General features: G+C 43.2%; 1 protein-coding gene and 1 pseudogene across 3 annotated transcripts; one reads left to right on the top strand and one right to left on the bottom strand.

Moving 5' to 3' along the window:
- The first annotated feature begins 13,521 nt into the window (after positions 1 to 13,521).
- LOC124046381 (fibronectin type III domain-containing protein 5-like) lies at positions 13,522 to 38,598 on the top strand. 2 transcript variants are annotated; one of them, XM_046366701.1, is made up of 6 exons: positions 13,522 to 13,987; positions 26,114 to 26,229; positions 26,806 to 27,007; positions 34,794 to 34,877; positions 35,358 to 35,491; positions 36,215 to 38,598. In XM_046366701.1, exons 1-6 carry the CDS (start codon positions 13,915 to 13,917, stop codon positions 36,272 to 36,274), a joined length of 669 nt encoding a protein of 222 aa, XP_046222657.1. In that variant the 5' UTR covers positions 13,522 to 13,914; the 3' UTR covers positions 36,275 to 38,598. The 2 variants fall into 2 exon arrangements, with proteins under 2 accessions (XP_046222657.1, XP_046222656.1); XM_046366700.1 differs by having other exon boundaries at positions 34,794 to 34,901.
- A 13,579-nt stretch (positions 38,599 to 52,177) lies between these two features.
- On the bottom strand, positions 52,178 to 71,794 carry LOC124046380 (annotated as a pseudogene). Its single transcript, XR_006841002.1, has 6 exons — positions 70,983 to 71,794; positions 63,596 to 65,071; positions 62,830 to 63,411; positions 61,658 to 61,758; positions 54,072 to 54,171; positions 52,178 to 53,866 (listed from the first exon to the last, which is right to left on the bottom strand). The product of XR_006841002.1 is annotated as an uncharacterized LOC124046380 (transcript).
- Between the last annotated feature and the right edge of the window lie 295 nt (positions 71,795 to 72,089).

Raw genomic sequence — 72,089 nt, 5'->3', positions numbered from 1 at the left:
ACAGAATAGAGCCACGCTCTGTTATGCGGAAACATTCTGATGAAATGTACTTTTCCACTCAAGTGGCAAATGTTCCATCACACTATAACCATGGAACTGAATGTAAAAAATAAGGTGCTTTAAATGTTGATTGAAAATGTTCTCTGTTACCCCTGAAAATAACCTATTTGATCATACATTAGAAAACAGGGCCCACACTATGATTGACGTTGAATAAAACTGCATAGACTACAACTAGAAGCTCTGTCCATGGCCCTGAATGTAGACTACAACTAGGAACACTATCCATGGACCTGAATCTCTTCCTTCAAGTTTCAACTTTATTGTCCCATACAGTGGTTTTGCAGCAAAGGAGCACAAAGAACAATATTGAACATGTAAAATACACATGGATCACAATGACACAGAGTTAATGACACATACCTTCTACAGTACATCTGCATTGCTTGCTGTTTGGGCTTTTAGGCTGGGTTTCTGTATAAGCACTTTGTGACATCTGTTGATTTAAAAAGGGTTTTATAAATATATTTCATTGATTGAGTTATAGTGAATACAATGAGCGTAGGGCTAACAGCCATCAGTACTAATATATACAGTAGGCCTACTAGTGATCGACATGAACAGCAGCACAAAAGTATAGCAAAGTTGTTTAATAAGCTCTCTGCATTCTTAGATTATCTCGTCAACAACATATCATCAGTGTGCTGACAAAACTAAAATGACCATCATCATCAACATATTACCATCATAATCCGCAACATCATCATCATCATCCCTAGCCTACCTTCTTCTCTTCCCTGTAATCAAAAGGGCAATGGCCATAGGGGTGAAGGAGTGCTTGTACCTGTTAGTCTTAACAGTGGGGAATCGAAACTGGGAGCCAAAGGATAGGACCTGAAACCCATGGTGTAGGGGGTGGGTACAGTCAGACAGGATGGATTCTGCCTTCCTCACCACTTGTCTGTTGTACAGGTCAGACAGACTACTCCTGTGACCTTACTGACCACATCAATATTCTAGCTAGTGCATTGTTTGCTTTTACACCAAGGTTGCCGTACCAGCAAATCAAAGACAATGTTAAGACAGACTCTATGTACGACTTATAAAAGAGAGTAATCAAGGTCCTGTCTACCTGGAACTTTGCCAGTTTCCTGAGACAATAAAAGTGTTGCTGGCCCTTCTTCCACAACATGTCACTGTTACACTCAAATGTCAATGTATTCTCAATCATTGTGCCAAGATACTTGTAGTTTTCTACCATGTCTACCACCTGGCCTTTGATGTTAGTGTTCTGAGGGGTAGGGGGTTGATGCCTGAAATGAACAGACATCTTTGGGTTTTGTCATACAGTTGTAAGAATGCACGGTTACACCAAAGTGGCTCAATCATTACCTGATTCATGGGTGCAATTATTCGGTTGGACTGTCTCCTTGACTGGCTGAATTAGCTCTGACTGAGGGATAGCTCTACATTCTACTGCATTGAGACCCTTCCTATTGTGGGACCAAGTATGGACATCCATAAAGACTACTGAGATTGCGCCTGACACTCTATAGTAGGTAGCATATACACTGGATATAAACAAACACAGAGAGAGCTTAGTCCTAGAATGCCCTGCAAATGGTCAAGGAGAGAATTTTTAAAAACATTGAAATTCATTCATTTACCGGTCATTTCTCAAAGTGTGAAAAATGAATTGCTCTGGATGTAGGCCTAGTGGTGGGGGAGACATAGAGTGGGAGAGTGAGGGTGGCTGGGAGCTGAGGTGGGCTACCCATCACAGAGCAGATAACTCTGGTTCTATTCATGGGCAGGCTCCATCTGTCCCATGGGATTCAGTCTCCTCCATAAAAGAAGGGTCATATCTGCTGCCTGCCTCTACAGATTTAGGGTCCACCAGCCTTAACCCTCATCCAGAGCATCTGGTGATGGCACACACTCACACACTGGCCCAACCACACGCACGCACAAATGCACACAACCACGCACACACAGAGTGGAGTGGATTCACTGTATTCAATCATGCTCACACTAAACTGATGCACTTGAGTGACCCTGCACGAAAAGGACATTATGTTCGCCCTTACACAGTCAATTTCAAGAACAAGACCATGACCTTATGCAAGGAAAGTGTGCTGCTGGCTCGCTTGGTTCTTATGTTGTATTCCCAAGCATGTGATTTAATTTCTGCCATCAATGACATCCAGGGGTGAAAGTAGATATATATTTTCTTACCCGTTATGAGACACCTAAGTGTGTTTTTTTATAGCCTAGGTGTAATCATAGAATTCCATATAGAGTCCCCATTCATTTAATCTGATGTCTTTGGGCCTAGTAGCCTGGGCCTAGTAAAGATTTGTCATATCATTTTAACATGCAATGCCTTTTACCATAGGCGGTGTGTGGGTTTCATGTTCAGGAAGCACATTTTCACTATAAAAATGCACCTTTTAAACAAAGCATTTCATGCATCCTCGCATTTGCAGACGTATGCAAGATAGCCTATTATTCCTAATGTGATGATTAGTTAGACATCATTTAGGCTAATAATATAACTCAATCATCGTTCGCAATGAAAGACTGTTCAATGCAGCGCACAGTGGCATAGGAAAGGCCTAGGCTATAGGCTTATCAGATGCATTTCTTGTTGGCCTTTTTTATAAACACATTTCATGCAATTCTACGACACTTCATTTGAATGGAGACATTAGCAGAATCTTTTTTTAATGCTAAAAAATACTACTCAGCTGACACTGACAAACAAATCAATAAATACATTGTTGTCTGATCCATATAATCGACCTACGAAAAGTGGAAACACAAATACAATATGACGTCCATTTAACCTGGAGGAGGACATTTGTGTCCAAAAACAAACATAAGTGGCACTGACTCAATGATAAAGACAGTGATTATGCCCACTCACTGGGAATATGGCCGATGTTCTCTGCTGGTGCCAATAAGATATTTGGCTACAGTTTGCTCAATTAAGTTGAGAATTTTGATAACTGAAAGACAGACTGGAGTCTTTTCATTGTCATCTCTACAGCAATAGCCATTAGCTTTCCAAACAGTTTTTCCGCAATTGTATTTTTAAATATTGAGATATGCCTGGCTGGGTCTCTTTACACTGACAGTCACAACTCAACAGCCATCTATTTGGTATTTCCCGTATGATCTGCCCAAATTGCGGGCCCTTCCGACTGTAGGCTATGTGATTTAAACCCATCCACAATCTCTTTTAAAATAAGCTAATGGTCCTCTTTGGCCAAATTATACTTTCTGGTGTACTAGCCTATTTTTTATGATTTTAGTTATAGACAGGAGTAAGTTAATTTGACTACAAAATTTTGGCAATTGAATTCAATTTACTTTAGGGAAGCTTAGCTTCCCCTATACAATCTTAAAATAGGGGTTCAACAAGGGTTCTTATAAGATCCTCAAAGTCCTTTGAGGAACCTTAGGGTTCTTGGCACTGAAAATTGCCCCCAAAAGGATCTTCCAAGAACCTCATAGGAGGTGGGGTTCATCGAGGAACCTCAATTGGTGAGGGTTCTTGCAGGAACCTAACTGCCCAACTGAAACATTCAGATTTTAATTTGAAAGGACAGCAGGTGCAGGCACTTAACTGAAAAATGTAAAGATCTCCTCAATTTAAGGTAAGGTTTGTCCCATATATGATCTAAAATTATATTGTGTTGTGATGATACCATCTATCTATTCATATTTGTGCAAATCTTTCCAAAACAAAAGAATGGACACAATTCATTTGATATCAATCAACAAAGAGGAAAGAATATGTAGCTATAAGAATATGTAGGCTATAAGAATATGTAGGCTATAAGAATATGTAGGCTATACGAAAATGTTGAAGACTAGCTGCATTGGGTGCAGATGACTGAACTGCTTACTTTTGTGTCTGTAGGTATACAGATGAGGAGGCATACACAGGTACAGTTGAAGTCTGAAGTTGACATACACCTTAGCCAAATACATTTAAACTCAGTTTTTCACAATTCCTGACATTTAATCCTAGTAAAATTCCCCTGTCTTAGGTCAGTTAGGATCACCACTTTATTTTAAGAATGTGAAATGTAAATAATCGAGAGAATAATTGATTTCAGTTTTCATTTCTTTCATCACATTCCCAGTGGGTCAGAAGTTTACATACACTCAATTAGTATTTGGCAGCATTGCGTTTAAATTGTTTAACTTGGGTCAAACGTTTCGGGTAGCCTTCCACAAGCTTCCCACAATAAGTTGGGTGAATTTTGGCCAATTCCTCCTGACAGAGCTGGTGTAACTGAGTCAGGTTTGTAGGCTTACTTGCTTGCACACACTTTTCAGTTCTGCCCTACAAATTTTATATAGGACTGAGGTCAGGGCTTTGTGATGGCCACTCCAATACCTTGACTTTGTTGTCCTTAAGCCATTTTGCAAGTATGCTTGGGGTCATTGTCCATTTGGAAGACCCAATTGCAACCAAGCTTTAACTTCCTGACTGATGTCTTGAGATGTTGCTTCAATATATCCACATCAATTTCCTCCCTCATGATTCCATCAATTTTGTGAAGTGCACCAGTCCCTCCTGCAGCAAAGCACCCCCACAACATGATGCTGGCACCCGTGCTTCACGGTTGGGATGGTGTTCTTTGGCTTGCAAGCCTCCAACTTTTTCCTCTAAACATAACAATGGTCATTATGACCAAACAGTTCTATTTTTGTTTCATCAGACCAAAGGACATTTCTCCAAAAAGTATGATCTTTGTCCCCATGTGCAGTTGTATTCGGCTAAGGTGTATGTAAACTTCCGATTTCAACTGTATTTGTATGAAAACCATTATCAAAACAGTTTTTCTTCATTCACATTTCACACAAAAACCAAGGTATGAATCCAATCAAATCAAATCAAATTTTATTTGTCACATACACATGGTTAGCAGATGTTAATGCGAGTGTAGCGAAATGCTTGTGCTTCTAGTTCCGACAATGCAGTGATAACCAACAAGTAATCTAACTAACAATTCCAAAACTACTGTCTTATACACAGTGTAAGGGGATAAGGAACATGTACATAAGGATATATGAATGAGTGATGGTACAGAGCAGCATACAGTAGATGGTATCGAGTACAGTATATACATATGAGATGAGTGTGTAGACAAAGTAAACAAAGTGGCATAGTTAAAGTGGCTAGTGATACATGTGTTACATAAGGATGCAGTCGATGTTGTAGAGTACAGTATATACATATGCATATGAGATGAATAATGTAGGGTAAGTAACATTATATAAGGTAGCATTGTTTAAAGTGGCTAGTGATATATTTACATCATTTCCATCAATTCCCATTATTAAAATGGCTGGAGTTGGGTCAGTGTCAATGACAGTGTGTTGGCAGCAGCCACTCAATGTTAGTGGTGGCTATTTAACAGTCTGATGGCCTTGAGATAGAAGCTGTTTTTCAGTCTCTCGGTCCCAGCTTTGATGCACCTGTACTGACCTCGCCTTCTGGATGATAGCGGGGTGAACAGGCAGTGGTTCGGGTGGTTGATGTCCTTGATGATCTTTATGGCCTTCCTGTAACAACGGGTGGTGTAGGTGTCCTGGAGGGCAGGTAGTTTGCCCCCGGTGATGCGTTGTGCAGTCCTCACTACCCTCTGGAGAGCCTTACGGTTGAGGGCGGAGCAGTTGCCGTACCAGGCGGTGATACAGCCCGCCAGGATGCTCTCGATTGTGCATCTGTAGAAGTTTGTAAGTGCTTTTGGTGACAAGCCGAATTTTTTCAGCCTCCTGAGGTTGAATAGGCGCTGCTGCGCCTTCTTCACGACGCTGTCAGTGTGAGTGGACCAATTCAGTTTGTCTGTGATGTGTATGCCGAGGAACTTAAAACTAGCTACCCTCTCCACTACTGTTCCATCGATGTGGATAGGGGGTGTTCCCTCTGCTGTTTCCTGAAGTCCACAATCATCTCCTTAGTTTTGTTGACGTTGAGTGTGAGGTTATTTTCCTGACACCACACTCCAAGGGCCCTCACCTCCTCCCTGTAGGCCGTCTCGTCGTTGTTGGTAATCAAGCCTACCACTGTTGTGTCGTCCGCAAACTTGATGATTGAGTTGGAGGCGTGCGTGGCCACGCAGTCGTGGGTGAACAGGGAGTACAGGAGAGGGCTCAGAACGCACCCTTGTGGGGCCCCCCGTGTTGAGGATCAGCGGGGAGGAGATGTTGTTGCCTACCCTCACCACCTGGGGGCGGCCCGTCAGGAAGTCCAGTACCCAGTTGCACAGGGCGGGGTCGAGACCCAGGGTCTCGAGCTTGATGACGAGCTTGGAGGGTACTATGGTGTTGAATGCCGAGCTGTAGTCGATGAACAGCATTCTCACATAGGTATTCCTCTTGTCCAGGTGGGTTAGGGCAGTGTGCAGTGTGGTTGAGATTGCATCGTCTGTGGACCTATTTGGGCGGTAAGCAAATTGGAGTGGGTCTAGGGTGTCAGGTAGGGTGGAGGTGATATGGTCCTTGACTAGTCTCTCAAAGCACTTCATGATGACGGAAGTGAGTGCTACGGGGCGGTAGTCGTTTAGCTCAGTTACCTTAGCTTTCTTGGGAACAGGAACAATTGTGGCCCTCTTGAAGCATGTGGGAACAGCAGACTGGTATAGGGATTGATTGAATATGTCCGTAAACACACCGGCCAGCTGGTCTGCGCATGCTCGGAGGGCGCGGCTGGGGATGCCGTCTGGGCCTGCAGCCTTGCGAGGGTTAACACGTTTAAATGTCTTACTCACCTCGGCTGCAGTGAAGGAGAGACTGCATGTTTCCGTTGCAGGCCGTGTCAGTGGCACTGTATTGTCCTCAAAGCGGGCAAAAAAGTTATTTAGTCTGCCTGGGAGCAAGACATCCTGGTCCGTGACTGGGCTGGATTTCATCTTGTAGTCCGTGATTGACTGTAGACCCTGCCACATGCCTCTTGTGTCTGAGCCATTGAATTGAGATTCCACTTTGTCTCTGTACTGACGCTTAGCTTGTTTGATAGCCTTACGGAGGGAATAGCTGCACTGTTTGTATTCAGTCATGTTGCCAGACACCTTGCCCTGATTAAAAGCAGTGGTTCGCGCTTTCAGTTTCACGCGAATGCTGCCATCAATCCACGGTTTCTGGTTAGGGAATGTTTTTATCGTTGCTATGGGAACGACATCTTCGACGCACGTTCTAATGAACTCGCACACCGAATCAGCGTATTCGTCAATATTCCCATCTGACGCAATACGAAACATGTCCCAGTCCATGTGATGGAAGCAGTCTTGGAGTGTAGAGTCAGCTTGTTCTGACCAGCGTTGGACAGACCTCAGCGTGGGAGCCTCTTGTTTTAATTTCTGTCTGTAGGCAGGGATCAGCAAAATGGAGTCGTGGTCAGCTTTTCCGAAAGGGGGCGGGGCAGGGCCTTATATGCGTCGCGGAAGTTAGAGTAACAATGATCCAAGGTTTTACCACCCCTGGTTGCGCAATCGATATGCTGATAAAATTTAGGGAGTCTTGTTTTCAGATTGGCTTTGTTAAAATCCCAGCTACAATGAATGCAGCCTCCGGATAAATGTTTTCCAGTTTGCAAAGAGTTAAATTAAGTTCGTTCAGAGCCATCGATGTGTCTGCTTGGGGGGGATATATACGGCTGTGATTATAATCGAAGAGAATTCTCTTGGAAGATAATGCGGTCTACATTTGATTGTGAGGAATTCTAAATCAGGTGAACAGAAGGATTTGAGTTCCTGTATGTTTTCTTCATCACACCATGTCCCGTTAGTCATGAGGCATACGCCCCCTCCACTCTTCTTACCAGAGAGATGTTTGTTTCTGTCCGCGCGATGCGTGGAGAAACCCGTTGGCTGCACCGCCCTGGATAGCGTTTTCCCAGTAAGCCATGTCTCCGTAAAGCAGAGAACGTTGCAGTCTCTGATGTCCCTCTGGAATGCCACCCTTGCTCGGATTTCATCAACCTTGTTGTCGAGAGACTGGACATTGGCAAGAAGAATACTGGGAAGTGGTGCGCGATGTGCCCTTTTCCGGAGTCTGACCAGAACACCGCCGCGTTTCCCTCTTTTTCGGAGTCGTTTCCTTGGGTCGCTGCATGCGATCCATTCCGTTGTCCTGTTTGTAAGGCAGAACACAGGATCCGCGTCGCGGAAAACATATTCTTGGTCGTACTGATGGTGAGTTGACGCTGATCTTATATTCAGTAGTTCTTCTCGACTGTATGTAATGAAACCTAAGATGACCTGGGGTACTAATGTAAGGAATAACACGTAAAAAAACAAAAAACTGCATAGTTTCCTAGGAACGCGAAGCGAGGCGGCCATCTCAGTCGGCGCCGGAAGTCAAAAAAAAAAAAAAATAAATAAAAAAATACTGCTGTGTGCATGTTTTGTTAATCATCTGTATAATTACAATTGTTTTGGATTCCCAGACTTCACCCTCCCTACATCTCTGATGAATATAACAGGAAACCTGTTATCACCATGCACTTCAAACTCATCCTGGCTATCGAACCCAAAAGGTTCTTCCAGGATCCATTAAGAAAGGTTATTTGAAGAACTTATAGGGGCTCCACCATAGTTTCATTTTGAACATCCCCTAAAGTATCCTCCAGGAACCTTTACTTTTTACAGTATAATAGCCTATAATTTTTGGGGAATGTTGTATTAATTGTGATTAATATGTTTTACCGGTACAGCGTTCCCCCACTATTTATTTTGTCCGGTTGCCATCTCGGACCGTACCGCCTTACTTTCACCCCTGATGACATCAGACATTATAATAATTGACGAAAATAAGTTTCCCTCAAGAAGCTATCTATCCCAAAGCAGTGATCACTACAAGGAGATTTGACGGGGGCCAAAAATGTCTTTGCTTTTGGATCATGAATTAGATTGCTAACAGTGTTAACAACCTAAACGGCCTCATCTCTCGTGTTCTGCCATCCGAGGCTTTGAGTCGGTGTGCGACTGCCAGTTCAGATTTTCCACTATTCACACGGGAGCGTGTCTCAGCACAAAGCGGCAAATGAACTCTGAATTCAACGGAGTCGTAATAAGATTAGGACAGGGAAGTCAACCATTCAGAGGACCACTTTACATGTGAGCAGAGGCAAGCTCATCCATTTGTGCAAAAACATTGTCCGGGCCAAGAAAACACAAGGCACAGGAGCACTGAATGAGAACATGAGAGCGCTGCGTAAACATTATTTCTGCTCATAGCAAACATTTGCAGGTGTTATTTTGAAACTGTTCCGAAATGTTCCTATGGAGATAAACCCAAAATTCTAAATCAAAAATCCATTGATTCATATTTTTATGACTTTTTGTGTGACACAATGATTTGAGGAAATTTAGGCTACCTTCCTGTGAACACCTTTCTTTGTTTGAGTCAGTGTCATCAACATCATCGTCATCATCATCATCACCACCACACCAAACCCATACATCTGTTATAGTGACCCAGATGCTTGCAATCGTCTATCATTTTCCCTTCCTAGTTTGTTTCCTTCACTATCCCCCTTCTCTTCCTACCCTCTTCCCTCTCCTCTCCTGTCATGACCTTATCTCCCAGACCATTTTCTCCTGGTGTTCTGGCCAGCTAGCCTCACATCGCCTGGGCCAGCATCCCAATCCTGTCAGCCTGGGATAGGAACAAAGGCCTCCTGTCCTGCTGCTGCCTCCGCTGGTCCTCCAACCACAGTAGCCATGCCCCGTCTCTCCTCCACCACCGCACCACCAGCCCTCCAATCCCCCCAGGACTACTGGCTCAACCCTCACCTCCCCATGACCTCCAGGAGATTAGATTTTACAGCTCATCCAAAACTAATTTTGAACTGCAGGATAGTCCAAGGTAAGTAAAAATGTAATATCAGGAGATACTTTTGTGTTAAATATTCATGCTCAGTTTACTTGTTTGCTTTCCCCATCCTTGTAAAATGCTGATTCAGGTTATGAATTTCAACATAACTTTTGGGAATCAAGTGTGCTGGGGGAGTTATAATCCATACCTTACATCACATGGTCATCATGAGACATGTCCATTCAGAACAGATAGATACGTATACTATAAATATAACTTTTTTGTCCTCAAAATAGGAGTTCTGCCTCAACAACTGAAAATGGATGCAGGTTTTTACCAGGGTAAATGCACTGATCTATATCCACCTACTAATGATAATCAAAATCAACCTCTCTGATCCACCCAGAGAAATGCGCCATGTCACCAAATCAATAGTCCCTCAGCTGTTATTTTCAATGTCTCTACCATATTGCTATCTGTCAGGCATGACTGAGCCAATTCATTCTGTATGCAAACACAGAGCCATTGGCTTCAACAGCCTCCAAAGCCACATGGACAGGGGCAGTTTGGGTCCCGGCAGATTGGAACATTTCAAAGGGTGGGATAATCCACACTGTATCTTCAGTAACTCCATGTCTAATGGTCCACTCTACGGCCCTCTTCTCACTGTGAGATGATTACAGTGACCACATCAATCCTCACACACACACAAACACCAAAACAAACCCATCAACCTCACACACAAACATACCAAAACAAACCCAGAGAGTGTGAAAGTTCAGCATCTTCTGTCAAAGTGGAACCTAGGAGAGGATGGATACACCACAACTTCCATAAAAACAGCTCTGATTTATTAGTGATTTTCTGCTTGATCTGTGTTTAATGTGGTGGACTGTGAGGTATCAGTGAAGCCCTTTCCAAAAGCAAATTACGCGCTTGGGCTGAGTCCTTTATGTGTTTGCAGAGCGGTGAATTTAAAGCCCATTAATATTCTATTGGCAGTAGACTTGAGAGATATCTTTGCAATTCCTCTGCTTGGGTCCGGTCAAAAATCCACTGTGCTGTCTTTGTGCTGCCCACACTTCTATTGAATGAAATACATCTCAGTCAACTATGGCTGTGGAGCAGTGTTTTGCTAATGGGATTGTTAGAATGCAACACACCTGGCTGGATTGAGTATCAGACAGTATATACACGAGTAGGTTTGCAAAGCTACCGGTAATTTACTAAAGTTACCAGAATCTTCAGTCATTTTGGTAATTAACAGGTATTCTATGGCAATCTATGGTAACTCTGGTAATTTATTAAAATTTTGCTCACTTTAAAAAAATGTATTTATATATTGTATACATTTTTTTTAAAAACTGTGTCCATATTGTTCATGACTTCCTAGTGGGTAGACCATATGGATCAAGCGAAAATAGCCTAATTAATAAAAAAAAGGCTCTTATCAACAATGGCATTATTTTCAATGAACTCTGTAACTCTTTCAACTATTGACTTTTTTCACAAATTCCAACAGTTTGGCACAAAAACATTTACAAAAAAGACATATTAACATAATTAACAAATGAGTGTGTAAATAAAAATATATAGGATATGTCATGCTGAAACCCTCGTATTAAACATCAATGGTATTCAATAAATTGATGGTTTATATTTAGGATACAATTTTGTCATTTTTTAAAATCGTTTTATTTGACTATTTTATATATTTAACGTGTGATAAGGCCACACAGAGGGCCAGAGATAATTACAGACACCTGTGATAACCTGACTACCCAAAATGGCCACTAGATTAAACTTGAAAGTTATCTAAATTCTGGTAGTTTACTGGTAAGTTTTACATCCCTTTGTAACCCTACACACAAGAGACACACTGAGGCCCTTGTGCCAGAGCAATGTTTGCATATTTGCACTGGTGTATATTGTACATCTTAAAATCTTGGCAACAAGTGACAATTTTACATTTTAATGTTGCAACTCTTAAAAATGCAGCTAATTTCTTAGGACAGTATCTTCCTCCTTGCCTTAAACGTGTGAGGTAAAAACCTATACGGAATTGGCTAGGAAACACCTGCTTTCATGACTGCAGAGCTGCAAAGGACAATGACTCACACACACACACACACACACACACACACACACACACACACACACACACACACACACACACACACACACACACACACACACACCTTAATTCACTCGTTCTCTCTCACAAACACGCCGTCACCCAGCCATATGCTGTGAAGTTGAAGGAGTGGGTGTAGTGTGGGAGTCGTTGTGGTGCAGAAAACAGTTATTGGGGACACAGGGGGCATTCGCTAACGTTGCTTCTCAGTTGGGACAGTAGCCCGACTCCGGACGGGCGCGCTCTAAACTCGTGACGAAGCTTTCTTAACGTGAACCATCCCGGCCAAGACCGCACACATCTTGCAGCGCCGGCTGATATAGATATGTAGGCTACATTCAGGCAACTCAGGTAAGAGAGATTATCTTGTACTATTTATGTATCAAATAATTATCTGCAGTTTTCTTTTGATGCAGTAAACGATCTATTCAAATAGTCAGAGGGTGTGGTGATGTGGTTGCTTACACTATAGTGTATGGACGAATATTTGCGGTTCTAAGTGGTGTTCGAGGACAAAACCATTTATGACGCGAAACTATGCACAGGCAGCAGTTTTTTTGTTGTTGCATGGAATTTCACATGAATATTTGATAGTGGTGTGGGCGAAAATCATTGTGAGAACTGTCTTACCAAGTATGGTAAATGGATGCGACCGGGTGTCGGTGACAGAGTGCACTCAAACAAATGACGGAGGAGTGACATGCAGGCTCAGGACCTTGAACTTGACCAATGGTCAGAGACAGATAGGAAGTCAGATAGATTCAGCCCATGTGTAACTATACCAATGGAACTTATAAAATCAAAACTTTACACTTCATTGGAATGCCTTTGAATTCTATTTTACTGGCCTGGTATTTTGTCCTAGCCTTTAATGTACCATGACAATTGTCTATAGAGCAGTAAGTAGGCTACTGTTGGTGCTCTTATGCAAACTTGACATAGCTTACCCCACCCACTGATGTATACCAAAATGCAAGTCTGAAACGTCTGAATATTCAAGCTTCAACAACTGGGCTCGAGATCAAACTTTATAAATCATTTCATAGCCGAAATATACATGAGCCACTTTGTCTATAGCTGAGAACAATATACATGCACTTTGTCTATAGCTGAGAAAAATATACATGCACTTTGAGCAAAAGTCAAAGTTATCTGGTTTACTGTAGCCAATAGTCTGTGAGATTATTTCATACCTAATTTAATCATAATTAATAAACTCTCCATGTGGACATTATGTGTGCATAGAGTTATAATTGCAGCGCATATGAATAATAATTGGAGCCTAGAGTGTATGCCTGTGTGTGTGTGTGTGTGTGTGTGTGTGTGTGTGTGTGTGTGTGTGTGTGTGTGTGTGTGTGTGTGTGTGTGTGTGTGTGTGTGTGTGTGTGTGTGTGTGTGTGTGTGTGTGTGTGTGTGTGTGTGTGTGTGTGTGTGTGTGTGTGTGTGTGCATCTCTCCCATGACTATACGCACGCTAGTGTCGATTGCAGTGGGCAGGGCAGTGAGAGCAGCGCGATCACGTTTCTGTTGAGTGCCCCTAAGCAACCACCCGACTTCAGGGGCACATATGTACACGGTGCGAAACTCGGCCACAGCCACGGACCAACACTCATCACCAGGACTTCATTTATGTCTGGTCGTCGAGTTTAATGTCTATAAATATCTCTCGTAGCTGAGGTGGAACAATGAAGAGCGTTCGTGGGCGACACACACGAACAAGGTCCGCCGCATGTTAAACTACTGTTGCATGTAGGTGGGAGAGCGCTGTCGCTGTCCCAGGTTGCTGAAAGCGCTCGTCAGTCGATCTGCGGCAAGCCAACGGAGACAGTAAACGGTTTTTGATCGAGACAATATGCACGGACTGATGTGAATGCTGAACAATAGCAAGGCAGTTAACGTAGCTCTAGTCAGAGTAAATGGGACCTCACGTCCTCTAATGTTTAAAGGATGAAGATATTTTTCCTGTCAACCGTGCCACTGCTAATTCTCAGCTGTCTAGTTGTCTCTCGCGTCTTTGCTGGTAAGTTAATGTTTATGTACTTAAAATATTAATTTTCCAGCAATTTCTCAACCATGCATTCACGTATTTGCCTTCTAGTGGGAACGCTAAGGTTAATGTGTAAGCATTAAGGGGACTGCATGGTATCCGTGCAAATAAAACAATGGGGGAAAAGTGTTTTTTTTTTGTGCTAATTTGTTTCTAATTGGCATTTAGGCCATATTCTGTGCGATGAATGAGGAATAGTGTGTGTAAGAATCTGTATTGATACAATGCTCCAGACATTATACTGGTACTGATCTATACTGAAACGCTCTAAATAGGCCATGGAACATGAGCAGTTATGTTTCCGGATTTAAAGGCTAAACAAATGCTTTTGCAATAATTCAGCACCAGTTTTATTGCCTACGTTACGTTTCAGTAATAATAATAATAATAATAATATATGCCATTTAGCAGACGCTTTTATCCAAAGCGACTTACAGTCATGTGTGCATACATTCTACGTATGGGTGGTCCCGGGGATCGAACCCACTACCCTGGCGTTACAAGCGCCATGCTCTACCAACTGAGCTACAGTATGTTTTATTACTGTAGCCTAGTTATATCTAACGAAGTCTAATAATGATTTGTGGTCGAGAAGGAATGGGGAGCCAGACTGTTAACAAGCCGACAACAAGAGTGCCCTCGAATGACCAGTACTACCATATCAGCAAGAATAACACGAGCCTTTGATCCAAGCAGTTGTCAAGTGCTTACATTCACAAGATTTAGACTGATATGACGTTAAACTGACTTAACCAAGTAAAGCTGACCATTTAATTAAGTAGTACATGGTACAGGTACAACCCCAATGTCTCTGAAAATGAAATAGCTTTAATAATGCATTTAAAAATATATTTTCCTTAAAAATCTGTAATGAACTGTTATCACAGAATGATGGAGTATGCTAACAAATATGTATTTCTTCTACACACATTTCCAAAGTAATGTGTGATATTTATACAGCAGGGACCAAACTAATATCCATTAGAATCATGGCATTACGGTGAATGTACTATTGGCACAGCTGGCTATAACATTTGTGGAGGAAAACAACCATTTCAAATTGTTCCTCGGAATGCTGCTGAATGAGCAATGCGTGAGGTGAGAGTGAACCCTGGGAATAGACAGAGGAGAACCCCAGCGGAATCTATCACCCCGGAATGTACGTTCCCTAAACACTTGAGTGCTGTAGCTTTCGCCGCTCATCTTGATGGAGCACTGCAAATCACACTGACACACCACTGCAATCAGAATCCACCCACCGCCTCTACAGCGTTTACATCTCTCTCTCTCTCTCTCCCTCGCTCTCTCATAAATAAACACACAGACACTTAGGACGTGTCTACACTTGACACCTACATGCGACATCTGCTATTAGAATACAAAAAAAAAAACGCTTTGTGGTCTGACTGTGTTCAGATCTGGCTGACCAGGGGGCAACGTCATCAACAGTCCTCCCACATGTCTCCAGAAAACTTGTGTTTTGAGAACGAGAGGCAACTTTTCATTATAATGTTGGAGGGAATACGCTCCTAGCATGTTAAGAATGTGTTTGCTGGCCTCCTAAATGGTAGCCAGCTAGCTAATATTTAGAAAAATATTTTTGGTTTGGCTAGAGTTATGCTAACCTTTTTGCAATCCCTTTAGCATTGAGTGCTAACTAAAGAGATTAGCTGGCCAGTTAGCTACAGCCATCAGTTGTTGTGGTGTTATCATATTTAGCCTATTCCACCATTTGTAAAATGTTTACTGGCATTTAAATATAGCGTGGGAATAGGGAATCTGGACACACTGTGGACACATTTCTGTAGGTGTAGATGCATGACACTTTCGCAATTCCATGAACAGAACGCTATGATCCGAATTATAAAGATGCATGAACTGTCACGTCTAGACACAGCCTTAGACATTGCCTAGACACACACACATACATGCACACTTGCACGTAGGCAACACACACCCTTACTGTGTCAGCAAATCACGTTTCGCCGAAAGTGGGGTGCACATATGGTTTCTGTGGGCTCATAATTGTTTCATACATTCTGATTGTGCGGGGGGCGATTGAATAAAACATTGATTAATGAGCCAGTCCTGCAGGCAGTGCAGAGCGTTCTTGTAATCCCTCCTCCATCTACATCAACCTCCTTATAGCCACAGCAACATACATCTAGTGTATGATGTCATCTCACTAGACAGTACTGTACTGGAGAGCTGACACACGTACTGTAGCAATGCAGCCAGATCGAGGATCTAATGGTGTTTTTCAATCCACTGGACCTAGGGATATACAGTGTGTGCAGGCTTTTGTTCCAGCCCAGTTCTAACACCCTGTGGTTGTCCAGGACCAGGTTGAAGAACACTCAGACAATCAGAGACACCATTAAACCACTTCCATCTCCTTAGTAGAAGTGTTGACTGGAGAGAGTCAAGGGCACTTGTGGAGGGATATTTGATTGAAGTGGACATTGCACTTGTATAAGGTACTCTTAAGAATGTGTTACTTCTGGAAAAAAATCTTCAGCAAGCCAACATAGAGAACACAGAAACGAAGGAAAGCATGACAAGTAATCAGAGGAGCAAAGCTAGGTACTGAGAAGGATGGTTGGATTGACAGAAGCGTGTGGGTGTGTGTTAACACGCTGTAAACTTTACATTTGTGACGTCCTTTAATGCATTCCTGTTTATGGTGAGTCATGAAGTATCTGTCACTCTGGACGAGGAATGTAAAGCTAATGTTTCCATTTAAAATGTAAATGAACTCCAACACCATCTTAACGAGGTGGTAAATTCCACCAGCCAGTCCCTGCTCCTCGACAGACTTGCCATGAAACACAATCAATCAGTCAGTCAACCCATCAAATTAACCAAACAATCAAGTAGTTAAACAGTAACCAATAGAAAAGCCCAGCATAACCTTAGAGACCCTTTCAAGTTCTGATGAAACGAGTAGCTATTCTAAAAAGCCTTGTTTTTTTTTTTACTGTAAAACGCAGCATGACTATTACACTCCCACTATGAGGGTTCTAACGCTGGCCAACCAGAGGAGTCCTGCCACTCCCCAACCCTGCCACAGATTCTCAGTAGCAGCAGTATATTAACTGGCAAGTGTCAAGTCATCACACCATCCCACCCAGAGGAGTTACAGCACCCAGACAGAGGAGCCAAAGGTCGTTAAACAGACTCATCAACTCCAGTCTACTGCCAAATCACTAGCTGGCTCAAAAGCTCTTTGTGGAATATTCACTGGGAGGTTGTTTCATCAGAAAAACACCTAAATGTACAGTATGTTAAACAAACTAGGGGGACATACACTGTGGGTCCCGAAGGTCTGTATTCTTGGAACAACAGTGTTCCTTTGATGCCACCCTGTCTTTCTTCACTTTAGTCTCCCGTTGTTCTCCTTTATGCTACATAGACATTTTCCATCTGTTAGATTCTGTGAATCTTTAGAAATAATATGTGATAATAAAAACAGCCCCTGTTTTGGATGTCATCTGGCTTAAGTGCCTCCTCTAAAGGCCCGGTTGTTATGTAGGCCAGCCACTTATTGTTTTGGATGTCATCTGGCTTAAGTGCCTCCTCTAAAGGCCCGGTTGTTATGTAGGCCAGCCACTTATTGTTTTGGATGTCATCTGGCTTAAGTGCCTCCTCTAAAGGGCCCGGTTGTTATGTAGGCCAGCCACTTATTGTTTTGGATGTCATCTGGCTTAAGTGCCTCCTCTAAAGGCCCGGTTGTTATGTAGGCCAGCCACTTATTGTTTTGGATGTCATCTGGCTTAAGTGCCTCCTCTAAAGGCCCGGTTGTTATGTAGGCCAGCCACTTATTGTTTTGGATGTCATCTGGCTTAAGTGCCTCCTCTAAAGTCCCGGTTGTTATGTAGGCCAGCCACTTATTGTTTTGGATGTCATCTGGCTTAAGTGCCTCCTCTAAAGGCCCGGTTGTTATGTAGGCCAGCCACTTATTGTTTTGGATGTCATCTGGCTTAAGTGCCTCCTCTAAAGGCCCGGTTGTTATGTAGGCCAGCCACTTATTGTTTTGGATGTCATCTGGCTTAAGTGCCTCCTCTAAAGGCCCGGTTGTTATGTAGGCCAGCCACTTATTGTTTTGGATGTCATCTGGCTTAAGTGCCTCCTCTAAAGGCCCGGTTGTTATGTAGGCCAGCCACTTATTGTTTTGGATGTCATCTGGCTTAAGTGCCTCCTCTAAAGGCCCGGTTGTTATGTAGGCCAGCCACTTATTGTTTTGGATGTCATCTGGCTTAAGTGCCTCCTCTAAAGGCCCGGTTGTTATGTAGGCCAGCCACTTATTGTTTTGGATGTCATCTGGCTTAAGTGCCTCCTCTAAAGGCCCGGTTGTTATGTAGGCCAGCCACTTATTGTTTTGGATGTCATCTGGCTTAAGTGCCTCCTCTAAAGGCCCGGTTGTTATGTAGGCCAGCCACTTATTGTTTTGGATGTCATCTGGCTTAAGTGCCTCCTCTAAAGGCCCGGTTGTTATGTAGGCCAGCCACTTATTGTTTTGGATGTCATCTGGCTTAAGTGCCTCCTCTAAAGGCCCGGTTGTTATGTAGGCCAGCCACTTATTGTTTTGGATGTCATCTGGCTTAAGTGCCTCCTCTAAAGGCCCGGTTGTTATGTAGGCCAGCCACTTATTGTTGGATGAATCATCCCAATTTCAAGAGAACAGATTTAGATAGTTTACCCCAAAGACAGACACAACCAATGGAGCAGGAAACAGAACATGCATGGGATTACACAGCAGAGGCTGGATATCTTCCACTTACCACACGTATGAGGTCTGCTCCAACCAGAACGGCAAAGAGAAATGGGTGTTTGGAAGCAGAACATTATGATATAAGTAATGGAGTGTGTGCTTGTTTACGTTCATATGGGTTTGTATTACGTGCATGTGTGTGTGTGTTTGTGTGTCAGTGTGTTTATGTGTGAGTGGAAACAGTTAAATAGTATTCATTCATTGGCTGGCTGTATTATTGAAGTATTCAATTAGTTATTTGGCAGTAGATCTGTAGACAAAAGGAGAGAACAGACGAAGGCACAGAATTCTCTCAAAATGGCACTTGCAGTTCAGCACGAACACGCACTAATAATGCCATGTTCCCCTTGTTAATCCAAAATAACAGCCTTAATGACAGGCTGATGGTATTTTCAAACACAGTAGGCAAACACAATAGAGACAAGGCAAAATGTCAGCGAGAATGAGAAGTGCTGCAGCACCAGCAGCAAAAGAGACAAGTCTAATCTTCCTCAGAATGAGTGTGGTTGGTTTTGCCTGAACTCAGACACTGTAGACAGAGGGGCCTTAAACCAGATACACACGGGGCTCCTGATGCTCTGTTGCCGGCTCCTGCACATGACTCATAGCCCTAGAATGCACAGATTAAGACAAAGGACTAAGCCTTGTTTGCGTTCCTGCTGGCTTCTGTTGAGTAAGGTTGACTGAAATACAACTCAACCAAACAGCATCTGTTCAACATCTTTTCACAGTGGAACTCATCTCAGCAGCTTATTTTCCAACCAGACCATGTGTGATTGATATAGTCAATTGCTCACTTTTTGTCATACTCCACATCTACTCCACTTGTGATCTCTCAGAGAGCTGGGATCCATGGAAATGAATGAATGTGCTTGTCTGAGGGGCCTTGTTGCTGTCATTGAGAACACACATTAATCAAATGCATGTATCACGTGCTTCAGAAAACAACCGGTGTATACTAACAGTGAAATGCTTACTTACCAACAACGCAGAGAGAAAAAAAAGTGAAAAATAGTCTGTAAAAATAATAACAGAAGTAATAAATACACAATGAGAGACTAGCTCCTGGCCACCAGGCCTGTGAGGTGGCACTGCCAACAGACTGACGTGTCCCTGCCATGTCTCTGACGCAGTCTGGAGTCTGCTCTGACACCATGAGTGGCAGGTGGGGAGGAGGATGGCAGGTGGTATTGGTGGGGGGCCAAGCTATTGGGCGGTGGGGGTCCAATCTGCCATTTAGAGCCCATGAGTACAATATGATAATGGTGGGGTGGTTGCGCCAGAGAATGTTATGGTGCTGTATATGTTCCTGGCCCTAAGACAGGAGCGTACACACACACTGCCCTTGGCAGCTCACCAGAGCGTAAAAATACTGTTTTTATTTCCTCCTCTCTGTTAATATCCTAGGGGATAACGCAAATGGTGTGAGTTACGCTAGAACTGGCTGTGGAGACACAGCAGTTTACTTGTAGCCCAGTCTCTCTCTCTGTCTCTCTCTCTCTGTCTCTGTCTGTGTGTGTGTGTGCTCATGAAACACACTGTCTCCTGGGCCTGTGGCCAAATCCAGTGTAAGAGCTGCAGGCCTGGTGACATTAAGGAGGGATAGAAGCCTGCCTCTCAGAGAGGAACCGTCACGCTCACCAGGAGAGAGAGAAGGAAGAGGCACAGAGCAAGAGAAAACACCAACTGGGCACAGACGTGAATTCAACGTCTATTCCACATTGGCTCAACGTGGAGTAGATGTGGAATAGACGTGGAAACAACATTGATTCAACCAGTGTGTGCCCAGTGGGCAAGAGAAAAAAAATTGAGTGAAAAATGCAGAAAGACTGAGAGAAGGAAAGTGAGAGAGAGATGGAGAGAAGGCACCATAGAGAGCCAATGCCGACCTCTCTTTCTATCTCTCTCCACCATCTCCCTCCCAGTGCAATCCTTCCAAGGAGGCAGCTAGGCATTACCCCACCAGCTGCTTCACTTATCAACAGACTGGTTAACACTCTTCAGAAAGAGAGGGATGAGAAAAAGAGAGAATGAAACAGACAGGAAACGAGGGATGAGGAGAGAGAATAAAACCGGGATGGAGAGAAAGATGATGAGAGAAAGAGAGCAAGAGAGTGGAGTAGGTAACAGGGAGAGAAAGGGATGAGTAGGAGATAGTGAAACAAGGAGAAGGGGAGAATAGTGAAAAACCCCATCATATTTATGTGCTGTGTGTATAATGTGCCCAGCTCTACTGGGATATTGATTGTGTAGATATTACCTTGGTTTCCTGGCCCGAAGAACTTGGATGGGAACTAGATTTCATTTGTAGTTAACAGACGAGCAGTACGGCAGCTTGTCAAATAATCAACACTGCCACCCGTGCTCCTTTGCTGCATTCTCAGATGCGATACTACACAATGCAGCATTGATTTTCATACACTGGATTTTGACATTTAATTACACAAGTGAGGGGGAGAGTGAGTGGGTGAGAGAGTGAAAGTGAGAGGCTATTTCGGCGCTCGCATCTTTGCCGCTCTTTAGGCCAGCGGGTTGGAGACTTATTTTGGCAAAAGTAAATAACTAATGTCTCCTCAAAAGAGAAAAGCCCTGGAGGTATGTTTATCATGGAGCGTGGTGAGTGAAAAGCCATGGAAAAGACACCCACATACACACACTGTGTTCTCTCTGGTGCTTTGGGCAAGAAGCCACACTCCAGTGGTTCGGTTCGCTTTCTGGGTTGTATATTTCCACAGTAAACTATAGACAATACCATTTTCTATGTTAAACCAGGCCCTAATGAGCTCCTGGTTGGGATGAGTGGCAACCCTGTTTAGAAGCACCTGCTGCTCACCGGTTGTTCTCTACAAATGCTGTTTAGAATTCAAATAAAACTGTACCTGAACACTGAGGAGGGTGGTAAAGCCGAAACGTCTGTGTACGCTATTCCTAATGCAGTAAAAAATAATACAAGTGAATGGAATAAGGAAGTAAGCTTTACACAACATATTTTTGAGTGTGAAACCAGTACACTTTGTTGTTTATGGGAGATGTCAACCCCCTCTGTGCCCCTAGAACTCTAAATGTAAGGTCAACCTGGACTGTATCTCTACCCATACAGTACTTGTTGGCGGTGTTGGCGGGAGATGATGCAGAGATGATGAGGGGGTGGAGTAGGGGGTGCCAAGCCTGAACTCTTTCCTTCTAGTGTCTGAAGTGGAGGAAGCAGTGAGCAGCTCCCACAGAAGTGTCAGTTAGCCGGATCACCGTTTACACTCCGGAGGACTAGGAGACTGTCTGCAGCCCACCTGTCAGAAGAGGCTCTACTGGACAACGTCCACACAACCAGATAGATCGGAGACAGGTGGAGATGACGAGAGAGAGCGTTTCAGAGATTTGAAAGAGTCAGCGAGAGAATGAAAGAGAGAATGGCTGAACAAAAGCAGAGGGAAAGAGAGAGAGACTACCAGAAAGATTGAAATAGGAAGAGAGAGTGACCAAGAGAACAGGAAAATATATTGTTTCTCTGCTTCCATCCAGGGACAATAAGCAGTGAAAAATAGAGTGAGGCTCGATAAAGGCTGTAATGAAACAGGTGACAGGGCATTCATAATTGAACATGGATTCGTGTTATGGCTCCCAGTCTCACCCTGTACACCTAACGCAGACATTCATTTTTCAACAGCTGCTTAAGATGCCAAATGAAACACATTAACTCTATTGTTCCAACACTGCGCTTTACTGCTGTTTCTTTAACTGTTGTGGGTGTGAGAATGACAGCATGAATATATGCCTGCAATTCAGTGTGTGAGTCTGCATGTGTGTGTGTGTGTGTGTGTGTGTGTGTGTGTGTGTGTGTGTGTGTGTGTGTGTGTTGTGTGTGTGTGTGTGTGTGTGTGTGTGTGTGTGTGTGAGGCAAAGAACTCAGCAGAAACTGTGTGTGTGTGTGTGTGTGTGTGTGCTGTGTGTGTGTGTGTGTGTGTGTGTGTGTGTGTGTGTGTGCGTGTGTGTGTGTGTGTGACCTGAGGAAGAGTATGAATGACCTGAAAGCACAAAGGGAGAAGTGGTTGCCCTTGCAATCTCAATGACACGTTGGGGGGGGGGGGGGGGGGTATTGAAAAGCCACTTGTGATTCCCCCAGCATGCTCGTTAGCGTCAGGCGAGGACGTGTTAATGAACATGTGCTAATTTATTGCCCAGCAGGGTCGGCTATCGCTTAGAGACAGCAACCCAAGGTTCATTTCATTTGTCTATTTATGGTCTCTCATTGCTAATGCCAGGGAGAAGCACCACATTATTGGCCCACTTTGATATTTTACTCCCCTCGGGCCATTACTGCCAGCATGCAGACTCTATGTCTGTCTGTCTGTGGGATATTTACCCATGAGATGAGAACGGTGTCTTTGATTGCTGAGCAGTAAGCGTTCTATGAGCACAGAGGCATGAAAGGATGAAATGCTGCAGGACCAGACCAGGGTCTTAGATCAGGCAGAGGCAAAGCAACTCAGTCAGAAATCAGCCCGTGTTCAACAGTCAGAGAGAGCAGCTATACAGATATACAGTTCACAGGTTGAGGGGGGAGTGTTACGGTCTTTCCCAGGTCAGAGGGCCTGTGGAGGCCAGAGAACGTTCATTAAATAATGATAGGCTTTATTGATCTAGGGCAGCTGGAGTACTGTGACAATGAGACTAAGCAGGAGGCCGTGTTTGTGTGTGCGTGCTTGCAAGTTAGTAAAGGCTCTTAAAATGTCGAGGGGAAATAGTACGTGCAAACTGCAAGCCAACAGTTTGAGTGTTTTATTTGTTGTCTGTAGGCTGGACAAAATCTAATTTAATGTGCACTGTACAATTAGTTTACTAGCAAACACACACAGACACCCAAACATACTGCCTCACTCTTTATATACCCCCTGTCTCCTTGAAAGACTGCCGAGCTGCCACCCACTGAACACTCATCCTCATGACACGGCCCAGCACGCCACACGCTACCTCCTGTCCCTCTGATGACTCCGCTAACAAAGACATGCTGGTGTCTGCTCCCTCTCTCTCTCACACACACGCACCAGGGACAGGGCTCTGAGTCTGGACTCAAAGTCATCCCCATTTCTCATCGTGTGTGTGTGTGTGAGAGCGTGAGAGAGTGAGTTTATGGAGACCTCTGTCTGCTGTTTCATTAGACCTGACTCACACTTCACGTCATGGGGATATATGAGAGCTTCCCGTCTTGGCCACCGTCTGCCAAGGAGTACATCCCCAACAAAGCAACTGGGTGTGTGTCTCTGTCTCAGGCCTTTAATCAGCAAAACAATTACTAGGCCATGATTTACACTGCCTAGCTAAAGACAAGAGTGAGCGCTAACACGCTCAATAACTCATCTGAATACATCTGCAGCACTAAATAGATGTCGGAATAACGTAACATGATTACGAGTGTCCACTCTCGATGCTGTTCTGACTAGGCTATGGAGTCCGTCACTCTAATAGCCTCAGTGGAGGTCAGGCTTGGTCCTGTTTTGGCTTGGGCGAGTCCCAGAAAGAGGGCCAATTATCTACAAATTCTATCTTTTGGGAGGGGCCGTCCCTCCTGTGTCTCATCACACAAACCCATCAATCCTCAATGTCTGACTGTTTACCATACGGAATTGTACGTGTGACACGGAGGGGCTAAGAGACAGGGCGCCCTCCCTCTGACAGTGAAGGAACACGGAAGATTGTATGTTCATTTACTCTGCAGACACTCCCCCATCGCATGAGTCATCACCACCAAAGCTCTCTGATCATTCAGGTAAGCCCTGATAATGATTGTCCCATTCACTGTCTGGAATGTATGAATTGAAAGTGTCATTGAAGCTTCTTTTGAAAAACAGTTGGCATGTCCCTACTCCAGCAGGGTTTGGATCTCTCATTCATTTGTAATCACAGCGTCATCTGCTCACTTATTTGATTAAGTATGCCGCCAGGTGTAAACATCTGAATACAGCACACACACACACACACACACACACACACACACACACACACACACACACACACACACACACACACACACACACACACACACACACACACACACACACACACACACACACACACACACACACACACACACACACACACACACACACACACACAGCTAGCATGCACGCACACAGAACTGTAAATGTATTGCACAGCAACAAATCATTACTTTGAAGTGATGTAGCACAAACCCTAAATAAACTGTCAATGGTTTGCAGCACGTACAACACATTACACTGAATAATAAAAAGTAATCCAACTCTATATACACTGGAGTGTACAAAACATTAAGAACACCTGCTCTTTCCATGACAGACTGGCCAGGTGAATCCAGGTGAAAGCTATGATCCCCTATTGATGTCACTTAAATCCACTTCAATCAGTGTAGATGAAAGGGAGGAGACAGGTTAAAGAAGGATTTTTAAGCCTTGAGACATGGATTGTGTGTGTTTACCATTCAGAGGATGAAAGGGCAAGACAAAAGATTGAAGTGTCTTTGAACGGGGTATGGTAGTAGGTGCCAGGCGCATCAGTTTGAGTGTGTCAAGAACTGCAAAAGCTGCTGGGTTTTTCCACGCTCAACAGTTTCCTGTGTGTATCAAGAATGGTCCACCACCCAAAGGACATCCAGCCAACTTGACACAACTGTGGGAAGCACTGGAGTCAGCATGGGTCAGCATCCTTGTGGAACGCTTTCAACATCTTTTAGAGTCCATGCCCCGATGAATTGAGGCTGTTCTAAGGGCAAAAAGGGGTGCAACTAAATGTTAGGAAGGTGGTCCTAAAGTGTTGTACACTCAGTGTACATTATTTTGAGTTGAGTGTAATTTCACGGAATATTCAACTGACTCTAAATGTGAACCTATTCAAAATTCAACCCTTAATTGCGGGGCCATTTAAAATTCAACCCCTACAAACCGCTCCACTCTAGATTTGATTGCACTTGTATTTCTTATGAGTCCTAATTATGCTGAATGGATGTGAATACTGAATCAGGCCCCAGCTCTCCCTTGGTGAGTAATAGTGAACAGTGAAACCAGCTGTGGGGGGCTGCAGTGATCAGAGGCCTCTGTTTGTAGTAAGCACCAGGCTCCACAGTCTGATGGCCAATCTGTAGATCATACCGTCTAGAATAGCCAAGCTTTCCTGTGGAGTAGCTTATTAACCGCTCTGTGATTGTAGGGACTGTTTGAAGTACTATATTGAGTCCATGTAAATAACACATGTACCCATTACCATACCTACTGTATCCTACCCAGTACCCACTAGACAGTAAACTTCATTTGCTTCATGTGTATCTTTTCTCTCTCTCTCGCTGTCTGTGTTTGCAGACAGTTTGGCGGCTCCTGTCAATGTGACCATCAAGGCTTTGAAGTCCAACTCTGCCGTGGTGACATGGGACATCCCCGAAGGGGACCTTGTCATCGGCTTCGCCATCACACAGCAGGTGAGAGCGAGAAGGAGCGCAGTGCGGGGGGGGACCCACCCAAGACACACAAACATTCACTCTCGCCAATAGGAGATCAAATAGTATCTGTCACCAATCGCTACTCACCGTCCCTGCGTTCCTGGCCAGCTGCATGTTTTGCGGAATCGTTGTGTCACAGGACGTTGTGTTGCCAGGACGATCCCGTCAGCGCCCGTCTCCTCGACAACAGCAGTGGAAGATTGCAGCTGTGTAAAGAGGGAAAGCAATAACATTTCCCACTTTCACACAGTCACTCTACCCTGCACAATGGTTAGGCTCCATTCTAGCCAATCAGCTGATGATTTCCTGGTCCCAGAGGCCCAGCTAAGAACCCTGGTTCTGCCCATCTCCTGACTGCTGCTCCCTCTATCCACTCCTCCACATACAGCTCCTCCACACAGTCTATTTCTGTCTACTATTACGGTACAGTATGTGATAACTGGGATTGAAGTTCACCAGGGCTCAATGTTGTGTGTGAGACTTCTACTCAACATCAGTGAATAGTTTTGTGTTACACTGCTCACTAAACGCACCTCTGTGATGATGTGCCAACAGAAGAAGGACGTGCGCATGCTGCGCTTCATCCAGGAAGTGAACACCACCACCCGCTCCTGTGCATTATGGGACTTGGAGGAGGAGACCGACTACATTGTGCACGTGCAGTCCATCAGCATGAGTGGGCCCATGAGTCAGCACAGCGAACCCCTGCGCTTCCGCACGCCCAAGGAGTCTGAGACACAGGCCTCGAAGAGTAAAGGTAAACAACTCTAGAATCTCACACACAACTTTAGGATAAGACTGAAGCTAATACATACAGTATCTATGGAGAAAACAAAGTCCAAAGCACTTCTCCAGGTTCCCGTACCTTGCTGTAATGCAGGTACAGTGCCAGAAAAGGAAGAGGAAACCCTGTGCACAGCAGTATGTACACATACAGTGCCGAGACTAAAGCTTGCAGTTGGACTGTTGACAACTTTTCACTGATTCCATAAAGGCCAATACAAATCAATGGGGACACAAAGCGTGAAATTAAGTTTCACAACAGAATGCTCTTAAACATAAAGCGCTCTTACAACAATTTATGAATATAACACCTATATTAATTAAGTTGGGATATTCTCAGCTAGGAGAAACTAGCACAAAGGGATCCAGAATGCTACAAACAGCCTCATCAGACACATACAGACCTACAGTCCCTAGGCCCAGACCAACACAGAGCTAGATCCATATAGGTGGACGATATGAGAACCGGTGCAATGAAAGTGGTGTTAGTGTGTGAGTGATGGCTGGGCAGAGGTGAGATACATGTGCGTGTCTCAGAGAAGTGTGTGTTTCCTGCACAGCCAGGCAGCCACTGTGATAAATGGCTAACAGTATTAAGGCATGACTCAGCACCGGTCGCATAATGATGCAGCTTCCATATCCCTCTATGTCAGTGGTATTCAAACGTTTTCAATGGGCACCCCATTTTGTCTGCAATAATTTCTTGAGACCCCATTTTTTTCACAAGAATTTCCCACAACCCCACCCTAAATATAATGACAGAACGTTAACATCGGTACATTTAGATTTTTATAGCAACAAATAACCTTCAATTCATTACATTTATCTCTTATCAAAATGAAGAAACAAATAAATATATTTACTGAATAAAATTATATTTTTTTGTAATGATCTTTCTCAAGAACGTATTCACACCCCTTGACTTATTTGTGTTACAACCTGAATTCAAAATGGATGAAATGGCTTATTTTTTAAATTTTAGATCACCCATTTACACACAATACCCCATAATGGTGAAGTGAAAACACGTTTTTAGACATTTTTGCTAATTTATTCAAAATTAAATATAGAAATAACTCTTTGTAAGTATTCACACCCCTGAGTCAATACTTGGTAGAATCACCTTTGGCAGTGATTACAGCTGTGTGTCTTTCTGGGTAAGTCTTTTAGAGCTTTCCACACCTGGATTGTGCAACATTTTCCCATTATTCTTTTCAGAATTCTTCAATCTCTGCCAAAGTGGATGTTGATCATGGCTAGACAACTATTTTCAAGTCTTGCCATAGATTTTCAAGTAGATTTATGTCAAAACCGTAACTCAGCTACTCAGGTGCATTCACTGTCTTCTTGGTAAGCAACTTCAGTTTAGATTTGGCCTTGTGTTTTAGGTTATTGTCCTGCTGAAAGGTGAATTCATATCCCAGTGTCTGGTGGAAAGCAGACTGAACCAGGTATTCCTGTAGGATTTTGCCTGTGTTTAGCTTCACTCTGTTAATTTTTTATCTGGAAAATCTCCCCGGTCCTTAATGATTGCAAGCATACCCATAACATGATGCAGCCACCGCTATGATTGAAAATATGGAGAGTGGTCCTCAGTAATGTGATGTATTGGATTTGTCCCAAACATAACACTTTCAATTCAGGACAAAAAGTGTTAATTTAGTGCCTTGTTGCAAACAGTTTTGGAATATTTGCACTCTGTCAATTAGGCTAGTATTGTGGAGTACCTACAATGTTGTTGATTCATCCTCAGTTTTATCCTATCACAGCCATTAAACTCTCTAACTGTTTTAAAGTCTCCATTGGCCTCATGGTGTAATCCCTGAGCAGTTTCCCTCTGACAAATTAGTTAGAAAGGACACCTGTATGTTTGTAGTGACTGGGTGTATTGATACACCATCCAAAGTGTAATTTAATAACTTCACCATGCCCATAGGGATATTCAATGTCTGCTTTAAAAAATATATATATACCTTCCAATAGGTGCCCTTCTTTGCGAGGCATTGGAAAACATCCCTGGTCTTTGTGGTTGAATCTGTGTTTGAAATTCACTGCTCGACTGAGGGACCTTACAGATGTGTGGGGTATAGAGATGAGGAAGTCATGTTAAACACTGTTACTGCACACAAAGTGAGTCCATGCAATTTATTATGTGACTTTTTAAGCACATTTGTTTCTCTTGAATATATTTTGGCTTGCCATAAAAGGGTTAACTACTTAGACTCAAGACATTTAATCTTTTCATAATCAATGAATTTGTCCAAATTTTCACAAACATAATTCTACTTTAACAATATGGGTTACTGTGTGTAGGCCAGTGACAGAAAATCTCAATTTAATCCATTTAAAACCACAAACTGTCAAGGGGTGTGAATTCTTTCTGAAGGCACTGTATGTCCGCTGAAGAGAGACATGAGAGGATGAGAAAATTGGTTGTGATCAGTCAGGGAAATAAAAGTGCTGAAAACATGTTGGCTCACTATTTAAAAAGAATAATGACGAACAAGCTATAGGAAGAAAAATCCCGGAGTTTTGGCGCAGGCAGTGGAAACCCATCATTCGGGGCAGAGCCCGACCTGTTTATCTAAACAGAACAAAACAAAAAGTGGACATTTATTTACTTATATTTGCCTGATTTGCATGTTATTTTGGCATTAATACATGTCACATATAATTTTGCAAACAATGTAAAAAAGAAAATAATAATTGAGTTAATAAAGCCACACAATATGGCCTGTTTATTTTTGCTTTCTTGAGTAAGGCAGCTCTAAAATGCAGCCAGCAGAAAATCAGTGTTCTGTCACTCATAGGGACACTGCATCACCGCAAATCCATGTCAGGGAGACACTCTAGACCAAAACTGTTACAGACCTATATTTATCCTACCCTGCCTTTCAAAGCTCTTCGTAAGCCAAGTTAACAAACAGATCACCGACCACTTCGAATCCCACTGTAACTGCTACGCTATGCAATCTGGTTTCCGAGCTGGTCATGGGTGCACCTCAGCCACGCTCAAGGTCCTAAACGATATCATAACGGCTACTGATAAAAGGCAATACTGTGCAGCCGTATGCATCGACCTGGCAAAGGTTTTCGACTCTGTCAATCACCACATTCTTATCAGCAGACTCAACAACCTTGGTTTCTCAAATGACTGCCTCGCCTGGTTCACCAACTACTTCTCAGACAGAGTTCAGTGTGTCAAATCGGAGGGCCTGTTGTCTGGACCTCTGGCAGTCTCTTTGGGGGTGCCACAAGGTTCAATTCTCAGACCGACTCTTTTCTCTGTATACATGAATGATGTTGCTCTTGCTGCTGGTGATTCTCTGATCCACCTCTACGCAGACAACACCGTTCTGTATACTTCTGGTCTTTCTTTGGACACTGCGTTAACTAACCACCAGACGAGCTTCAATGCCATACAACTTTCCTTCCGTGGCCTCCAACTGCTCTTAAATGCAAGTAAAACTAAGTACATGCTCTTCAACCAATCGCTGCCCGCCGTCCAGGATCACTACTCTGGACGGTTCTGACTTAGAATATGTAGACAACTACAAATACCTAGGTGTCTGGTTAGACTGTAAACTCTCCTTCCAGACTAACATTAAGCATCTCCAATCCAAAATTAAATCTAGAATCGGCTTCCTATTTCGCAACAAAGCATCCTTCACTCATGCTGCCAAACATACCCACGTAAAACTGACTATCCTACCGATCCTTGACATCAAAATCTTAGCTACCAAGCTAGACAAGCAGTCATCATCATGAATCAAGTTGACAATCTGCTGGCAAATCCTTTTCAATCCAAATTATAGGTAAAACGTATTGGTGCTCATCGGCCATTGGACATTAACATTACACAAGTTGGAAATCGCAAATTCAACAATGAGTGGTTTGGAAGGAATCAACAGCATGGGCCAGAATAGTTTGAATACATTGTCCATGCTGTCAATCCCGCAAAAAGGTATTGTATGCTGCTGCATAAATGATGTAATATGCGAGGGAGATATGTGTACTGCAGATAAGAAAGTAATACTAAGTGTATGTTGTGTAGTAAGCTGTTAGTAGCCCATGTACCTCACCCTAATAATTTGGTCCCTTTCCCCCTCATAACTTAGCCTACTGTTCTGACTTGGTGGTGCACATGTCGACTATTAGATAAATGTCATCATTGAATATTGTAAGAGCTTTCATTGTCTGATTATATGCCCCCTTTATTTATCCTATGGTTCTGACTTGGTGTATAGGGAGAATACCGTAAGAACGGCCCATGTTCTGAATTCTGTTGCTGTCCATTTAAAAATCGCTGAACAAATAATTATACTGACTACATCCTTCCTAGCTCGCTCATCAATGTCTTAATCGAAATGACAGATTGCTCATCATTCCCTTGTGCCATAGTTTGTACATCTCAATTGGCAGTAGAAACCACGTTTGTTTAAGCAAGTCAGCCATAAACTATATATTTTTTAAAGGCAATAAATTAAGCTGAATGAACAGTTTCGCTGCCAGATAAGGCTCCGCTGATAGCCAGGTGTAGCGGTGGTAAGGATTCACTCCATGGTGCTGAAAAGAAAGCTCTGCTGTCGGGACAGCATTATGTAGGCCCTAACAGTTTGTGGGCATTGTTGGTCACCATTATATTGCAATTAATGTATAGTTTAGTGTTGTGTTGTGTAGCTTTGCTGGTATGCATCTAAACATTTTTTTTTATCACTAGGCGAAAGCAGGAGATAAAGAGAGGAAACAAAGAAAGCCGTGATCAGACTAAATTTGAGATCCTGTCTGTTCAAAACAAAACACAATTATTCTGTATAACAGACAGACTGCTCTGACATTCTGACACAGACACTATTTTTCCCCTCATCAATCTACGCACAATACCACATATGACAAAGCAAGAAATGTTTTTTAGATTTAAATATATATATATATATATATATATATATATATATATATATATATATATATATATATTACACTGAAATATCAAGTATTCAGACCCTTTACTCAATACTTTGTTGAAGCGCCTTTGGCAGCGATGACAGACTCAAGTCTTCTTTGGTATGACTCCATAAGCTTGGCACACCTGTATTTGGGGAGTTTATCACAGTCTTCTCTGTATATCCTCTCAAGCTCAGTCAGGTTGGATGGGGAGCGTCGCTAAACAGGTCTCTCCAGAGATGTTCGATCTAGTTCAAGTCCGGGCTCTGGCTGGGCCACTCAAGGACATTGAGACGTATCCCGAAGCCACTCCTGCGTTGTCTTGGCTGTGTGCTTAGGGTTGTTGTCCTGTTGGAAGGTGACCCTTCACCCCTGTCCGAGGTCCCGAACACTCTGGAGCAGGTTTTCATCAAGGATCTCTGTACTTTGCGCCGTTCATCTTTCCCTTGATCCTGACTAGTCTCTCAGTCCCTGCTGCTGAAAAACATCCCCACAGCATGATGTTGCCACCACCATGCTTCACCATAGGGATGGTGCCAGGTTTCCTCCAGATGTGACGCTTGGCATTCAAGCCAAAGAGCTCCATTTTGGTTTCATCAGACCAGAGACTCTTGTTTCTCATGGTCTGAGAGTCCTTTAAGTGCCTTTTGGCAACCTCCAAGTGGGCTGTCATGTGCCTTTTACTGAAGGGTGGTTTCCATCTTGCCACTCTACCATAAAGGCCTGATTTGTGGAGTGCTGCAGACGTGGTTGTCCTTCTGGAAGGTTCTCCCATTTCCCCAGAGGAACTCTAGAGCTCTATCTCTCTCCATCGGGGTCTTGGCCACCTCCCTGATCAAGGCCAAGAACCCAAAGGTCACTGGTCCCCCGGCTCAGTTTGGCCAGGCGATCAGCTCTAGGAAGTCTTGGTGGTTCCAAACTTCTTCCATTTAAGAATGATGGAGGCCAGCCTTCAATGCTGCAGACATTTTTTTGGTACCCTTCCCAAGATCTGTGCCTCGACACAATCCTATCTCGGAGCGCTACGGACAATTCCTTTGACCTCATGACTTGGTTTTTGCTCTGACATGCACTGTCAACTGAGGGACTTTATCAATGGAAACAGAATGCACCTGAGCTCAATTTCGAGTTTCACAGGAAAGGGTCTGAATACTTAAGTAAATAAGGTATCTATTTTTTTCCATTATGGGGTATTGTGTGTAGATTCAAGTAAAACATTTCTTTAATCCATTTTAGAATGAGGCTGTAACATAACCAAATGTGGAAAAAGTGAAGAGGTCTGAATACTTTTCAAATGCACTGTATGTATTTGTCTCCCAAGACCATAGCTATAGAACCAGCATGTGGTCTGTGACCAAGACTCTTGGTGAGGGAGGTTTTCTAGCTAGACCAGCGGGACAACTCCCTCCTGGACATCTGCAAAACTGTGCTGCAGTAAAACAGGTGTATAACACTCCAAGACTATATGTCTTTACTCATATAATCCTGCAGCTATACAGCATACAGTTTATGTCCCTGAATGCTCCCACCTGCAAACTTCCTCCTGTACAAACAGTACAGTCCCACCTCTTCCTGCAGAGGACTCAACCTGTCTCTAGGATTGAAGACCGTCTTTGACATTAGAACTGAACCAATATTAGCCATATGAAGGCCATCTGGCAGCGGTGTCAGGAGCCTCTGGCTTTCCAGCTTGGATTGGTTAATGTCAAGGTACATAGACTCATCGATTGGCTGAATCAGTCATTGGGAGAACCTGCTGGAGCGTGGTGAAGCTGTGGCGAAATCTGCACGGAGCCTTCACCATGCTAATGTACCAGTGTCACTGCCTACTTCTGTTTGGTCTTTAAATGGGGGGAACTTGTGTGCTGAACTTTAGCCAGCTCTCTACTGGATTCAGAAACATGTTGCTTTGTATGAGTGGACCTTGAACACACACAAACACACACTTTTCTGATAGTTTTTGGCCCTTAGGACATTAATAATGATTATTGAGTTCTATTTAGGCCCAACTCAATCGATCGTGGCTGCTGTGATTAACTCTCTCTCTCCAACCCCTTCAGAGTGGGGATCCCCACTGACCCTGTCTCAGGCTTATGTATTCTCTTCATGCCCAGCTTCTACTTGAATCCTTTGACACCATCAGCCTCTCTCAGAAATAGTGGGAAAATTGAGGCATGTGCTGTGCGGTTCCCACATAGCAGCGCTCTTCAATGAGGAGATAATTGTGGAGCCTATGCACAAGTTGTTAGGGTTGAGTCGGAATCATGAAAAACGTGGCCTGTTTGAAGTAGTGCTAGCTGACAGAAAGCCAGTGGTGAGTGGTGACATCCTGGGACTGAAGAAGAATAGAGAGATCAGTCTACACAATAGGGGGTGTCAGGGGCAAATTGTTCTATCCAGCTGACACAGAGCAGAACTACTCCTGAGTATGTATAATTACAGTAGAGACCAGTGGAGGCTGCTGAGGGGAGAACGGCTCATATTAATGGCTGGAATGGAGCAAATGGAATGGCACCAAACACCTTGAAAGCATGCATTTGATAACATTCCACTGATTCCGATCCAGTCATTAACATGAGCCCGTTCTCCCCAATAAAGGTGCCACCAACCTCCTGTGGTAGAGACAAGTTCTACTGGACTGAAGTTCTGCCTGGCATATTCACTTAGCAGATGATGGATTTCACCCCAACACTCCCTCATCATTAGACTGACCTTTCAGGAGAACCTGGGTTTAATAAGCTGCCAGTTACCAATAATAACTCTGATGATGTTGCCATGGTGATGAACTGATTGTGCTGCTGTATTTGACACTCCAGACGAGGTGACCATGGAGGAAGTGGGAGCTCAGCTGAGGGCGGGGGAGTTCATCATTATCGTGGTGGTGCTGATCATGTGGGCAGGTGAGGGGTGGAATGTTTCAAAAGGTCAGAGTGCTACCCACACACTAGGGTTGCAAAATTCCAGTAAGTTTCCCCAAGTTCCCAGTTTTTCCAGATATCCTGGTTGCTTATTCCCTTCTGATTCTGGGAACATCCAACCAGGATTTCTTGAAAACATGGTAATTTGGGAAAAGTTACTGGAATTTTGCAACCCTACCACACACACACACACACACACACACACACACACACACACACACACACACACACACACACACACACACACACACACACACACACACACACACACACACACACACACACACACACACACACACACACACCCTCATGAATGTAGAAAAAAATAAAAGGTATATTGAAACAAATATGGTCCACAATTTTTTGTAATTTGTCCATGCTAAATGATTTCAGTCTGCTTTTCACTGCGGTAATGTGGTTATTTACTTATTGTGTATGTCCTTTTCTCCACCTCTCTGTCAGGTGTGATCGCTCTCTTCTGCCGTCAGTATGACATCATCAAAGACAATGAGCCCAACACCAATAAGGACAAAGCTAAGACCTCATCAGAGTGCAGTACTCCGGAGCACCCAACGGGGGGGCTGTTGCGCAGTAAGGTATAACCCCTTCTCCTCCCCACTGAGTCCCCACCGTCACCGGGCAGGTGAATCGTCCCAGCGACTTAAAAACGTCCACTTTCACCAGCAGTTAACACTCCCATAACACCATTAGAGGCGGCAGCGTAGCCTAGTGGTTAGAGCGTTGGACTAGTAACCGGAAGGTTGCGAGTTCAAACCCCCGAGCTGACAAGGTACAAATCTGTCGTTCTGCCCCTGAACAGGCAGTTAACCCACTGTTCCCAGGCCGTCATTGAAAATAAGAATATGTTCTTAACTGACTTGCCTGGTTAAATAAAGGTAAAAAAATTAGAGCTACGCCCACCACAGAATATGCATTGATTTACTAGCATTGATGACAGCACTTCATCCCCCCCAAAAATGGTTCAAATGCAAAACATGCATCTCAGGTCATAAGTTACAACAATGCTATAAATCCAAAGCCTTTCAAATCAATGCATAGACAGCCCATACGCTGGCATGATTGTCCGATGTCCATTCGCTCCTCTCCATCAACAACTGGCTGATGACCTCTGCCAACTAAACCAATTGACACTAAAATGACCAAAATACCCCATCTCCCTTTCAGAGAGAAAGCATCTTAACCCTCCATTTCTGTCCAGGCGCTCCATGCTCATACACTAGCAGAATTATACTTTATTCCAGGTTTAGAGACTGGCCTTCATCTTTTTCATCCCTGCTGTTTCCCTTCTTCCCCTCCAGTTCCCCAAGAACAACAACAACAACAACCGGGCTCCATCTGTGAACATCATCGAGGTGTGACGGCCAGAACACTCTCTAATCCAAAGGATTGAGTGTATTCTAAACAGAGCAACCAAAGGGCCCTTTATGCCCATCTGCTTGTTAGGATGAGGCTAGGACTGTGGGTCGTGGCCGGCCCTTTGGCATGGGGCCTGGGTGTGAACTGGGCCCTCAGGACTCCAGGGTCCAGGTCTCAGAGGAGAGGCTTTAGATGTGGTGGCAGGACTGTGGCTGTCGCTGCTCTAATTATTGCCAGAAGGTCAAGGAGATAAAGGCCAAATGGGTTCAGCTATGAGTTGAGAGAGAGGAGATATGAACATGGCCAGGGGACTGCATATAACCAGGGCCAGAGACCCTCTCTCTCAGCTTGTTGTTAATGAACTGAAACACACTGTCCCGGCCCCTGTTCCCCATACTGCAACCAAGGCTTGAGCACTGTGCACCGTGTGAAAATGAACTCCCCCTACTGCATCTCCTCTCTTACAGTGTTTATTTATTTGCCTCCTATTATGCTCATTTGCTGTAAGGCACATACTGTACTTTCCTTACTATTGCTTACCTCCTTTGACATATACCTCTTATTCAAACTACAGTATATATCACTGTATCAAAACCTGTTTCAACCTGTTTCATCTATTCACAACTACTTCTTATTGCTAAAGTACCAGTTTTATAGATCTCCTTCTGGCTCAACTCCCTGAAACCTCCTCTGAGATGTGTTTTCATTCGATCAGAGCTAGTTAGTTCCCCGCCCAGGGAATTCAGACAATACAAGGCTAATTTTGGAGGCCTTTCGGAATCCAAGCTGGTGGCTATGACGTCAGGGCAAGATCAAAAGGAGCACTCAAGACACCCGTGCGGCAGAATTCTCCATTTATCTGGAGAATTAAAGCTTGTTAGCTCTGACAGCAGAAAATAACTTTGTCATTTATAAACAAATCTGGTCTCTACATTTATCGTTGATTTACCTTAAATATAACATTTTCCTTTTTTAAAATCTCAATATCAAATAATCTCTGGGCAACAATTAAGTATGTTACTGTGTTTGTTTTCGGTTAAAATGATCAAAAAGAAGAAAAAAAATGCTTCTTAGGAAAGAGCAATTTCTCAAGCAAGAATTATGCTAGGACCGTCTGGGAGTGGTCTGAGTGGGGAGGGGAAACCTGGAAACTAGCTGTTATTGGCAGAGAGGTTTGGAACTATCTTTCTTATTGGACTATTAACTTACCGCATGGTGATGTCCCCATGGAAAGCCCAAAGCTCCATTCCACCAAAACAGGTGAAGTTTCAGGCAGTCTTTTCAAACTGCTCTTACAATGCAAGGGGTTTATCCAAATGTTCACAATTACACAGTATTATTCCAATCTCAATGGGCAAATATATATAAAACACAGGAAAATCACGTTGACTGAACTGGGCCTTTAAGGGGATAATCCACACCAAACGGCTAATTCATACAATTAACAGTGTTAAATAACACTAATATGTGAATATATTTCTTAACAAATGTTTAATTTTGTTGTTATAACAAGGTTGCTAAACATATGTGAAAAGCATTGTGGAAATCTCTTGCAACAAAACCCATGCTATTTCTGAACTGGCTGGCTAGCTAGCTAGAAAACATAGCTATACACAATAATACCAAAGTCAATATCAGCATGTGAAGTAGCTAGCTAGCTGTATAATCGCCTAAACAAATTGCACAATCAATTTAGGAGTCTCTTAAAATTGCAGTTCATCAACTTGCAATGAAGCGAGTGCAGATATGGTACGTTGCTATGGCAACAACGGCCTTTTCCCACTGAACAAGGGGAGCATAGAGATAAATAGTAATGTCGTCTTTTTGAGGGCATTAAATCCACCATGGTTCGTTAGTCAAAGCATATGGGAAAATAAATGGCCTTTTAGTAGGGGTTTTGGATAAACACGGGTTTAGGAGATTTAGGTTTTGTTCTATGGAAAGTTTATGTAATAAAAAAAGGCACATACACATAAAAGGCTTCATATTTCAAAAAGGTCATGTTAGCTGACTGATATTATCGCATAGAACAAAACGTATAAGATCTCCTAAGCCTGTGTTAACATCAGATCTTATTTTTGGCGTTTATCCCAAAACCCTATTCTTTCCCCATAGATAGGTTAGCTGAGAACGTCACAAAAACGATGTGCTCCTCTATGGGGCAGTAGTCCAGCATGCTGTTGTGATTCTGGATGGCCAGATTGCTAGCAAGAATGACAAGAAACTGTCATGTGGGGAATCGTAACTGGCTCGTTTCATCTTGTTCTTGATACCATGTCTTGTTTGAGGTGTTTTGACTGATTTAATGTCAATGCTGATATGGCTAGCTAGCTAACCAACAACTGTAATGACGTATTTGAGGGACAAGTGCTCATTGTGCAAATGTATTTATGTTTTCAATAAAACATTGGAGAGGAAAAATAGCATACATGTTATCAACAATTCAAGCCAACCCTGTCTGTTTTGCCCCATAGTTGCAAAAGCGTCAGTTTTGTTGCTAAACAACCAGACCGTCTATGGGAATGGCTAAACGAACCAGAGGTAACTCATTTCCTGTTTTTAGGACTAAAAGCTGGCGAGCTCTATTGCGAGATGGTACTTGAAGGAGAAACTGAGTTTAATCATTTGGTACACTGTTTCGATTGAGCACATCTAAGTGAAATATATACTTTTTCATGATTATATAAACAGATGGATGTGTTCCAGACAAGTATGCCATACCATCTATTGGCTCATTTGGCAATCTGGAGTGCAGGTAATCGTTTAAAAAGCGTCATAAAATGTGATAAGTGCGTTATCCCCCATCTCCGTTGACCGAGAACCATTTGGCTATGCCACATTCCTACACCATTTCCTGATTTCACAGATAGACCACTTAGAATTTAAATCATGGGGAATTGTTTTATTTTACCCACTGATAGAACATAGGCTTTCGAGAAATTGACAGGAGATTCATGTATTTTATTTCTGGTGGTGGATTATCCCTTTAAGTAGATTTACTAAAATGCTACTGTTCAAATATTTTAAGTGTATCATTTCTCTTATCACCTACTTTTATAAGTGAATGTTCAAGAGAGTTTACACTCACCTTTAAGAGGGGCCTGACTCATGTGCATGGACTGGATGTGTCTCTGAGGAAGGGCTAAACAGGCCTCCCCATGAAAGCAATAATAGCCCTGAGTGGTGCAGTGGAGCATCTCACACACCGGCAGGCCATGAAGCACCTGTCCAACCTACACTCAACCTCCCAGCCACACTTAATGCAGGGGGACTTTAAAATGTGATTAAATAAGTTTAAAGTCCTATTTTATGAGCATCCTTGTTTATGAAAAGACCTTTCTATGAAACACCTGCCACCCCCAACTTTCCCAGATCTAATCAACGATGTGATCACAAGCTATTGGGCTGGGAAGTGCCAGGGACCTCACAATACGATATTATCCCGATACTTTGGTGCCGATACGATATGCATTGCCATTCTCACGATTCTATATGTATTCCAATTCGACTGTGATTTTATTACGATTCGATGTTCCAAACATATTGCTCACCATATGTCTGCTGTAGAGGAACAAAAGACAGCCACGAGGACGTTTTCATCAGGAAATAAAAATGCTGAAAACAGATTGTCTCCCTATTTAACAAGATGATGGAAAACAAGTTTTGCTGCAGGTACAGCCAACATTTACATTTAAGTCATTTAGCAGACGCTCTTATCCAGAGCGACGATACATCTTCAAAAATAATATCCCGATATGTAACTGTATTGATTTTTCCCCCATCACTAATGAGCTCCATATGTTGGTTCTAAACGTTGACCCCTTTGATTCAGTCCCATCTGACATCATCATTAGTAGTCATCTTCACAGAAGGGCTTCCACTGAATCATCTTCAGTGTGAGAGTCCATCCTCCCCACCCCATGTACTGTATCACAGGCAGGTGTTGACATGCTGTATGAAGAGACTATGCTGTGGAGAAATGGGCCAGACAACCTCCTCCACATCCCCATGAAGGGGACATTGCTGTGGTAATGTGTTTTAGGTCTGATTTTAAAAAGCACTGCTTTAAACACCTAAATATTCCATTTTGTTTGATAGGACGGAATGGTAAGGGTCCAATTTGTTCCACCTTTTCCATTTAGTATTTCCCTGCCACTTGGCCCATGGAGGCTGCAGTATGTTATGTTAAACATCTGTGGTCTGTCTGTATCCATTATGAGATGGTATAGGAGGAAAAGTAGAATTTGATTTATTTTCTAAGGGATGGGCGAATGTAATGCTAAATAAAGAGCATGACAGAAATGTGGACATATGTTTTCTCATCAGTTATGTGGTTTCTAGAAATGCTACATACAAGTATTATTATTTGAGAAATGTGTCAACCTTTTCACATTCTGTGAAGAGTGGTATTGGTGAGAGAAATTTGTCTTCAGGCAAAGATTTTTGAAGTCTTACGGGCAATGGTAATGTCACGTTATTAGAGAGACTGAACATGACACTTTGCTTTCAATGTATTTATAACATTCTATCGCTGTCCTATTTAACCTATATCCAATGTACAACAATCTTGTTAAAATGTGCATATTGAGGAATAGAGAAAGGTAAATATACAGCCGAGAGAGGAGGCAGGAAGGTAGACTATTCTGTACTTTACTCTCATTGATTACTCCAGTTCTGTTATGACGCATCACATTGTGTCAGACTAGCCCTTAATGAACTGTCATTTCGCCTGTACCCGTCTCGGTGAACAGACCTCTCTGCAGGTGATTGACCTTGGCTGTGGGGGAGTGGCAGACTAATGACAGGCAGAGCACAGCGATGTATAAATAGGGGAGAATGGGTTGACTGATGACTAATAAAATAAAATAAACTTATCTTTCTCCTTACTTCCACCATTAATGAGAAAGAGGGGAGCATAACTCGGCTTCCATTTCCCCAATAAGCAGTGATTCGTGTCAGGGACAAGAGCAGGCTTTAAGCAGAGATGGAGGAAAGAGAGAGAGAGAAAAAAGGAGGGAGACTGAGAAAGGAGGAGGCCCATCTGATGGATTAATACAGACATATAGATGTTCGGAGGACAAACTTGCTGGCGAGGTCTCCAAATGTTGTGCTGCTGCATTACCCCATCAGCACTTCTCACAAAAGTTTCTATGCTGAAGGTTGAAAGCATCTGTCCTTAAGACTGTTGGAACTGGTAGCTCATTGCAATCGATAGGTATCTGTTGACTCAGTAACGGATAATGATGATCATCTCCCTGGATGATTTCTTTGAACTGGGGCCTTGTCTGTTTGCAGTGTGCCAGCACTACATTTCTCAAAGGCACCCAAGCATTGCTTATTTCTCATTCACCTACCTCCTTGCAGTTTTTAAAATTGGCATTTTACTGTCCACATTAGATTGGGCAACTCTAAACTTTCTGTTACACTGAGATTAATAGTCAGGGCCAAACATTATCAATACAGTGCTCAAGTCTTATTAAAAATTGCTTAAAGTTTTTCAATTAAGCGTAGCATAAATTTTCACTATGGCACATCATTTACCCAATGTTGCCAATGTAAATACAATTTTTTCAAAAATTCTGGTTTCAATAATATTAATGCATTTTAGGGCTAATGTACTGTAAAGCAAGTTATGTTGCCAAGTTGTGGCCCAACCATGCTTTGAAGAATCTATGGTTGCAGTTCTGCATTATGATCTGCTTGATTGGCTCTGGGAGCAGCTCCCTACAGTCCGAGGCTGGCTGTAAACAATGACTGTTGCTGTGTTATTTGAATAAACATCAGAGGCGGCTGTGACCAAGACATATCAAAAGCTAACAGCCTTTTACTGTCACAGGAGGGGAGCTTTGTGGAGGAGCTTAGCCTGACACTTGGCTCTCTGTCTCAACATGCCCTAGTGTCATAGGAAGGATACAGTGGGATTGATCAGTCATCCACACAAGGCGAACAGCAAAGCATAGAAATAATTATATTTCTATGGCCAACAGTTCTCTGTAACCTTTTGGTTTCTTTGGATCTCAGTCCCTTGGGAGATAGAGGCTCTGTAAAGTTGTAAAATAACTGCTGTCAGAGATTTCCATATCCAGGCAGACCAATTCTGATATTTTTTTTTCACGAATTGGTCTTTTGACCAATCAGATCAGCTCTGAAAAAGATCTGATGTGAAAAGATCTGATATCATTGGCCAAAAGACCAATTAGTGGAAATACAAAAAAAAGAAGAAAAGGTACAGTATTCAGATGGGCCTAATAGAGCCCAGCTGGAACTACTGAGGGGGAACTTTGCTTTTTCTTTATACTTACTGTAAGAACAATAGTCTACTTAGGTCTAGTGGGAACCCACACTTTTTAGAATGCTGAAAAATTGTGTTTGCTTACTTGGGAGGGTTGATTTGCTCTCTTCATAGGATGAAAAATAGGGGATAGTACTTGAGGTTTAATCTAATGATAATATCAGGCAAGGAAAATAGAAAAACAATGTCATACTAAATTGTGTTTTTTCCCAGTCCATTTAGTTTTACTTTGGTTCTTTGTAATAGAGCAAAGGGATTCTTTTAAAAAACAGCCTATGACGCATCGATAAAAAACATTTATCTAATGTCAAAATTGACAAAAGTGTAAATATCCAAAACAGAGTTGTGTGAGACTTGAGGTCGTGACTGCATCACAACGTAAATGAAGGTTGGGTTTGTTTCAATCCTGCCCACAGCTGGCAGCATGCAGGTCATCATCAATTCGGAGTGCAGCAGCATGCGACCCAATCATATTGTCCGTGGCCATTTTGGGTTATAGCAATGGGGCTAGTTCGGGACCATCAGTAAATTATACAATGCACATTGCATTCGTATTCAGACCCCTCAACTTTTTCCACATCTTATGTTGCAGCCATATTCTAAAATCTATTAAATTGTTAAATCCCCCCCCCTCCTCCCTCAAACTACACACAATACCACATAATGACAAAGCAAAAACTGTTTCTTAGAAATGTTTGCAAAAGTATACAAAAATCGCTCCCCTCAAAATATCACATTTACATAAGTATTCAGACCCTTCACTCAGTACTTTGTTGAAACACCTTTGGCAGCGACCACAGCCTCGAGTCTTCTTGGGTATTACGCTACAAGCTTGGCACACCTATATTTGGGGAGTTTCTCCCATTCTTCTCTGCAGAGCCTCTCAAGCTCTGTCAGGTTGGATGTGGAGCGTTAGTGCACAGCAATTGTCAGGTCTCTCCAGAGATGTTCAATCAGATTCAAGTCCGGGCTCTGGCTGGACCACTCAAGGACATTGAGACTAGTCCTGAAGTCCCTCCTGCATTGTCCTGTTGGAAGGTGAACCTTCGCCCCAGTCTGAGGTCCTGAATGCTCTGGAGCAGGTTTTCATCAAGGATCTCTCCGTACTTTGCGCCGCACATCTTTCCCTCGATCCTGACTAGTCTCCCAATCCCCACAGCATGATGCTGCCACCACCATGCTTCACCGTAGGGATGGTGCCAGGTTTCCTCCAAATGTGACACTTGACATTCAGGCCAAAAAGTTCCATCTTGATTTCATCTGACCAGAGAATCTTGTTTCTCATGGTCAGAGTCTTAGGTGCCTTTTGGCAAACTCCAAGCAGACTGGTGTGGTAGCCATGCTGGTTAATTGTGCATTGAATTCTAAATAAATCAGTGTCACAAGCAACGCACCCTCATACCTCCTCCTCCATGCTTCACGATGGGAACCACACATGCGGAGATCATCTGTTCACCTACTCTGCGTCTCACAGACACAGAGGTTGGAATCAACAATCTCAAATTTGAAATAATCAGACCAAAAGGACAGATTTCGAGTCTAATGTCCATTGCGTGTGTTTCTTGGCCAAAGCAAGTCTCTTCTTATTGGTGTCCTTTATTAGTGGTTTCTTTGCAGCAATTTGACCATTAAGGCCTGATTCACACAGTCTCCTCTGAACAGTTGGTGTTGAGATGTGTCTGTTACTTGAACTCTGTGATTTATTTGGGTTGCATCTGAGGAGTAGTTAACTCTAATGAACTTATCCTCTGCAACAGAGGTAACTGGGTCTTCCTTTCCTGTGGCAGTCCTCATGAGAGCCAGATTCATCATAGCGCTTGCTGGTTTTTGCAACTGCACTTGAAGAAACTTTCAAAGTTCTTGAAATTTTCTGTATTGACTGACCTTCATGTCTTAGAAATAATGGACTGTCGTTTCTCTTTGCTTATTTGAGAGGTTCTTGTATACCACCCTTATCTTGTCACAACACAATGGATTGGCTCAAACGCATTAAGGAAAGAAATTCAACAAATTAACAAGGAACACCTATTAATTTAAATGCATTCAAGGTGACTACCTCATTAAGCTGAGATGGCGCCGGAGCAGAAGGCAGGTGTTTTACGTGCCCCCAACAGATTGTTTTTTTGTTTGTTTATCTGCGTTGTTTGGAACTTATTTTTGTACGTAATTTTGCCGCTACCGTCTCTTATGACCGAAAATAACTTCTAGATATCAGGACTGCAATTACTCACCACGGACTAGCAGATTAATTTTACTTCTTTCACGACTTTGACAAGCCCGAGGTGGAGGATATAGAGCTCCCTCGGGAACAGACCCCGACCCCATTGATCTTCGTGAAGAGGCGGTGGAGAAAGAGGCCGGAGGGCGGGCTTCCTTCTGAGGAGTCGGAGGTGATCAAATTAACCCACACTCCTCTCAACTCTGCTAGCAAACATGCAATCTTTGGACAATAAAATGGAGGAGTTATTGGGAAGATTTAACGACCAAAGGGACATTTAAAAACTAACATCTTATGCTTCACAGGGTCGTGGCTGAACAACAACAAAATCAACATAGAGCTGGCTGGTTATATGATGTGCCGGCAGGATAGAACAGTGGCGTCTGCTAAGACAAGGGGTGGCGGTCTATCTATTTTTGTAAAAAACAGCTGGCGCACGATACCTAAGGAAGTCTCGAGCTATTGCACGCCTGAGGTAGAGTTTCTCATGATTTGCTGCAGTCCACATTACCTACCGAGAGATTATCTATATTCTTTGTAGCTGTTTTACATACCACCAGTCAGAGGCTGACACTAAGATAGCATTGAATGAGCTGTATTCCGCCATAAGCAAACCAGAAAAAGCTCACCCAGAGGCGGCGCACCTAGTAGCTTGGGACTTTAATGCAGGGAAACTTAAATCAGCTTTACCAAATTTCTATCAGCATGTTAAAGGTGCAACCAGAGGGAAAAGAACTCTGGACCATCTATACTCCAAACACAGATATGCATACAAAGCTCTCACTCACCCTCCATTTGGCAAATCTGACCATAATTCCATCCTCCTGATTCCTGTTTACAAGCAAAAATTAAAGCAGGAAGCACCAGTGACTAGATCAATTAAAGAAAGTGGTCAGATGAAGCAGATGCTAAGCTACAGGACTGTTTTGCTAGCACAGACTGGAATATTCTCCAGGATTCCTCCAATGTCATTGAGGAGTACACCACATCTGTCATTGGCTTCATGACCCACAGTGATGGTACGTACATACTCGAACAAAAAAGCCATGGATTACAAACAGCATCCGCACTGAGCTAAAGGCTAGAGCTACTGCTTTCAATGAGCGGGACTCTAACCCGGAAGCTTATAAAAAAAATCAGACAAACCATCAAACAGGCAAAGCTTCAATACAGGATCAAGATCGAGTTGTACTACACCAGCTCTGATGCTCGTCGGATGTGGCAGGGCCTGCAAACCATTACAGACTACAAAGGGAAGCACAGCCGAGATCTGCCCAGTGACACGAGCCTACCGGACGAGCTAAACTACTTCTATGCTCGCTTCGAGGAAAATAACACTGAAACATGCATTAGAGCGCCAGCTGTACCGTAAGACTGTGTGATCACGCTCTCCACAGCCAATGTAAGTAAGATGTTTAGACGGGTCAACATTCACAAGGCTGCAGGGCCAGTTGGATTACCAAGATGTGTACTGCGAGCATGCACTGACCAACTAGCAAGTGTCTTCGCTGACATTTTCGACTGCTCCCTGTCTGAGTCTGTAATACCAACATGTTTTATGCAGACCACCATAATGCCTGTACAAAGAACACTAAGGTAACCTGCCTAAATGACTCCCGGTCCATAGCACTCACATCTGTAGCCATGAAGTGCTTTGAAAGACTGGCCATGGCTCACATCAACACCATCATCCCAGAAATTTGCATACCACCCCAACAGATCTACAGATGATGCAGTCTCTATTGCACTCCACACTGCCCTTTCACACTTGGACAAAAGGAACACCTATGTGAAAATGCTATTCATTGAATACAGCTCAGCGTTCAACACCATAGTGCCCTCAAAGCTCATCAATAAGCTAAGGAATCTGGGACTAAACACCTCTCTCTGTAACTGGATCCTGGACATCTTGACGGGCCGCCCCCAGGTGGAAAGGGTTTGTAACACATCCGCCACGCTGATCCTCAATACAGGAGCCCCCTCAGGAGTGCATGCTCAGCCCCCTCCTGTACTCCCTGTTCACTCATGACTGCTCGGCCAGGCATGACTCCAACGCCATCATTAATTTTGCAGATGACAAAAGTGGTAGGCCTGATCACCGACAACGAGACAGCATATAGGGAGGTCAGAGACGTGGCCATGGGGTGCCAGGACAACCACCTCTCTCTCTCTCTCAACGTGATCAAGACAAAGGAGGTGATTGTGGACTACAGGAAAAATAGGACCGAGCACGCACCCATTCTCATCGACAGGGCTGCAGTGAAGCAGTTTGAGAGCTTCAAGTTCCTTGGTGTCCACATCACCAACAAACTAACAAGGTCCAAGCACACCATGACAGTTGTAAAGCGGGCACGACAAAACCTACCCCCCCCCCCCAGGAGACTGAAAAGATTTGGCATGGGTCCTCAAAAAAGGTTCTACAGCTGCACCAGAGAACATCCTGACTAGTTGCATCACTGCCTGGTATGGAAACTGCTCGGCCTTCGACTGCAAGGCACTACAGAGGGTAGTGAGAACGACCCAGTACATCACTGGGGCCAAGCTTCCTGCCATCCAGGACCCCTATACCAGGCGGTGTCTGAGGAAGGCCCTAAAAATTGTCAGACTCCAGCCACCCTAGTCATAAAAATAGTCAGACTGCTACCACATGGCAAGCGGTACCGGAGCGTCAAGTCTAGGTCCAAGAGGCCTCTAAAGAAGGGTAGAAGCTTCTAAAGAGCTACCCCCAAGCTATAAGACTCCTGAACATCTTGTCAAATGGCTACTCGCATTGTCATCTATGCATGGTCACTTTAATTAACTCCACCTACATGTACATACTACCTCAACTAACTGGCACCCACCAGTATATATTGTTATGTTTTACTGCTGCTCTTTAATTACTTGCTACTTTTATCTCTTATCCGTATTTTTTAAAACTGCACCGTCGGTTAGGGGCTCGTAAGTAAGCATTTCACTGTAAGGTCTACACCGGTTGTATTCGGCGCATATGATTCATAGAATTTGATTTGATTGAGAGAATGCCAAGAGTGTGCAAAGCTGTCATCAAGGCGAAGGGTGGCTACTTTGAAGAATCTCAAATATATTTAGATTTGTTTCACACGTTTTTGGTTATTACATGATTCCGTGTGTTATTTCATAGTTTGTCTTCACTATTACTCTACAAATGTAGAAAATAGTAAAAAGAAAAGAAAAACCCTGTAATGAGTAGGTGTCAAAACATTTGACTGGTACTGTAGCTTCAAATTTAAATGACTCAAACCAAACTATAAATTGTATAAATGTACATACAAATATTGAAAGCATTTAATGAGAAAACTAAGAATGAGACAATGAAAATGTTTGCAACATGAACATTTTGTAATTAATTGAAGGTCTCTAACTAGCCCCGGAGATAGGCTATCCAAAGTCCAACCAATATTGCCAGTTGCACACCTGCCAGCTGAAGCTAATTGGTGTCACGCCTTGGTCATTGTGTTTTGTGTTTTCGTTATATTATTTGGTCAGGCCAGGGTGTGACATGGGTTTATGTTATTGTATTTTCGTATTGGGGTTTGTGGTATTTGGGATCGCGGCTGATTAGGGGTGTTGTATGGGCTTGGCTGCCTGAGGCGGTTCTCAATCAGTCAGGTGATTCTCGTTGTCTCTGATTGGGAACCGTATTTAGGTAGCCTGAGTTTCGCTTTGTATTTCGTGGGTGATTGTTCCTGTCTCTGTGTAGTTTCAACAGATAGGCTGTAATTAGGTTTCACGTTCCTATTGTTGTTTTGTATAGTTAAATCAAATCAAATCAAATTTTATTTGTCACATACACATGGTTAGCAGATGTTAATGCGAGTGTAGCAAAATGCTTGTGCTTCTAGTTCCGACAATGCAGTGATAACCAACAAGTAATCTAACTAACAATTCCAAAACTACTGTCTTATACACAGTGTAAGGGGATAAGGAACATGTACATAAGGATATATGAATGAGTGATGGTACAGAGCAGCATACAGTAGATGGTATCGAGTACAGTATATACATATGAGATGAGTGTGTAGACAAAGTAAACAAAGTGGCATAGTTAAAGTGGCTAGTGATACATGTGTTACATAAGGATGCAGTCGATGATGTAGAGTACAGTATATACATATGCATATGAGATGAATAATGTAGGGTAAGTAACATTATATAAGGTAGCATTGTTTAAAGTGGCTAGTGATATATTTACATCATTTCCCATCAATTCCCATTATTAAAATGGCTGGAGTTGGGTCAGTGTCAATGACAGTGTGTTGGCAGCAGCCACTCAATGTTAGTGGTGGCTGTTTAACAGTCTGATGGCCTTGAGATAGAAGCTGTTTTTCAGTCTCTCGGTCCCAGCTTTGATGCACCTGTACTGACCTCGCCTTCTGGATGATAGCGGGGTGAACAGGCAGTGGTTCGGGTGGTTGATGTCCTTGATGATCTTTATGGCCTTCCTGTAACAACGGGTGGTGTAGGTGTCCTGGAGGGCAGGTAGTTTGCCCCCGGTGATGCGTTGTGCAGTCCTCACTACCCTCTGGAGAGCCTTACGGTTGAGGGCGGAGCAGTTGCCGTACCAGGCGGTGATACAGCCCGCCAGGATGCTCTCGATTGTGCATCTGTAGAAGTTTGTGAGTGCTTTTGGTGACAAGCCGAATTTCTTCTGCCTCCTGAGGTTGAATAGGCGCTGCTGCGCCTTCTTCACGACGCTGTCAGTGTGAGTGGACCAATTCAGTTTGTCTGTGATGTGTATGCCGAGGAACTTAAAACTAGCTACCCTCTCCACTACTGTTCCATCGATGTGGATAGGGGTGTTCCCTCTGCTGTTTCCTGAAGTCCACAATCATCTCCTTAGTTTTGTTGACGTTGAGTGTGAGGTTATTTTCCTGACACCACACTCCGAGGGCCCTCACCTCCTCCCTGTAGGCCGTCTCGTCGTTGTTGGTAATCAAGCCTACCACTGTTGTGTCGTCCGCAAACTTGATGATTGAGTTGGAGGCGTGCGTGGCCACGCAGTCGTGGGTGAACAGGGAGTACAGGAGAGGGCTCAGAACGCACCCTTGTGGGGCCCCGTGTTGAGGATCAGCGGGGAGATGTTGTTGCCTACCCTCACCACCTGGGGGCGGCCCGTCAGGAAGTCCAGTACCCAGTTGCACAGGGCGGGGTCGAGACCCAGGGTCTCGAGCTTGATGACGAGCTTGGAGGGTACTATGGTGTTGAATGCCGAGCTGTAGTCGATGAACAGCATTCTCACATAGGTATTCCTCTTGTCCAGGTGGGTTAGGGCAGTGTGCAGTGTGGTTGAGATTGCATCGTCTGTGGACCTATTTGGGCGGTAAGCAAATTGGAGTGGGTCTAGGGTGTCAGGTAGGGTGGAGGTGATATGGTCCTTGACTAGTCTCTCAAAGCACTTCATGATGACGGAAGTGAGTGCTACGGGGCGGTAGTCGTTTAGCTCAGTTACCTTAGCTTTCTTGGGAACAGGAACAATGGTGGCCCTCTTGAAGCATGTGGGAACAGCAGACTTGTATAGGGATTGATTGAATATGTCCGTAAACACACCGGCCAGCTGGTCTGCGCATGCTCTGAGGGCGCGGCTGGGGATGCCGTCTGGGCCTGCAGCCTTGCGAGGGTTAACACGTTTAAATGTCTTACTCACCTCGGCTGCAGTGAAGGAGAGACCGCATGTTTCCGTTGCAGGCCGTGTCAGTGGCACTGTATTGTCCTCAAAGCGGGCAAAAAAGTTATTTAGTCTGCCTGGGAGCAAGACACCCTGGTCCGTGACTGGGCTGGATTTCATCTTGTAGTCCGTGATTGACTGTAGACCCTGCCACATGCCTCTTGTGTCTGAGCCATTGAATTGAGATTCCACTTTGTCTCTGTACTGACGCTTAGCTTGTTTGATAGCCTTACGGAGGGAATAGCTGCACTGTTTGTATTCAGTCATGTTGCCAGACACCTTGCCCTGATTAAAAGCAGTGGTTCGCGCTTTCAGTTTCACGCGAATGCTACCATCAATCCACGGTTTCTGGTTAGGGAATGTTTTTATCGTTGCTATGGGAACGACATCTTCGACGCACGTTCTAATGAACTCGCACACCGAATCAGCGTATTCGTCAATATTCCCATCTGACGTAATACGAAACATGTCCCAGTCCACGTGATGGAAGCAGTCTTGGAGTGTAGAGTCAGCTTGGTCTGACCAGCGTTGGACAGACCTCAGCGTGGGAGCCTCTTGTTTTAATTTCTGCCTGTAGGCAGGGATCAGCAAAATGGAGTCGTGGTCAGCTTTTCCGAAAGGGGGGCGGGGCAGGGCCTTATATGCGTCGTGGAAGTTAGAGTAACAATGATCCAAGGTTTTACCACCCCTGGTTGCGCAATCGATATGCTGATAAAATTTAGGGAGTCTTGTTTTCAGATTGGCTTTGTTAAAATCCCCAGCTACAATGAATGCAGCCTCCGGATAAATGTTTTCCAGTTTGCAAAGAGTTAAATAAAGTTCGTTCAGAGCCATCGATGTGTCTGCTTGGGGGGGATATATACGGCTGTGATTATAATCGAAGAGAATTCTCTTGGAAGATAATGCGGTCTACATTTGATTGTGAGGAATTCTAAATCAGGTGAACAGAAGGATTTGAGTTCCTGTACGTTTCCTTCATCACACCATGTCCCGTTAGTCATATGCCCCCGCCACTCTTCTTACCAGAGAGATGTTTGTTTCTGTCGGCGCGATGCGTGGAGAAACCCGTTGGCTGCACCGCCCTGGATAGCGTCTTCCCAGTAAGCCATGTTTCCGTAAAGCGGAGAACGTTGCAGTCTCTGATGTCCCTCTGGAATGCCACCCTTGCTCGGATTTCATCAACCTTGTTGTCGAGAGACTGGACATTGGCAAGAAGAATACTGGGAAGTGGTGCGCGATGTGCCCTTTTTCGGAGTCTTTTTCATTAAAGTCATGAGTAACCACCACGCTGCATTTCGGTCCGACTCGTTTTCTACAAACGAAGAACGCCGTTACAATTGGCTAACTCTTCCCCCCTGCAAACACAAGACACCCACATCAAACCGCACCCAGAAACCAACTCACAGTTGAATTCAGTCACTGCAGCTAGCATTTCTTCATGAACCAAATCTAAAACAAGGCCAAATCAGAAAGTGCATGTTGCTCTTTAATGAGGGATAGGATGGTTCTACGATTATGCACAAGGTTACACAATGTCTATAGTGTGGATTAAGGTGTATGCTTACTTGTGTACGGTTAATAAAATAAGTGATTTAACATTAAATCATTTTCTGCTCCTTTCCTCACAGCTGGATTAAAAATACTACAGTAACCAATAGACCATGTCAAATAATTTTCTTCCAGGATTCCAACAATGGTAATTGAGAGGGATGAACTTGAGCTTAGTGTTTATATCCACATTTTTTATTTAATTTAACTAGGCAAGTCAGTTCAGAACAAATTCTTATTTACAATGATGGCCTACCATATCCACATGTAGGTAATTAAATCATATGCCATTTAAAGCTGTTAGCAATAAGCTTAAAGCAGAGGTTGAATAGCGTATTATATGATTATGAGAACCTAAAAGATAAAGTAAATTAGTAAGAAGGCTTAGATGGGGTAGTTCACATTGAAAATGGTCATAGGTAGGCTGCACTGCAATTCCATCATCTTTATTGTAAACTGCCAAAGTGCTCCATTTATTTTTTCTTATAAATGAAACCTCTATTCTATTAGCATCAGTGAGCCACATGCAATATCTCCTCAGTCATCGAGTGCACTCATATGGTATTCTGACTGGGCTAGACGTTCATCCTTGTAAAAGTTCACTCAGGGTTTTAGGCAACTGCTTTTAATGTGAAATCAGAAACCTGTGCGAGAAATGTGCCGAGATTCACAATGTCAAAGAAAATAGGCCACACAACAGATCCCTACAAATCGTGTTTCTCATCAATTTCCCACACTAGATTATGTTTACAGATGTCTCTCCAACACAAGCATCAATACAAGGCCAATCCATATCGCTTCGCTGCACAGAATATAGATAAAGTAGAGAATTAAGAGTTGACCTAATCCATGTGACAAACTCCCTTAAATTTTGTTACACAAGAAATCTAAGATGGAACAAAAATGTCAAGCAACCATAACATGGCCTCAAATACTCAGGCATATGCTAATAAACAAATGACAGGCCAAAGGCAGTAAGTGAACAGCATCTGGAACAATACATATGGCACCACACCTTGGAAATGGTGTAGATCAGTTATGATTTGATTGTCCCTTCAAAGTGTTCCAACTGAACCAAGGGGCTAATCAGAACCAAGTACTAACAAAGTGTTGGATGATTTGTTTGTACTTCAACAGCAAGAATGCAACATGTATGGGGAAAGAAATTCAACTACACAAATAAGAGTTTAGCCAGGGAAATGTGCACAATATTCAAAAAGGAGTTCTTTAAAACATTTTTAAAAAGCCTGTGCAAACAAGGTGCCTAGCACAAACTAGGAGTGACAGTACAAAAAGGAAACAAGTGCAGACAGGAGACAGGCAGGCACAACGATTGGCTATTACGTTATTTTTGTTCCTTTTCTGTCATCAATGTTATGATTATACTGGATGGTAAGCTGAAAGGAACATAATTTAAATTAAAGTACAACAAGATCGAACAAATTGAAAAAAAAAATCTCTGGGCTTCAAGACACTAACAATAAACATACAAATCTTGAGCGAGGATAAATTAATTAATTTCAAACAAAAAACAATAAGTGAAAGACATTGTTAAAAGCTGAGAAGAAGTAAAGGATTAATTCAAGTTTTAACCGTTTAACCGTTACAATATAAGAGCTCAAATCTTAGACACCTAATGACCTGAGTGATGTCATTTGCCAAATTTAAAAAAGTGTACTGTCCTATACATTCCTCTGGTAAAATGCTTTGTTGCTTGGATTTACAGAACTGGACTTCTCTCAAAGATCTGTGGGAGATTGGCAAAGCGCTGGTGGTTCCTGTAGTTCTGGTTCTGCCATTCGTCCAGAGTGTAATTTGTTCTGTCATTTCCAAATCGTCTTTGGTAATTTCTGATGAACAAACATTTGAGAAAAATAAAATAAAAAATGCGCTCCCTTAAAAACAGGGAAAACAATTGTATGGGGTAAAGTGAAATCAATACTCAGAAAGGAGTATGTGACTGCATTAGAAAAGATGAAATCAATTGTCCAATTAAGACTGAAATGTCCTCTACAGAGGGCAGCAGTAGAAAAACACGCATGTAGATGCCTGTACCTGCGGGTGAGATCCGAGGGGTGCTGCCACTGCCTGCCGTTGGTGCCTGGTCTCTGATCGGCCACATGGTTCATCAGGTTCAGCAGCTCAGTCATCACCCCTGGAGACAAACCCATACAGGTAGCACACACACACACACACACACACACACACACACACACACACAACAAGCTGAACAAGTACTATGAAGAAGAAGATGATACAGGACAGCAAGAATATACAGCATCAATGGCACAGAAAACCTGGGAATTATGCCATTTGAGGGTCATTACAAGCATTATTCAGAAATCTAGAACAAGTGGCTTCAGATAAGTGTCTGCTAAATGACCATTATTATTATTTTTATTAATAATATTAGATTAAGCTGTGTCCATAACAAAAAGGATATAATTATGGCACAAAATAGACAAGAAAAAAAACCTAGCCAGTCAGTGAGCAAGTCCTAATAACAGTAGTTCTGTGAAAAAAGTCAAACTATCAATGAAATGGAAATCCAAGACAACTTCCTAGTGAAGATGATTATCCTCCCCCAAGAAGCTCTTAAAATTTGTTACATGTGTGGTAAAGTACCTAGCGACGGCTTAAGCGCCTACACCAGAAAAAAAATGATGCCCAGAGCTTACCTATGATGTTGCACTATTGTAAATTTTATGTATGGTATATTTGGGCTTGAAGTCGGATCTTTGTGGAAATCCGTGTCAATGACGTGCAAGTGCAAGTGCTTTCTGACTTGCGTGTCAGTTACAGGGCTGGCTTTAGTTCATTTGGAACCACCTACAGTACCAGTCAAAAGTTTGGACACACCTACTCATTCAAGGTTTTTTCTTGAAAAATTGTACTATTTTCTGCATTGTAGAATAGTGAAGCCATCAACATTATGAAATAACAAACATGGAATTATGTAGTACACAAAAATGTTATTCTAAATATATTTTATATTCTTCAAAGTAGCCACCCAAATCAATTAAATAAATGCTTCAGAGTTCAAGTAACAGACATCTCAACATCAACTGTTCAGAGACTGAATCAAATTGTATTAGTCACATGCGCCAAATACAAAATTACTGAGAAACGCTTACTTACGAACCCCTAGTAGTGATAGTGTAGTTTTAAAAAATGCAGATAAGGTGAGATAAAAGTAACAAGTAATTAAAGACCAGCAGTAATATATATATATATATAATATATAGGGGGATGCCGGTACAGAGTCAATGTGCAGGGCACTGGTTTGTTGAGGTAGTATGTACATGTAGGTAGAGTTAATTAGAGTGACTATACAGGCAGTGGTGTGGAGAGGGGCAATCCAAATAGTCTGGGTAGCCATTTGACTAGATGTTCAGGAGTCTTATGGCTTTCTAGTCCGGTGCTGACATAGATGGCCGCCCCGCTTCGCGTTCCTAGGAAACTATGCAGTGTTTTTTTTTTTTTTACGTGTTATTTCTTACATTGGTACCCCAGGTAATCTTAGGTTTCATTACATACAGTTGGGAGGAACTACTGAATATAAGAGCAATGTCAACTCACCATCATTACGACCAAGAATATGACTCTCCCGAAGCAGATCCTGTGTTTTGCCTTCCACCCAGGACAATGGATCGGATCCCAGCCGGCGAACCTAAACAACAACGCCGTAAAAGGGGCAAACGAAGCGGTCTTCTGGTCAGGCTCCAGAGACGGGCACATCGCGCACCAGTCCCTACCATACTACTCGCCAATGTCCAGTCTCTTGACAACAGGGTTGATGAAATCCAAGCAAGGGTAGCATTCCAGAGAGACATCAGAGACTAACGTTCTTTGCTTCACGGAAACATGGCTCACTCGAGAGACGCTAACGGAGTCGGTGCAGCCATCTTTCTGGTAAGAAGAGGGGCGGGGGGGTATGCCTTATGATTAACGAGACGTGGTGTGACGTGGTGTAACAAGGCTAATCTGAAAACAAGACTCCTTAAATTCTATCAGCATATCGATTGTGCTACCAGGGCTGGAAAAACCCCGGATCATTGTTATTCTAACTTCCGCGACACATATAAGGCCCTCCCCCGCACTCCTTTCGGAAAAGCTGACCACGACTCCATTTTGTTGCTTCCGGCCTACAGACAGAAACTAAAACAAGAAGCTCCCGCGCTCAGGTCTGTTCAATGCTGGTCTGACCAATCTGATTCCACGCTTCAAGACTGCTTCAATCACGTGGATTGGGATATGTTCCGCATTGCGTCCAACAACAACAACATTGACGAATACGCTGATTCGGTGAGCGAGTTCATTAGAAAGTGCATCGGTGACGTTATACCCACAACAACGATTAAAACATTCCCAAACCAGAAACCGTGGATTGATGGCAGCATTCGCACGAAACTGAAAGCGCAAACCACTGCTTTTAACCAGGGCAAGGTGACCGGAAACATGACCGAATACAAATAGTGTAGCTATTCCATCCGCAAGGCAATCAAACAAGCTAAGTGTCAGTATAGAGACAAAGTAGAATCGCAATTCAACAGCTCAGACAAGAGGTATGTGGCAGGGTCTACAGTCAATCACGGATTACAAAAAGAAAACCAGCCCTGTTGCGGACCAGGACGTCTTGCTCCCAGACAGACTAAATAACTTTTTTGCTCGCTTTGAGGACAATACAGTGCCACTGACATGGCCCGCTACCAAAACCTGCGGGCTCTCCTTAACCGCAGCCAACGTGAGTAAAACATTTAAACGTGTTAACCCTCGCAAAGCTGCAGGCCCAGACGCCATCCCTAGCGGGTCTTCAGAGCATGCGCAGACCAGCTGGCTGGTGTGTTTACGGACATATTCATCCCAGTCTGCTGTTCCCACATGCTTCAAGAGGGCCACCATTGTTCCTGTTCCCAAGAAAGTTAAGGTAACTGAGCTAAACGACTACCGCCCCGTAGCACTCACTTCAGTCATCACGAAGTGCTTTGAGAGACTAGTCAAGGACCATATCACCTCCACCCTACCTGACACCCTAGACCCACTCCAATTTGCTTACCACCCCAATAGGTCCACAGACAACACAATCACAACCACACTGCCCTAACCCATCTGGACCTATGTGAGAATGCTGTTCATCTACTACAGCTCAGCATTTAACACCATAGTACCCTCCAAACTCGTCATCAAGCTCGAGACCCTGGGTCTCACACCCCCCCGCAACTGGGTACTGGACTTCCTGACGGGCCACTCCCAGGTGGTGAGGGTAGGTAACAACATCTCCACCCCGCTGATCCTCAACACTGGGGCCCCACAAGGGTGCGTTCTGAGCCCTCTCCTGTACTCCCTGTTCACCCACGACTGCATGGCCACGCACGCCTCCAACTCAATCATCAAGTTTGCGGACGACACTAAAGTGGTAGGCTTGATTACCAACAACAATGAGACGGCCTACAGGGAGGAGGTGAGGGCCCTCGGAGTGTGGTGTCAGGAAAATAACCTCACACTCAACGTCAACAAAACAAAGGAGAGGATTGTGGACTTCAGGAAACAGCAGAGGGAGCACCCCCTATCCACATCGACAGGACAGGAGTGGAGAGGGTAGTAAGTTTTAAGTTCCTCGCGTACACATCACGGACAAACTGAATTGGTCCACCCACACAGAGCGTTGTGAAGAAGGCACAGCAGCGCCTCTTCAACATCAGGAGGCTGAAGAAATTCAGCTTGTCACCAAAAGTACCCAAACTTCTACAGATGCACAATCGAGAGCATCCTGTTGGGCTGTATCACCGCCTGGAATGGCAACTGCTCCGCCCACAACCGTAAGGCTCTCCAGAGGGTAGTGAGGTCTGCACAACGCATCACCGGGGGCAAACTACCTACCCTCCAGGACACCTACACCACCCGATGTCACAGGAAGGCCATAAAGATCATAAAGGACAAGAACCACCCAAGCCACTGCCTGTTCACCCCACTATCATCCAGAAGTCGAGGTCAGTACAGGTGCATCAAAGCAGAGACCGAGAGACTGAAAAACAGCTTCTATCTCAAGGCCATCAGACTGTTAAACAGCCACCATTAACATTGAGTGGCTGCTGCCAACATACTGAATCAACTCCAGCCACTTTAATAATGGAAATGGATGTAAAAAAATGCATCACTAGCCACTTTAAACAATGCCACTTAATATAATGTTTAAATACCCTACATTACTCATCTCATATGTATGTACTGTACTCTATATCATCTACTGCATCTTGCCATCTTTATGTAATAAATGTATCACTAGCCACTTTGTTTATATACCCTACATTACTCATATGTATATACACTGTACTCTATACCATCTACTGCATCTTTCCTATGCCGTTCTGTACCAAGCACTCATTCACATATCTTAATGTACATAGTCTTTGTCCCTTTACACTTGTGTGTATAAGGTAGTAGTTGTGGAATTGTTAGGTTAGATTACTCGTTGGTTATTACTGCATTGTCGGAACTAGAACTGTGCAACTGGGTACTGGACTTCCTGACGGGCCGCCCCCAGGTGGTGAGGGTAGGCAACAACATCTCCTCCCCGCTGATCCTCAACACGGGGGCCCCACAAGGGTGCGTTCTGAGCCCTCTCCTGTACTCCCTGTTCACCCACGACTGCGTGGCCACGCACGCCTCCAACTCAATCATCAAGTTTGCGGACGACACAACAGTGGTAGGCTTGATTACCAACAACGACGAGACGGCCTACAGGGAGGAGGTGAGGGCCCTCGGAGTGTGGTGTCAGGAAAATAACCTCACACTCAACGTCAACAAAACTAAGGAGATGATTGTGGACTTCAGGAAACAGCAGAGGGATCACCCCCCTATCCACATCGATGGAACAGTAGTGGAGAGGGTAGCTAGTTTTAAGTTCCTCGGCATACACATCACAGACAAACTGAATTGGTCCACTCACACTGACAGCGTCGTGAAGAAGGCGCAGCAGCGCCTATTCAACCTCAGGAGGCTGAAGAAATTCGGCTTGTCACCAAAAGCACTCACAAACTTCTACAGATGCACAATCGAGAGCATCCTGGCGGGCTGTATCACCGCCTGGTACGGCAACTGCTCCGCCCTCAACCGTAAGGCTCTCCAGAGGGTAGTGAGGACTGCACAACGCATCACCGGGGGCAAACTACCTGCCCTCCAGGACACCTACACCACCCGTTGTTACAGGAAGGCCATAAAGATCATCAAGGACATCAACCACCCGAACCACTGCCTGTTCACCCCGCTATCATCCAGAAGGCGAGGTCAGTACAGGTGCATCAAAGCTGGGACCGAGAGACTGAAAAACAGCTTCTATCTCAAGGCCATCAGACTGTTAAACAGCCACCACTAACATTGAGTGGCTGCTGCCAACACACTGTCATTGACACTGACCCAACTCCAGCCATTTTAATAATGGGAATTGATGGGAAATGATGTAAATATATCACTAGCCACTTTAAACAATGCTACCTTATATAATGTTACTTACCCTACATTATTCATCTCATATGCATATGAATATACTGTACTCTACATCATCGACTGCATCCTTATGTAACACATGTATCACTAGCCACTAACTATGCCACTTTGTTTACACACTCATCTCATATGTATATACTGTACTCGATACCATCTACTGTATGCTGCTCTGTACCATCACTCATTCATATATCCTTATGTACATATTCCTTATCCCCTTACACTGTGTATAAGACAGTAGTTTTGGAATTGTTAGATTACTTGTTGGTTATCACTGCATTGTCGGAACTAGAAGCACAAGCATTTCGCTACACTCGCATTTAACATCTGCTAACCATGTGTATGTGACAAATAAAATTTGATTTGATTTAGAAGCCAAAGCATTTCACTACACTCGCATTAACATCTGCTAACCATGTGTATGTGACAAATAAAATTTGATTTGGGGGTAGAAGCTGTGGTTAAAAGCCTCTTGGACCTAGAGTCAGGCCTTCATGGTAGAATTGCTGCAAAAAATAATACTAAAGGGCACCAATAAGAAGAAGAGACTTGCTTGGGCAAAGAAACACGAGCAATGGACATTAGACCGGTGGAAACTTGTCCTTTGGTCTAGAGTCCAAATTGGAAAATTTTGGTTCCAACCTCCATGTCTTTGTGAGACAGGTGAACAGATGATCTCCGCATGTGTATTTCCCACCGTAAAGCATGGAGGTGTTATGCTGTGCGTGTGCTTTGCTGGTGACACTGTCTGATTTATTTAGAATTCAAGGCACACTTAACCAGCATGGTTACCACAGCATTCAGCAGCGATACACCATTCCATCTGGTTTGGGCTTAGTGGGACGATCATTTGTTTTTCAACAGGACAATGACCCAACATATCTCCAGGCTGTGTAAGGGCTATTTCACCAAGGAGAATGATTGAGTGCTGCATCCCACAATTCCCCGACCTCAACCAAATTGAGATGGTTTGGGATGAGTCAGACTGCAGAGTGAAGGAAAAGCAGCCAACAAGTGCACAGCATATGTGGGAACTCCTTCAAGACTGTTGGAAAAGGATTCCAGGTGAAGCTGGTTGAGAGAAAGCTTTGCACGCTCTTGGCAGTCAAGGAAAAGGGTGGCTATTTGAAGAATCTCAAATAGAAAATATATTTTGATTTATTTTACACTTTTTTAGTTACTACATGATTCCATGTGTTATTTCATAGTCTTGATGTCTTCACTATTATTCTAGAAAATATTTTTAAAAATAAAGAAAATTAGTAGGTGTCCTAAAACAGTAGTGTACATGTACAAATTACCTCGACTAACCTGTACCCCTACACATTTACTCGGTACCGGGCCCCTGTATATAGCCTCGTTATTGTTATGTAATTCTTCTGTTAATATTTTCTTAACTAAATAAAATAAAAGTAACTGTATTTCTTGAACTGCACTGTTGGTTAATTAATGGCTTGTAAGTGTGAATTCAGCACATGTGACAAATCAGATTTGATAAGTCTCTGTCCTTGAGTGGCCCAGCCAGAGCCCGGAATTGAACCCGATTAAACATCTCTGGAGAGACCTGAAAACAGCTGTGCAGCGACGCTCCCCATCCAACCTGATAGAGATCGAGAGGATCTGCAGAGACGAATAGGAGAAACTCCCCAAATACAAGTGTACCAAGCTTGTAGCGTCATACCCAAGAATACTTGAGGTTGTAATCGCTGCCAAATGAGCTTCAACAAAGTACTGAGTAAAGGGTCTGAATACTTACATGTGGTATTTCAGTTGTCATATACATACACACACGCTAACATTTCTAAATGACTGATCTTTTCCTTTACGCACTGCACAGCAAAATTCATAAGTAGGTTAGGATTCAAGGTTATTAGGACTGGTATGAATTAAGTCTGACTTAGAATGGGATTTCACACATCATTACAGCAAACCAGAGGATTCACGACAACATAAGATAAGGACTCAGTGTGGAAATGGGGTAAGGTTTTGGGGCGATAAATAGACTTCAAGAGAACGAGAAATTAGTTGAAATAACTTATGTTGGGATAACAAGAACATTTCACTAAACTCACCAATTGAATCACCCGGTTAGCACCAGGCCCCCAACATCCCAAATAATGAGATACACCTCTTACCTTCTCCTGCACCAATGTTCTCCCTTATGTGTCTGGTGACTGAGTCCACATAGAGCCACTTCTCACGCTGCCAGTCCTCCTCCCTGTCATAGACCACTGGCCTGGAAAAGACATCCACCCAATTCAAACACTCAAGAAATCTATTCTGCTTCCTTCCACTCTCACAAGATCTGACAGAATTGAATAAGTAATGCTTTATTGAGGCTTTGACCATTCAAGTCATGTAAAAGCATTGATTAAATAAAGATGCATTTGTGAAGTGGTTGAGTGGGAGAATAACCAGACCGTCTGTCTACATTCTGAGAAGAAAAATAAACAAGTCTCTCTGGAAATAATACCAGTCAGCAGGGCCTGAAGCTCACTTTTTGGTCCAACAGCCAACTACGGCATGTAGATTTTAAAATTTACCCACCACCCAAAATATTTTTGTCTGCTGGAATTACACCAACACAAAAAAAGGGTTGAGCATCCTTTGTCATGTTTCTAAATCAATAATTTTATTACTAGTAAGATGTAATGAGGAATAGTGTTTCATTTGATCTTTTGTGACCAAAATGTCAGATGAGACAAATGTTCACCTGCCCCTTTCAGGGTGGGAGGTTACTGTGGTAATGCCAGTTGAGCCATGTTTGTACCTGTGAGATTGAGTCTGACTAGGAGCCAACGTCTTCTCTCCCTAGCAGTTGAAGCTCAAACATTGAAAAACAACCTAGCTTGTGAACAACAAAGTATATAGCCATGAGACACAAGGACAGTCTCACTTCAGTCAACTTTCGTTATGCCTATGCGTAGCGCTTCTAAGCACTTCACATCAGCACAGCCCCCAGCCAGGCAATGTTGCTGAGCGAGGTGGGATAGGCTATAGGATTAATAGTTATTTGACTTTGTGCGATTCATTTACCAACTATGAAACATAAAGTAGCATAAATACTGCAGATGCATTTATTTTGCTATAAATCATACTATTTTAATTCATAAATGCAAGTGAAATGCTAGCACTGGAGCCTTGACCACCCGCCAACATGGCTGGTGAAATAGACATCTTTACCGCCAATGCCAAAATCTGCCTGCATTTGGCGGGTGTTAATTTTAGGCCATGCCAGATAGGGAAGAAAAATCAAATTGCTCCCTCTAGAGGAGATTTAGAAAACATCAAGGACTCTGAAATGTACCTTGGTGCAGTTTTCTGGACAGGTCTTGTATTGACCACTTTTTGGTCAGACGAAGTTGAAGCTGCCTGGACAGGTTTTATCTTTGTCACTTTCTGCCCAAGCGAAGGTTTATGGACAATTGTGTTCTTGATAATGTTCTGTCCAGGTGAAGGTTTCTGGACAGGTCTTGTATTGACCACTTTTTGGTCAGGTTGAAGCTGCCTGGACAGGTTTTATCTTTGTCACTTTCTGCCCAAGCGAAGGTTTATGGACAATTGTGTTCTTGATAATGTTCTGTCCAGGTGAAGGTTTCTGGACAGGTCTTGTATTGACCACTTTTTGGTCAGACGAAGTTGAAGCTGCCTGGACAGGTTTTATCTTTGTCACTTTCTGCCCAAGCGAAGGTTTATGGACAATTGTGTTCTTGATAATGTTCTGTCCAGGTGAAGGTTTCTGGACAGGTCTTGTTGTCGTCTTGACAAGATTCTTCTCCAGAGAAGGTTTCTGCACAGACCTGGTCTCAGACACTTTCTGCTCAGGCGGCGTTGAGGGTTGGCTGCTGCTGCTCTGTTGCACGCTGGGAACCACCAGTACTGACCTCACCTGGACACGGCAGAAAGGTGTTACAGCAATATGACCAGAGAAATCCACACAAGCACTATACAGTCACAACCAAATCTAAGCTAACAGTTGATGCAGGCAAAACTATTGATTAGGCAAAACTGATTAGTTAAATCAAACAGCTACATTAAGAAAACAAAAGAAAGTATGCGTTCGGACCACTTACCTTCTCGTAGCTGGGCTCCACGGTTACCTCTTCGGCCAGGAGTGTGACCTGGCACTCCTGAACTGAATCAAGCACACCCTCCACCACATTTCCCTCACAACCCGCATTGAACTCCACTGGGGCAACATGACACAATGAGGACTCCAGTATCGGGGCACCGATACTCCAATCGTCCCCTGCCGTACCCTCCAAGCCCTCATCTGCACCCTCCACTGCGACCAGAGATGCCCCATATAACCCATAAGCTACATCCTCCGAAGTGAAAGAGTAGTGCGGCTGGCAAACCATAGCCTGGCCCCCATTGGGATCAGGGAACCATGGAGGACATGAAGGTTCCCCATCATCTGACACAGCCACCTGCAGCCTCTGCATCACCTCCCTCCCCATAAACAAAGGGCTGGACGAGATGCGGGGCTGCAGGGGTGGCACAGCCTGAGACACGTCCTTTCCTGCTTTAAGTGCCGCAAGGTAGGACCTGGAAAAAAAACCCTCAATGCTCACAACCTCCTCTTCCTCCTGATTGTTTATCTCCTCATTGCCCCCTTTTCCCCTTTCTCCTTCTCCCACCATCTTCTCTCCTTTCCCCTCCTCCCGCTCTCCTACGTCATATCCCTCCTTTGAAACATGGTTCTGTGTTGAACTGTGAGCTAAGAAAGGCTTAGTTCGCTGGGTGTCGCCGTCACTGGGGTTACGGGTGCAGTCGTCGTAAAAACTGTTACAGCTATCGACAAAGGCTTCAATGCCCTCATCGCTCCCCCTGTCGCTGTCAGTGGGGCTCAGGCACATGATGTCGTCAACGTCAAAGTCAAAAACAGGACCAAGGTCCATCGAGACTTTCTCAGGCTCATGGCTCAGGGTCTCAGACCAGGCCTCAGACTCGTTTGATACGGGGCCGCCTGGAGCTGCAGCACCACCCGGTCTACTTCCAGCCTCTCCTGAGTTTGGCACACATGTCACAGCTTCGGATGTACCTTTATCTTTGACTGTATTTTCAACACTAGATGGCACTTTTTGGAGGTCAGTGGTAGGGGAGACAGTGACTACATCTGGAGGGATGCTGCATGAAACTACAACACAAGCCAGGTCTGGGGAGATGGCCTTAGGAGTGCAGGGCTTTTTGTATGTAGTCTCGTACGTGTCATCAAGGCAGGAGTCATCCAATCGCCTCTTGTGTCTTGTAGGGGCATTGTTGTTCACAATCTCTATTTTCAAGTTGCAGAATGGATTGGATGAATTCCATGACTGGTTAGTGCCGCTAGGACTAACCCTACCATTTTCACAAGTTATCATTCTAGAATAAACAGAGAGCGGTCTCAAGTGCTCAAAACTCTTATTATCTCCTCTTGGTTTTTCACTACTTAGCCTATGAAATATTGTCTTCAGAGGCTGGATAGGCCTCTCCATTGCCCCTGATACAGTGGTCAACCAGCTGGGGCTAAACAGATACCAGGATCAGGAACTCTTCTAGAATGTTTCCTAAGGGTAGAAAAAAAATGATATCTACAACTATTTTGCTTCAATTCCAATTCAGACCCTCTCTGAGCTACAGTTGTGAAACAGGAAAGAATAACTAAGCACTTCTGGATCACAATGTATATAGACTCCCCTTTTTTTCTACTGTGTTATTGACTTGTTAATTGTTTACTCCATGTGTAACTCTGTGTTGTCTGTTCACACTGCTATGCTTTATCTTGGCCAGGTCGCAGTTGCAAATGAGAACATGTTCTCAACTAGCCTACCTGGTTAAATAAAGGTGAAATAAAAAAAGAAATTAAAAAAACATATTTTGGAATCCTTCAGAATAAGAGTCCTGTACACCTGGTAAAAACAACAAAAACATAAAACGCAACATGTAAAGTGTTAGTCCAATGTTTCATGAGCTGAAATTAAAGATCCCAGAAATGTTCCACCCGCACAAAAAAAACTTTTTTCTCTCAAATTCTAAGCACAAATGTATTTACATCCCTATTAGTGAGCATTTCTCCTTTGTCAAAATAATCCATCAACCCTGACAGGTGAGGCATATCAAGAAGCTGATTAAAAAGCATGATCATTACACAGGTGCACCTTGTCCTGGGGACAATAAAAGGCCACTAAAATGTGCAGTTGTGTCAGGCAACACATTGTCAGATGTATCAAGTTGAGGGAGTGTGCAATTGGCATGCTGACTGCAGGAATATCCACGATAGCTGTTGCCAAAGTATTAGGGCTGACCCTAATTGGTCGATTGTTTGGTCGTTAGGCTATTGGTTGACCGGGATTGGTTTAGTCGAGTAGTAACATACATATACAGTGCCTTCGGGAAGTATTTCGACTACTTGACTTTTCACACATTGTTATGTTACAACCTTCTAATAAAAAATTTAAAAATAACTTTGTCACCAATTTACACACAATACACCATAATGACAAAGCGAAAACAGATTTTTAGAAATTTTGCAATTGTATTAAAAATAAAAACAGAAATACCTTATTTCACATACCCTTTGCTACGAGACTCGAAATTGAGCTCAGGTATATCCGGTTTCCATTGATCATCCTTGAGATGTTTCTACACCTTCATTGGAGTCCACCTGTGAGGTTGAAGGAATTGTCCGTAGAGCTCCGAGACAGGATTGTGTCAAGGCACAGATCTGGAGAAGGGTACCAAAAAATGTCTGCAGCATTGAATGCCAAGCGTCACGTCTGGAGGAAACCTGGCACCATCCCTACGGTGAAGCGTGGTGGTAGCATCATGCTGTGGGGATGACAGCAGCAGGGACTGGGAGACTAGTCAGGATCGAGGCCAAGATGAACAGAGCAAAGTACAGAGAGATCCTTGATGAAAACCTATCCAGAGCACTCAGGACCTCAGACTGGGGCAAAGGTTCACCTTCCAACAGGACAATCCCAAGCACACGGCCAAGACAACACAGGAGTGGCTTCCGGACATGTCTCCGATTGTCCTTGAGTGGCCCAGCCAGAGCCCGGACTTGAACCCAATCAAACATCTCTGGAGAGTTCTGAAAATAGCTGTGCAGCGACGCTCCCCATCCAACCTGAGAGGATCTGCAGACAGGAATGGGATAAACTCCCCAAATACAGGTGCGCCAAGCTTGCCGCGTCATATGTGAGGGGAACGGCACCTCAGTACCTCCAGGCTCTGATCAGGCCCTACACCCAAATAAGGGCACTGCGTTCATCCACCTCTGGCCTGCTCGCCTCCCTACCACTGAGGAAGTACAGTTCCCGCTCAGCCCATTCAAAACTGTTCGCTGCTCTGGCTCCCCAATGGTGGAACAAACTCCCTCACGACGCCAGGACAGCGGAGTCAATCACCACCTTCCGGAGACACCTGAAACCCCACCTCTTTAAGGAATACCTAGGATAGGATAAAGTAATCCTTCTCACCCCCCCCCTTAAAATATTTAAATGCACTATTGTAAAGTGGCTGTTCCACTGGATGTCATAAGGTGAATGCACCAATTTGTAAGTCGCTCTGGATAAGAGCGTCTGCTAAATGACTTAAATGTAAATGTAAATACCAAAGAAGAACCGAGGCTATAATCGCTGTCAAATGTGCTCCAAGAAAGTACTGAGTAAAGGTTCTGAATAATTATGTAAATGTGATATTTCAGTTTTTGTAAAAAATATAAAAAAATATGCACACAATTCTAAAAACCTGTTTTTGCTTTGTCATTATGGGGTCGTGTGTCGATTTCTGAGGGGGGGAACAATTTAACCTCTAATGACTCCCCATCCCGCATGAGGGAGCGTAATCGTCGACTGACACTAATTAGCATAACGCAACGGACATAAATATTCCTATTCATGAACATCACAAGTGAAATATATTGAGACACAGCTTAGCCTTTTGTTAATCACCCTGTCATCTCAGATTTTCAAAATATGCTTTACAGCCAAAGCTAGACAAGCATGTGTAAGTTTATCGATAGCCTTGCATAGCATTTTGTCCAACTAGCAGCAGGTAACTTGGTCACGGAAATCAGAAAAGCAATCAAATTAAATTGTTTACCTTTGATGAGCTTCAGATGTTTTTACTCACGAGACTCCCAGTTAGATAGCCAATGTTCCTCTTTTCCAAAAATAATATTTTTGTAGGCGAAATAGCTCCGTTTGTTCTTCACGTTTGGCTGAGAAATCGCCCGGAAATTGTAGTCACGAAAACGTCGAAAAATATTCCAAATTAGCTCCATAATATCGACAGAAACATGGCAAACATAGTTAATAATCAATCCTCAAGGTGTTTTTCAAATATCTATTCAATAATATATCCACCCGGACAATTGGTTTTTCAGTAGGACCGATTGGAATAATGGCTACCTCTGTATTTCACGTGAGAATCACTCTGGGAGCATCAGGTGACCACTTGCGCAATGTAGCCGCTTACGGATATTCTTCAACATAAATGCGTAAAACTACGTCACAATGCTGTAGACACCTTGGGGAATACGGAGAAAAAGTAATCTGGTTGATAGCCCATTCACTGCTCAATAGGGACACATTGGAACGCAGCGCTTTCAAAACATGAGGCACTTCCGGATTGGATTTTTATCAGGCTTTCGCCTGCAATATCAGTTCTGTTATACTCAGACAATATTTTTACAGTTTTGGAAACTTTAGAGTGTTTTCTATCCTAAGCTGTCAATGATATGCATATTCTAGCATCTTGTCCTGACAAAATATCCCATTTACTACAGGAACGTTACTTTTCAAAAAATGAAAATACTGCCCCCCTAGTGTCACAAAAGGTTAATCAATTTTAGAATAAAGCTGTAACATAACAAAAACACTTTTCTGGTTACTACATGATTCCATATGTGTTATGAAATAAGTGAGAAAGAAGTTATGCTTTATTTCATAATCATTTACGAGATTAGTATATATGTTTTTTATTTTATTTTGTTTGGAGTGCTCCAAGTGAGTATGTGTCTGGTTTCTCTGTCCTGATAATGTTGAAGGAGGGCATGTATAGAAGTACTGGTTGCACCAATTTGTAAGTCGCTCTGGATAAGAGCGTCTGCTAAATGACTTAAATGTAAATGTAAATGTACCTTTTTTAAATTTTTTTTTTTTTTTTTTTTTTTAAACATCCATTTCAAATTATAAATTAAATCTATAGCTCCTCAAAGTAAGCTATTTGAAAGATCTTTCCAACTATCTCCCCATTGATATTCACCAATCCTCAGCGTGAAAGAGCAACAGAAGTTATAGGCCAATGCAGCAGTAGGCCTGCCTATAGGCTATGAGTTCCATGTGCTCATTTCTTTACCCCCAATGGATCATGATGTATCAATTAGAGGTTGACCGATTATGATACCGATTATTGGATGACCAAAAAAGCCAATGCCGATTACAAAAATACTTGTAATAATGACAATTACAACAATACTGAATGAACACTGATTTTAACTTAATATAATACATCAATAAATTCAATTTAGCCTCAAGTAAATAATGAAACATGTTCAATTTGGTTTAAATAATGCAAAAACAAAGTGTTGGAGAAGAAAGTATAAGTGCAATATGTGCTATGTAAGAAAGCTAACGTTTCAGTTCCTTGCTCAGAACATATGAAAGCTGGTGGTTCCTTCTAACATGAGTCTTCAATATTCCCAGGTAAGAAGTTTTAGGTTGTAGGACTATTTCCCTCTATACCATTTGTATTTCATTAACCTTTGACTATTGGATGTTCTTATAGGCACTTTAGTATTGCCAGTGTAACAGTATAGCTTCCGTCCCTCTAGTTACCGCGCGCTAACTAGCTAGCCATTTCACATCAGTTACACCAGCCTCATCTCGGGAGTTGATAGGCTTGAAGTCATAAACAGCGCAATGCTTGACGCACAACGAAGAGCTGCTGGCAAAACGCACGAAAGTGCTGTTTGAATAAATGTTTACGCGCCTGCTTCTGCCTACCACCGCTCAGTCAGATACTTGTATACTCAGTCAGATTATAATGTAATGTTGCAAGATTGGATCCCCCGAGCTGACAATGTGAAAATCTGTCGTTCTGACCCTGAACAAGGCAGTTAACCCACCATTCCTAGGCAGTCATTGAAAATAAGAATGTGTTCTTAACTGACTTCCCTAGTTAAATAAAAAGGTTTAAAAAAAAATTCAATAGGCAAATCGGCACCCAAAAATACAGATTTCCGATTGTTATGAAAACTTGAAATTGGCCCTAATTAATCAGCCATTCCGATTAATCGGTCGACCTCTAGTATCAATATGGTAGAGGCTGGTGATCTCGCATTAGTCGACTTTAAACTTTTAGATTAGAATTTTTTTGCGATTGACCACATGACAATTTTCAGAAAATGTTATTGAAATTAAACTGTCCACAAAAACGCACATATGAAAATCATAACTGGCACACAGAAGGGTAGAACTGGTAGGATAAATTCTAACTTCCCCAAACTTGAAATTCACATGCAGCCTCTGAAGACCATAAAATAATTGCCTCCACGTTTCCATGGTCGGATTTTGCCTATAGGCTACTTTGAAGCAAAGTAAGATTATTAAAAAACACAATTATTTAACTAGGCAAGTCAGTTATTTTAAAATGACTGCCTACCCCGGCCAAACCTTCCCCTAACGACGCTGGGCAAATTGTGCACCGTCCTATGGGACTCCCGATCACAGCCAGTTGTAATTCAGCCTGTAATCGAACCAGGATGTGTAGTGACAACTCTAGCACTGAGATGCAGTGCCTTAGACCGCTGCGCCACTCGGGACATGCCTCATAAGATTAAATAAAACTTTCAGGTTTCAAATAATGAATGTTTTCAAAATGAAAACCTGCCTCCAGCTGACATTGTAAAGTGGTGGGAGATTCACTGATAGCCTGTGACCTACACTTGAATGGGAGCGCTTCAATTATCCGTTGAGAAATAAAAATAGCTATTTTTAATCATGCACCAAAACTTATGCTCGCTTGGATTTAGTCAGAACGAAAATATAAATGAAACAATTTCAAAGATTTTACTGAATTACAGGTCATATAGGAAATCAGTCAATTGGAATAATCTACGAATTTCACAGTCTGTGGCTTCAGGCACATGCGATGGCAGTGGAGAATACCCTCACCGTACTTGCAATGGCACTGAAGATGCCGAACACCCTTCGGGCCACTCTTGCCAGGAATGCAGAGTTTTTTTATTTTATTTTTTATTATTCTATTGGCAGTCCTAAAAAGTTTTTTAGGCGAAATAACCCCATCAAAAACAATAAGCTCTTTGGAAGAGGTAATGTCAGACCTATTGGACCAAACTCAATGATAGTCTATTGCATAGACAATAGAATGAAAATGAACTGAACTTTTAAGCGATCTGATTTTTTGTTTCTAAATCATTTGCAACAATGATACACTTAGCTAGCTACCCACCTCGTTCCTTTCTGTTAGCATGTAGTACACCATCATGTTTCGGGAGGAGTCTTCTCAGATTCCACAATGCCTCTTTAGTTGTGGACACTACATCACCGCACTCCCTTCCCTCTCTTGCTCTTTGTAAGTCAACTTGATCTTGCACCGGTGTGTTTTGTCAGTTTCTTAATGAAAATATGAAAAAAACCTTTGGGTAACTTGCTCCACGCTTCAGTCAAATTGGGCACGCGCAATTCCTCTGGGCCCAGTCTGATGACCTGGAGCACCACCCTGGCAAGCTTCTGTTATAGATGCACTTCAGACCCTGTCCTAACCCGAGATGTACTCTTAAGGAGCCGAACGTTACAGTTAGCCTAAGTACCTTGTGTTATTTTCAGAGGTAGGCTGGCTCTGATAGCCAGAACACCACCTAAACGTGAATAGATTATCAATATACGGTTCTAGAAACACATGCGAAATGCACACTTACTGTATACTGTTAAAAATGCAGTTGGCTAACCTCACAAAATTACCATTATATTGATTTTTCTACTAACGTTAGCTAGCCAACACTGTAGTTCGCTAGGAAATGCGATTCATCACGACACATCTCAAAATCATTTTAGAGGCAGACGAGCTAGCTCAAGTTGGCATATTTCGTCTCATTTACTGTTATTTGAAGGTGTCATGCTTCAATAATGATCTTAGATAGGTATTGTTTTACGTAAGTTAAAGTTGTAAAAACATGCTAACGTTAACCGTTGACGTTAGCGCGTCGCTTCCCCCTCATCAGAATTTTTGTATCGGTCCAACACAAACGTTTGATAGTTGGTTGTATTACTAGCTAACTGAACAGTAGCTAATGTTTATAAACTCACCACTTGTAATTGTTGTCAAATCACCCAATGCACAGCCAAAAACACTTGTGGTAATTGGCGCCTCAATTTAGCGGGGTGCCTGCGTGTAGCTGCATGTGCAAGGAAGAGCAATGAGTTCACGTGACATCTTCACGGTTAGAGGGTACATTTGACCGATGGACCAGAAATCTATCCTTATTTGGATACAATCGAAGTGAGGCGTGTGTACTAGGAGATTGACACGGAAACAGGGGTCACACGGGACTCTGGC

The sequence above is a fragment of the Oncorhynchus gorbuscha genome, linkage group LG10 (genome assembly GCF_021184085.1).
Source record: "Oncorhynchus gorbuscha isolate QuinsamMale2020 ecotype Even-year linkage group LG10, OgorEven_v1.0, whole genome shotgun sequence".
NCBI classification, from domain to species: domain Eukaryota; kingdom Metazoa; phylum Chordata; class Actinopteri; order Salmoniformes; family Salmonidae; genus Oncorhynchus; species Oncorhynchus gorbuscha.
Note: the sequence above shows the minus strand (reverse complement) of the source record. Positions and strands in the feature narration are given on the sequence as shown.

Excerpts from the sequence above, each read along its gene's own strand:
- LOC124046381 (XM_046366700.1), top strand. The coding sequence starts at position 13,915 with ATGAAGATATTTTTCCTGTCAACCGTGCCACTGCTAATTCTCAGCTGT. Across the intron at positions 27,008-34,793 it reads ACAGGCCTCGAAGAGTAAAG|ACGAGGTGACCATGGAGGAA; the intron begins GTAAACAACTCT and ends TTGACACTCCAG. Across the intron at positions 35,492-36,214 it reads GGGGGCTGTTGCGCAGTAAG|TTCCCCAAGAACAACAACAA; the intron begins GTATAACCCCTT and ends CTTCCCCTCCAG.